The sequence below is a fragment of the Hoplias malabaricus genome, chromosome 7 (assembly GCF_029633855.1).
Source record: "Hoplias malabaricus isolate fHopMal1 chromosome 7, fHopMal1.hap1, whole genome shotgun sequence".
NCBI classification, from domain to species: domain Eukaryota; kingdom Metazoa; phylum Chordata; class Actinopteri; order Characiformes; family Erythrinidae; genus Hoplias; species Hoplias malabaricus.
In genome coordinates, this window is record NC_089806.1 from 27,077,417 (window position 1) to 27,149,505 (window position 72,089).

At 38.8% G+C, this 72,089-nt stretch overlaps 2 protein-coding genes, 1 long non-coding RNA gene and 1 pseudogene across 3 annotated transcripts; 3 read left to right on the forward strand and 1 right to left on the reverse strand.

The window, feature by feature from the left end:
- The first annotated feature begins 2,739 nt into the window (after positions 1-2,739).
- LOC136702714 (C-C motif chemokine 3-like) lies at positions 2,740-21,101 on the forward strand (annotated as a pseudogene).
- LOC136702646 (C-C motif chemokine 18-like) lies at positions 11,891-12,925 on the forward strand. The gene is made up of 3 exons (XM_066677796.1): positions 11,891-12,029; positions 12,147-12,264; positions 12,506-12,925. The coding sequence occupies exons 1-3, from the start codon at positions 11,960-11,962 to the stop codon at positions 12,624-12,626; spliced, it is 309 nt and encodes a 102-aa protein (XP_066533893.1). The 5' UTR covers positions 11,891-11,959; the 3' UTR covers positions 12,627-12,925.
- A 32,349-nt stretch (positions 21,102-53,450) lies between the features above and the next one.
- Positions 53,451-54,997, forward strand: LOC136701477 (C-C motif chemokine 4-like). The gene is made up of 3 exons (XM_066676036.1): positions 53,451-53,630; positions 54,083-54,194; positions 54,623-54,997. The coding sequence occupies exons 1-3, from the start codon at positions 53,561-53,563 to the stop codon at positions 54,762-54,764; spliced, it is 324 nt and encodes a 107-aa protein (XP_066532133.1). The 5' UTR covers positions 53,451-53,560; the 3' UTR covers positions 54,765-54,997.
- A 4,011-nt stretch (positions 54,998-59,008) lies between these two features.
- On the reverse strand, positions 59,009-64,960 carry LOC136701550 (uncharacterized). Its single transcript, XR_010803815.1, has 3 exons — positions 64,850-64,960; positions 64,632-64,746; positions 59,009-59,626 (listed from the first exon to the last, which is right to left on the reverse strand). It is a non-coding gene; the product is annotated as an uncharacterized lncRNA (long non-coding RNA).
- Positions 64,961-72,089: the final 7,129 nt, after the last annotated feature.

Here is a 72,089-nt window from a genome sequence, read left to right on the forward strand (position 1 = left end):
TCAATAAACTACTTAACTAGTGAGGAAATTAGAGAACTACATTGATACATTGAACTTTTTCAAACATCCAGCACCTTATCAGCACAGGAACTGAAATGTGTTTGGCTCCATTATTTTCTTTATATACTGTATTTTTGGTCCCATAAAAATAAATAAATAAATTCAGCACAATGCAGCATAACAAATAAATATAATAAAATTCAATACACACAAAATATCAGTGACAAAATATGAATGGCTAGAAAAAAGTGTTTGTTAATGGTTTTCTGAGGATATTTCCATTTGCTGTTCTCTAGTCTGTTTGCATAGTGTAAATGGGTTTAATATGTTTAGAAAGCCTCACTGTCTGTAAATGGGCAACTCAAAACGAAGTAGTCTGGAGTAGAAGCAGCAGGCACCATGGTCACTGGAGCAAAAGCGGCAGGTGCCGTGGTCACTGGAATAGGGTCAGCTAGCAGTCCTGCAGCAATGTCCTCAGAAACAGGAGGCCCTGTGGCATCATCCTCAAGAACAGGGGCTACGGCTGTTCAAATGCCAGCTGCTGGAGTTGTTGAGTGTTCAAAAGGTCCAATGGGTGCACACATGATGAAATCCCAGAAGTTACTTGGCCAAGTTTCCTCATGATATACATTCCGGTTAGTCTCACCTCTTTTGCCCCTGTGATGATACACATTTGAATCACCGTGTCAGTGCTTGATTTGCTCTACAATTATTGTGTGACCAATAACAGCCGAAGCTTTGTTTCCGCACACAACCATGTGACTGCTTCGGTAAAAGATTCAACAGCAGCAAAGCCCAGGCCTGCTTCAATCTATAAAAGCACTCTCACTACTTTCACATCCATGCACACAAAATTCTGTCATTTTAACTACATCATAATCAGAGGTGTCAAGAAACGAAGTACAAATACTTCGTTACCTTACTTAAGTAAAAATTTTGGTTATCTATACATTTTAAAAATAGCCTAGCTACTGTATGTGCACAAACCAGTGAAAACAGAAAACTGTCTGTCTCTCTCTCACTGTCACACTCTCTCACTGAATTAAACTGTGGATACATTAAAAGGTAAAAAATTCCATGGTACCCCACAGTTTGAAAATCTCTGTTATAAGCCAAAGAAAAGCCATGCAAGGCTTGGCTAAGCTCATGTTTGATATTGGATTTTTATTTTTTTTATTTTAAAGTGGAACAATATGTTTGAGAAAAAGCAGATGTAGCTTGTTCAGCTTGTTCATGGTTAAAGTTTTTACTCAATTTGAATTCCCGATAAAGCTAATGTCTTTTGACAAAGGTGCTCAACTCAAAAATAGCCTTGTTTCTACTATTTAAAAAAAAACCTAACAAAAAAAGTGAATTTGATTGTGGTTGCATGAGAAATATAAACATATACCATTCTGACACCCTTTTGGTGGAAATAACAGACCTATCCCAGTTAACAAGGAACGTCCCTGGACGTTCAAAATAGGCCCAAAAATAGTCTGTCCGTCAAGGACATATTTTAAACGTCAACGGACGTCCAAAATCCATCTTAATAAGTGGTGACCAATCAATAACGTCTGTGGACGTCCAAAATGCATTTTATACAAGTAATTTATTTCGGGACCAATTAATAACGTCAATGGACGTCAAAAATACGTCTAATAGCTGTCTTTTCAATGTCTGTGTTTGGACGTCTTTTCAACTTTCATTTTCAACCTTAAGAGAACGTTGAATAGACGGCAGTCATTACGTTATTTCAACGTTGAATTAAAGGCTAAATGTTTACTGGGATATAGCCTAGTATGGAGATGTCAGTGGCAGAGACTCAAGAGAACTCGATGGCTAGCAAACTTTGCAAATTTACCACTAGTACGTCACTAGGCTACTACAATATTTTGTCAATAATCGAGTGATAATAAGAAACTTTCAGCTTACCTCAATATGCTTTTTCAAATTAGACGGAGAATTTTTGAAAGACATTAGCTCGTGGTACTTGGGTGCGTAGAGCTTGCAACTCATTCGAAAGGAGTTGTTTTTGCATCCAACCATTTCGAAAATTTCTTCCAGGTACGACCAGGGATGTTCATGGGTTGGCTGGTTTTCTTGGCTACCAACCTCCTCGCTGGTGTTTAGTTGGGCCATCTCGCTAGAGTTCTCGTGCGTCTCTGCCACTGACATCTCCATACTAGGCTACATACGTCTGCTATGTCCTTGCTGCAGTGTGACGTGACTTGGATCGCTTACAAACAAATAGGGTGTCAAAATAGTATATTCACTCTTTTTTTTTTTTTTTTTAGTTTTTTTTAAATAGCAGTAACGAGGCTATTTTTAAAATGTACAGTGCATATAGTTGTGTGAAAATGTAAGGAGTAGAAGTAAAAAGTCGGCTGAAAAATAATTACTCCAGTAAAGTATAGATAACCAAAATTTTTACCTAAGTAAGGTAACGAAGTATTTCCTTCCAAGCTATACAAACTCCACCCCTGTTCCAACCATCTGCATGCCTTTTAGGCGGACAAGCGTTATATGTGCCTACTGTGTTGCCTGGAGTGTAGCCACTTGGAAACCTGTTCTACTTTCTGCATTTTACATTTGTGTTAAAATCAGACCAACCAAAAGAGCGCTGTTGCAAATCAAACAATAAGCATGAAGACTGAAGGCTGAACACACCTCAGACAGACCCAGTATCCAAAATGTCTCCCTATTCACTATTCCCTATATTATTCATTATATAGTGCACTGAATTCAGGAGAGTAATGAATGATTTCAGACACTACCTCATTATGAGTAATCTATCTGCTAGTGTACATGGGCTGTGCACTATTTTTTGCAGTGCATTGTGGGATAGTTTGAGTGCATTGTTTTCTGTTTTCAGACACAACTACAAAATGGCAGAATCCCAAAATAGTGCACTATAGAGTGAAGAGGGCACAGGTTCTGACACAGATTTGGTGTGAAGGTTCCATCACCATGTTATTTCCTGTGAAAAAACTTGCTCAATGTGAATAGTGTCCCTAGGTAGTCTCCCAGACAAGACCAGACCAGGCCAAACCTGTGTATCTTTAGAGTGCAGACTAGATCAGGCATCCAGAAGGCATTCAAACACACTTCCAATCCCTATATCATCTGCCACATGTGGAGGCTTTCCTACAAAAAGAAATTTTTGATGTGGAGTGGAGTGAAGTGGAGTGATTCATCTAGTCATTATGGTTCAGTTCAGTAATATGGTGCATATTACATGAGAAGCCAATCAGATCTGTGCATTATGATGAGTGCTGGGACTCGAAGGAGTGACACACACAGGGCAGGGCTCTAGACACTGCTGTCTAGGGGCCAACAAAAATAGTCAGTATAGGTACATGACAAAAGCTTTTTTGGGATACTTTTGAGACGACAGTGATGTGTGAGATAAAACCAAAAGTTTTAAATTTAAAGGAATGGTTACCGGTTGAAATATTCTCAAATAGCTGAATCTGGGTTCTGTTCTATTTATGGATAAAGTCCCATCCTTCAGCATAAAGCGGCAATCAGCTTTCTCCAACAGCACTTTTAGCACTTTGAGATTTCCTTGAAATGTAAAGTGCATTACAAATAAAATTTATTATTATTATTATTATTATTACAATAATCAGATTGCTGGTTATGGAAAAGAAGTAAAGTCAACTGCAACTACAAGACAAGTCATTAGGGACTTTATATAAATATGCATTTTTTTCCTCCAGAATCATGTTTTATATGTAAATATATAAAAATATGCAATGGAAAGTTGATTACATTGGCGCAGCAGGTAGTGTCGCAGTCACATATTTCCAAGGACCTGGAACTTGTAGGTTCCAATCCCACTCTGGGTGTCTGTGTATTGTCCCCGTGTTTGCATGGGTTTCCTCCCACAGTCCAAAAACACATGTCAGTAGGTGGATTGGCGACTCAAAAGTGTCCATAGGTGTGAGTGTGTGAGTGAATGTGTGTATGTTGCCCTGTGAAGGACTGGCACCCCCTCCAGGGTGTGTTCCTACCTTGCGCCCAGTGATTTGGGGTAGGCTCCAGACCCACTGCGACCCTGAACTGGATAAGCGGTTATAGATGATGAATGAATGAATGAATATATGTGAAAGTGTAATTTGATTTGACATTCAATTGTTAACTACATGATATGTGGCTGTAACTACAAGGCTATTTTAATATGCAGAATATGGCACTGATCATAAAGCAAATTATACTATTATATTCAAGACATTGGCTAGACAAATTTTCTTAAAGAATTTTAATTAATTACCCTGATATAGAGGGTCAGTCTTTCATCAAATGCTACATTTGTAGGGGTCGAAGCACTGCAAGTGCTGGAGCCCTATTTATTATTTTTTTTCTTCTTCTTCTTTTTCTCAGAAGAAACGCGATGGGCAGCCCAAACTGTAAGTCCAACAGACTTGTCATTTGGTCAACTGGTAGTAAACTCTCCTCCTCAAAGAATCAGCCCAATCAGCCTGATGATGGCACTATAGCAGTGGCGGGTGCTGGTCTTTCAAGGAGGGGAAGCTCAATTTCGGCCTACATCATAAAATGTGTCGGTTTATTTATACGTAAATTCTACCCCCCCCCCCCCTTACTTTTCAAGAAAATGATCTGTGACCCTGTCGTACCAACAAGGTGTCTTTTCCAGGGACTTGACTAGTGTCCTCTCAATGGCCAGCAGAGCTAGGCGGCTTACACGGCTTTGGCCCATGTGAAGTGTGTCCGCCTGTGAGTGCTTTGTGATGGTGGAGGGGCTCAGCAGCACCCGCTGGACAGAAACTGCAATAGAAGTCAGAAAAAGTGATAGAAGTCAGTAGAAATAGAAGCTCGATTTGTCACTAGTCATTTTTAACAAATAAAATGCCACCAAGGGGATTAAGAAAGTCCGGTTCAACTCAGAACAGAATGAAAATTTAACGTTCCCACGAATCTTTACACAAAAGTATCGCTGATTCGCTCATTTTGCTGTCAATCAAAAAGGGATTCAGCCTCAGACAGATCATCCAATCATCATGCATAAGCTGAGTGTCCGGGCCAGCCGAAGCCACTGCCCCATAGACCCCCAGAGACGCTGAGCATCCGATGGGCGGGACAAAGCCCAGCATTTATCCAATGACTCGTCTCGTTTCACTGCACTTCGCTGCTTCGCTATTGAACTCTATGGACGCTCAGCGTCCACACCGTTTAAAGCATTGAAGCTGCGGGAAAGCCTCGTCTTTACCAGTGATAAGAAGTTGATTCTGAACAAAAGTTGAGCGCGTTGTAGTGCATATTTAATCACTGACATGTACACACAACAGTATATATTTGATCACTTATTTTTTTACATTTTAGGGGAAGCTGAGCTTCCCTTGCAGTCTTAGAGCAATCGCCTCTGCACTATAGCGATGCAGAATGCGTCGCCATCTCTATCTCCTACCCCATGTGGCGTAGAGACGAAATTATTTTTTCCCTGATTCCTCAGGTCAGACCCTACAAAAGAGCCTCAAGTTTATTTTTTCATTTTGTTTTTTTGCGCTGGCATATCTTAGGGTGATGGGGCCCAGAGTGTTATTTTTTTTAATGGGGCCCAGTATCCCTAGCAGCACCCCTGAGCGCAAGCATTCCTCCCATTACAGGAGATTAGAAACCATGCAACACTCCCAACTCACACTCTTAAAATTTTAATGTGATCTTATGCCTCTCTGAGGGGAACCCCCCTATCCAGAGGGGCGACAGATACCAACCTCAGCACTGCCAAATTTTCAGATGAACCCGTGCCCAAGAAGCTTTCCCGAACCTATCCATTACCATCAGGATACTGGTAGGCCCAGTGAGGTGCCCTTTACATTTTTCCTCACATACTACACCCACATATAGTGTATGAAATGTGGACCTTTGACATATCTTTCATCACCTAGTGTATGAAATGTGGATTTTTTTTTATACCATCAATGGTATAAACTGAGACAATGTGAGTGATTCAGAGTGTGTCAAACACATCCCTTCCACATTCTGCATATGCCTGTGACGTACAAACAATTAGGGGCAGACTATGCATTAACATCTCTGCCAACAGCTTTCCAGGATCTTAACAATTGAAATTCATAATAATTATATTTTCTGAAGACTTTCACCCCAGACAGGGTGTCACGCCCTTGTTCTGTCTTGTCTGTTGTCCCTGCCATGTGCTCACTTAGCACATGGCTCTGTTTGATATTGTTCATGTCTCCGCCCTAGTCCCGTCTTTGTTCCTCCTCCTCATCTGTGTCTCATTTGTTACCCTGCCCTCTCATTAACCGTCCCAGGTGTTTCTTGTCTGTGGTGTGCATTTAAGTTCCCTTGTCTCTGTATGTGTTTGTTGGATATTCCATATTTGCTCCTCTGCCTCTCCTCTCCTTTGTTTCTCTGGTCTGTTTCCCTTTTCCTTGGTATGTCTGTCTGTTTCCTTCTTTTCCTTTGCTGCGTGTGCTTGGTTTGTCTCTCTGGTCTGTTAGTGTTTCCTTTCCTGTGCTTTGTGTACTTGTGGTTTCTGTCTCTAGTCTATTAGCTTATCCTGTTTGCCCTCTTTAGCTCTCTTTGTCTTAGTATCCTGTCATGTGATCCAAATCTGTCTGTCCTTGTTTTGTTATCTTTTGTATAAATAAAAGTATTTTGTGTTATAGAGAGTGCGTCCGCCCCATGATCCTGACACAGGGAGCATATGTTGGTCCACTGGATTACTAAGATCGGTGTCACAAATGACCATTTCCACAGAAAAAGGCAGTCAAGGATTTAATAATCCAAATACGTAGCCAGAAACAATCCAGGTCAATACCAAATAAACAGTTCAAAGATCTAGACAGACTATCCTGGCGCGGACCTGCTACCTGCTGCAGACCTGACAATCAGCACAGCACTGATCACTGGTGGGGGCTCACTGTGGATGTTGGTCACAGCTAAAGGTGGAGAAGCAGGAGAGGCCAAGGCTGCGTAGGAACTCGTGGGCTGCAGCTTTTGGGAACGGTGGGGGGAAACAGATTTGATGACAGCCAGATGCAGCTCCAAATATGAGGCAGAGGATCAGCAGAAACAAACCTACAGCAGAGGAGCGAGTTCACATTGCGAAATCTATAGAAATTGTTTTAATTAACTTGTATTATATTTCATGTCATAATAAAAAATATCCAATATATTGACTAGATTAGGCTATCCAAATTTACATCCTATTGCACCAGTGAGCCTTTGGGAGCCCAATAATGTACCATCGGTTGGTTTGCTTGTCCTTGGACCACTGCCCAAAATTACAATATGTGCTGAAACTTTCTGTGAGATATTGCAGGCATTCAGCCACATCAACATAAATGAGGTGAGGTACTGAATTTGAAAGATCAGGTTTGGACAAAACCATTGCATCCCAGAAATCACAGCCAAATTCAAGGGGATTTTATTAAATTCATGGTGATCTTACACACATGTGAAGCTACTCCTGGACATCTGTTTGTTTAATGCTTTTCTAAGTAGATTATACAAGCTATATGTTCCCAACTGTAGAGGTGCATAAATTAATCAGAATTCACTTTTAATCAGAATTGAAGATAAGTCAAAAGGTTGTATCAAGAGAGTATGTACCTCCTACAATGGAAATAAACCCTCTGGGGACTTATGTTGTCATTTTCTATTTAACATTATGGCAGAGCCCTTCACTTACAGAGCAATATAGGAAATTTGTGTTCACTGTGTGTGCATGCACATGTTGAGGTGGGGATTTCTCAAACAAGGTACTATATTTACCTCTACTCACTCCACTAGACGGTGTGTGTGTGTTGTGATTCTGTTGGGGTTTTTTTTCTAGCTTTAATTTTGTAGCACCTTTCATTCACATGATCAAGTCCCAAGTAGTTCACTTAGTCGTTAAAATCAAAGAGACAATATCATATATTTCAAAATCAAAACCAACACGAAAACAACATAATATCAAAACTAAATGTGAATAAAATGATCAACAATTTTAATAGGGATAACATTAAAGCCACTGCTCTTACAACCCCCAGATGAAGATTTAATTCCCCATTCAGACAGGAGCACTAAAGTATAACAAAAAGAGTCCTTGGTCAAGAGTGCTAATGCTGCATTAAATGTTAAACTAAAGTTTGTAAACACTTTTAGAACAGTAAATTTCTTTTCTTCATTCTTTTTTTCATTGCCGCTTCATCCTCGTTGAGGTTGTAGTGGGTCCTGAGTCAACCATGTATCACTGGCCGCAAGGCAGAAACACACCCTGGACAGGGTGCCAGTCCATCACAAGGCATCATACCAAATTTAAGCACCTCAAAGGAAACCACATGGACACAGGGAGAACAGAAAAATCTTAACCGAGTGTCTTTCTAAGTAGGGATTTATCCCACAACCCCAGTGTTTTAAGCAGGTCTCACTATCTGGATTATGCCAGGTGCATTCTAATTGGCTATCTGCCTCCTTCTACACATTATGCCAAAACAGCAGACTTGTGATCAGTGTTGCCAATTTGTTACAGAGTTCTCAACCATGAAATGTGACATACATTAATCAAAGTCACTTCTTTCTTTTTGATTCCACAGTCTCCACACGGTTAAACAAAAGCAGGTCTGTGCTAATCCCAGTGTGAAATGGGTGAAAAGACTGATGAGAATTGTGGAGAACCGCACTGCAGCTGGATCTGGAGATGGTGTTGCTCCTTAGAGACTCATATGTGCTAAATGCATTTGTATCTTGTATGTCTGATATGAACGTACAATGTTAGCAACAATATGATTTTGTGAAGTCCTTGCTACTGTTTCAGATTCTGTTTCTTTAAATTATAAGTTATATATTTTATACATATGTACATTTCTGAAGCATAATAAAGCATTTTGAAACCAAAAAATGTCAGGATTATTCTGAGGAATTACTCAAAGAAACAACAGATACACACTGTTTACCTGCAACATGCAGATGTACATTTGGGAGACTTTTAAAGCTTTAAAAAATATATAAATGTACCACAGACACATTTAGATTTGTGTGAGAATAATTATTCATTTAGTTAATTTCATGTCAAAATTAGTCATTTAATAAATGTATTTAAATAAATTCTTTACCAATAATTTTGTTAATGTTGTTCATTGTCTATTACTAATTGGCTATCTGCCTCACATTATGCCAAAATAGCAGACTTGTGATCAGTGTTGCCAATTTGTTACAGAGGAAAGTAGCTTGAAGAGTTCTTGAAGAGTTGCTAAATGATGCTAGAGGATGCACTGTGCTAATTTGAATATTTATTACCTCATCGCGTTTGGCTTGTGTATATATATCAGAGGCGATTGCTCTAAGGCTACAAGGGAAGCTCAGCTTCCCCTAAAATGTAAAAAAAAAGTGATCAAATATATACTGTTGGGTGTACATGTCATTGAATAAATATGCACTACAACGTGCTCAACTTTTGTTCAGAATCAGCTTCTTATCACTGGTAAAGACGCGGCTTTCCTCTCAATCATTCCCGTAGCTTCACAGTGCTTTAAACAGTGTGAACGCTGAGCGTCCACAGAGTTCAATAGCGAAGCAGCAAAGCGAGATGAGTCATTGGATAAATGCTGGGCTTTGTCCCGCCCATCGGATGCTCAGCGGTCTCTACGGGCGGGGTCTACGGGCAGTGGGCTGGCCTCTGCTGGCCTGGACGCTCAGCTTCTTCATGATGATTGGATGATCTGTCTGAGGCTGAATCCCTTTTTGATTGACAGCAAAATGAGTGAATCAGCGACCCGTTGGTGTAAAGATCTGTGGGCGCATTACATTTTCATTCTGTTCAGAGTTGAACGGGAGACTTTCTTAATCCTCTTAGCGGCAGTTTGTTTGTTAAAACCGACTAGCGAAAAATCAAGCTTCTATTTCTGGTGGGGTTTTTTTGTAGCTGCTTGTGTTTGGAGACTGACTTCTATCAGTCTTTCTGACTTCTATTGCAGTTTCTGACCACCGGGTGCTGCTGAGCCCCTCCACCGTCACAAAGCACTCACAGGCGGACACACTTCACATGGGCCAAGGCCGTTTAAGCAGCCTAGCTCTGCTGGCCATTGAGAGGACACTAGTCTAGTCCCTGGAAAAAATGCCTTGTTGGTACGACAGGGTCACAGATCATTTTCTTGAAAATGAATGGAGGGTAGAATTTACGTGGAAAATAAACCGACACGTAGGCCGAAATTGAGCATCCCCTCCTTGAAAGACCAGCATCCGCCACTGATATATATATATATATATATATATATATATATAGGAGGAGCAAACAGTCCAATTTCTTTTCTTGCTGTTTTAGGTGGTTCTTGGCCATGTTAAGTGGCGAAAAGTACCAGAGAGTATGACAATGTGAGACTAGGGGCACAATGGTGACATGGAGCAAAGAAACGCCTGCACTTTGTGCATAAACAGATACCCTTTAACAAAAGTGCATTTTAACAACATACTTTTAAAATAAATCATTTCAGGTGTTTTAGTTGCTGTGATTGTGTGATGCCTCTGATGGACTTTTACCATTTCTAAAAGCAAGCACCTTTATATTTTATCAACTAGAAGGAATATATACTTCACAAATGAACATGGCATCACTGGTAACCATATATTTTTTTGTGTAAATGCATACATTTTAATATAAAAGTTATAACATATTCAGTGTAATAAAGTTACTTTCAGCAAACCATTCACTCTCTAGTGTTCTGGTATAAAATTCTGAGGATGTTTCCTCACTCTTTGCTGCTGGCCAGTTGGTTTTGCATGCTTGAAACTGGTATAATGTATTTACAAAGCCTGCTGACAGTAAATGCATAAAAAAAACAAATGGTCTCAGTCCAGAATGCTAGGCTCTCTGTCTCTCTGCTCATGGCAATTCAAAGACATCTGGAGTTTTTACACAACGAAGAGAATTCTAAACATTGAAAAGCATGAACTGAGATGAAGATATTGTTCTGTTCCGGCTCCATTCGTAGGCAATGCTGACCTATTTTTGTATATTTTTTGTATAAAAAAATGTATTTCTGTGGAAATAAGTTAAACAATAAAAAAAACAGATAAGTTCTACTTGTAAAATTAAGTATCGTTTTTGTCTCTCAAACATACCATTCCACTGAGCGTGAACAAACCAGAAAGAACAGCACTGCCCCGCAATCTTAGACATCCTCATTTACTAAGTACAGAAATTTTACCAGTTTTTGTGTATTGTTGAAGTTAAACAAAAAGCTGTGCAAATGAACTCGTCAAAATATCTGTAACATAGAGATGCAACCAGTGTTGTTGTTTACAGATAAGATGACATTCATTAATTCATTCATTCATTTATTCACCTAAAGACACTGAGTTGCCAACCCCCCTTCCAACAGTGATCAGTTTAGTAAATTATGATTAGTTATGTCAACAACTTTCAATACATTTGTGCTTTCGACTCTGGTAAAGCGCAGTAACAGAAATCCTAGCTTGGATGCACACTTTGGTGAATGGTGTTGAAGTAGTAGATGTACGCATCTGAAGGCACTTTAGGCAATGTGTCTCCCACCCTTGAACAACTGAACCCTCGTGTCCCTTTTGTTCAACATTTAACAGGGAAGGAAAGACTGAAGAGAGCAAGCTAAATTAGGAATTCTGGGCAGTCATGTTTTAAGGTCCCCAAAAAAATGGAAAAGAGGCAATATGGCATCCTAACCAGTAGTGCTACCATGCCACATAATAGTAAATTTCTTAAGGCTAAAAATTTACATGACATGAGTATGTCTGAGTTTGAAAGTGTGTGCTAGAACAGGATGTTCTAGCACAGCTGACCACATCACGGTTCTTTCCCCAGTGACAGCAATGTCACTGTTTCCCTAATGGAGAGGTGTTCTCGATGGAAATGGTAAAGTCCCTCTAGGCAAGCTGACCATTATAAATTAGAGCTTCGATAGGAAGATGATCAAAAACTGCTGGAGAAGAGACTACGAAGATTACACTTACCTATTGAGAAGATTCAAGCATGAAGGCCCACTGCTTCACAGCCATTGCTGTTTTTCTGTTTGCCTACTGCTCACTAACACTTTGTCAGAGTAAGATTTATTTACTTTTTTATATATTCATTATTTATTTAGTTGATTTGTGCTTATTGAAAGCTTTTTAACCCACGATGCTTGTTACTCATGCAATGTTTCAAATTTCATTTTCAGATGGTCACATGCCAAGAAAGTGTTGTTTCAAGGAAAACTACATCACTTCACCAATTCCTCACCATGCTATTTTGCGTTATGAGACAACAACCGCTTCCTGCACAGACTCTGGAGTCATGTAAGTATTTTGCCATTCACATGCATTGTGCAGTAACATATTTAGTATTATATAACGCATATATATTAATATATATTACGCATTAGTAAAGCCTGTCAGTAAAAAACATAAACCAGTTCTATTGGTTTATAGAGTAAATGGTGTGTAAAAATGTCAATGTAAATTGCAGCTAGTGATCAAGTCAAAAAAGGAAATGTGACATACATCAATCAAAGTCACTTCTTTCTTTTTGATTCCACAGTCTCCACACGGTTAAACAAAAGCAGGTCTGTGCTAATCCCAGTGTGAAATGGGTGAAAAGACTGATGAGAATTGTGGAGAACCGCACTGCAGCTGGATCTGGAGATGGTGTTGCTCCTTAGAGACTCATATGTGCTAAATGCATTTGTATCTTGTATGTCTGATATGAACGTACAATGTTAGCAACAATATGATTTTGTGAAGTCCTTGCTACTGTTTCAGATTCTGTTTCTTTAAATTATAAGTTATATATTTTATACATATGTACATTTCTGAAGCATAATAAAGCATTTTGAAACCAAAAAATGTCAGGATTATTCTGAGGAATTACTCAAAGAAACAACAGATACACACTGTTTACCTGCAACATGCAGATGTACATTTGGGAGACTTTTAAAGCTTTAAAAAATATATAAATGTACCACAGACACATTTAGATTTGTGTGAGAATAATTATTCATTTAGTTAATTTCATGTCAAAATTAGTCATTTAATAAATGTTTTTAAATAAATTCTTTACCAATAATTTTGTTAATGTTGTTCATTGTCTATTACTACTTATCTGGTTCAGGGTTTTGGGGGTCTTTGGAACCTAAATGGGGCACCAGTCCTTGCTAACACTTGCATATTCACTCACACCTAGGGACACTTTTGAAAAGCCAATCCGCCTACACCTACACCTATTGCCAAAAGTATTCACTCACCCATCCAAATAATTGAATTCAGGTGTTACTATCACTTGCATGGCCACAGGTGTATACAACCAAACACCTAGGTATGCAGACTGTTTCTGCAATCGTTTGTGAATGAATTAGCTCAGTTTGCTCAAGAAAAGTGCATAGTGAACTTCATGGAATGGGATTCCATGACTGAGCAGCTGCATCCAAGACTTACATCACCAAGTGCAATGCAAAGCATCTGATGCAGTGGTTTAAAGCATGCTGCAACTGGACTATAGAGAGGTGAAGATATATTCTGTAATGCAATCACACTTGGCAATCTGATGGAGAAGTCTTGCCAGAAGAGCAGTACTTGTCTGGCTGAATTGTGCCAGGTGTAAAGTTTGGTGGAGGAGGAATGGGCTTGCCCCCTTAGTTCCAGTGTTAGGTACTTCTAATGTTTCAGCATACCAAGAGATTTTGGAAACTTTCATGCTTCCAATTTTGTAAGAACAGTTTAGGGATGACCCATTTCTGTTCCAACAATACTGCACACCAGTGCACAAGGCAAGGTCCATAAAGACATGGATGAGCAAGTTTGGTGTTGAAGAACTTGACTGGCCTGAGTTCTGAGTTCGACCCCATAGAACACCTTTGGGATTAATTAGAGCAAACAGTGAGCCAGGCCTTGTCGTCCAATATTAGAGTCTCACCTCACAAATGCAATTCTAAAAGAATGGTCAAAAATTCCCACAATCCAACACACTCCTACACATTGTGAAAAGACTTCCCTGGAGACTTGAAGCTGTTATAGCTGCAAAGGGTGGGACAACATCATATTAAACCCTATGGATTAAAAAAGGGACGTTACAGTTCATATGCATACAGTGGCAGAGAGGTGAATACATTTGGTTGTGTAGTATACTTTTAGGGTTCCTTTTAGACTCTGACTTAAATTTTAAAGCACACATTTAAAATGTCACTCGATCTGCCTTTTTCCCTTGAAAAATATTACTTGTGTTAGATCATATATCAGTCTGCATGATGCTAAAAAGCTTATGCATGCATGCATGATATTTTCACAACTCGACTATTGAAATTCACTGCTTACTGGGTTGCCAAAAAAGATGATTGATAAACTTCAGCTTGTCCAGAATGCTGCAGCCAGGGTTTTAACAGCAACACATAAGAGAGAACACATCGCACCAGTTCTAGAATCATTGATTTGGCTTCCAGTCTCTTTTAGGATAGATTTAAAAGTACTGTTACTGGTTTTTAAAGCACTACATGTATTTGCACCATCATACATTACAGATTGCCTGTCTCTGTATGTCCCAAATCACTTTGAGATCTGGCGCTGCAAGTTTGCTTAAAATACCAAAAGTAAATAAGAAGAGAATTTGAGAGGCAGTGTTTAGTTTTTAAGCACCAAAAAAAAAAAAAAAAAAATTACCAATTGAGATTAGACAGGCAACATCAGTAAGAAATTTTAAAAATCAGCTGAAGACAAACTATTATACACTCTGTGTCCTATGATTTTCTATTTCTTTGATGATATTCTGATTTTTATTTGTGATGTTATTTGTTTACATGTGAAGAAAACATATTTGCAAACCTGCCACAATTGATATCTTCATTTCCCAAATGAATAAATAGCGTCATTAAAAGTTAAGGTGATGTGACAAAGTGGTAAACATGCTTCTGGCCCAATGTTTTTGGAAATTGTTGCAGGCATTAAAAATTGATTATCTTAACAAATAATAAATAAATTATTTCAGTGAAAACATTGGAACTATTTTGTCTGAATTTTTCAGTTAATAAAGGCTCAAGAGAATTAACTATTCACAGATGCTTGTTTTTATTGTGTTTTTCAACAAAATAAAGGTCTGTTTCTGATAAGACCTTAAATTAGAAATGCACTTCAAGTGTCCTATGATGAATAGTTTCCCTACCAGTTTGAAAAACACAATTCACTTTTTATGATTGCAGGAAACTGATGTACATTCTCACAGAGGCTTGTAAACACACAAATGCACCACTTAACCTGAGCCAAACTCAAAGACAAAATGTCAAATCCCAATGCAAGGCACATCATTACTTTATTGTAAGGAGAGGCACTACTTCTCACTTCTTGTGATTAAATGTACAGCGAAATTTGCAAGTTTGCTTTTTGCTGATGGAACCAAAAGTGGTTGAACAGGTAGGAGAAAGAAACTCTGAAATTTCACAGCCTCCTCTCCTCTCTGTGGTTATAATTAGCCAAGTGCGATCTCAGAAAACCACATCTGCAGAAACATCTGAATATGACACACCTAACCACGAGAGCGGTGTTCACAAATTCACACATACCGATTAAGACACACAAGGTACTCCCACTACTATTATTATGGTTGCTTAAAGTGCTGAAAAGGTCAATAGCACACACATAAATGTGAAACATATTACTAAATATAAACACAAACAGGCATAAACACAAATAATGATAAAAAATAAAAAATAATTAATACAAATACAACACCACAAATTTAAAAAAATAATAAAAACAAAAAAAACTGTACAATTCATAGCCTGTTTGTTTACATCCCCTAATGGCCAAACAACTGGAAATGTACTGTTTTCATTAGTTGGTTTGTTTGTATTGTCCTGGTTTAAATTTGTTGATGCAGGAAATTCAGCACATACATGTTCATGCTAAGTGTCTTTTAATTTGAGTGAGTGCCAGAGCTTACTCAGAGTGAGGTTTGGATCATTAAAAGCTTAATCCTATTTTGAGATATTTATGTACTGTTGTAAATAATTTTTCTTACACTCTCTTCCTCACATGAACTCTAAGATAATTCAGGATGCAACCACCTTTGTGACTTTGTATAATGTAATTACCATGGGGTGCCTTTTGTTCCAACCACTTGGGCCAAGCTGCAGACAGACTGGATCTCCCCAACACAGCAGGGGTTCTACATTTCAGTTAACCTGATTGCTATGATAATTGATTAGGTGTGGTTAAGGGTGGGAGGATCACTGTGTCATTCTTAAAAGGGTATTGTACAGAGAGAGTTTCAGACTTGTTTAGAGACCCATGCGCACCCAATAAACTTCATTTCATGTCTACTTTTCGAGTCTCCTCTCCGATTTTCAAGAAACAACTTGCCAGCAGAAAAACAACAACTTCCAGCGACGAAAGCAGGAACAAAAGAACAAGTTTTAAAAGACAACAATTTTGGCGTAGTCGGCAGGATCCTGCTGTCCGACGCTGTGAACTCCTGTTGCTGTCAGGTTTGGACCAAGAATCCTGCTCTTCTGACGATCTGCTTGCAGCTGACCCTGGTGCTGTAAAGAAGCTGAACTGTCACCTCATACAACAAGGGTGAGCGAAAGAAATCTCAGAACACAACACACACTGCCAGGGTAGGAGAGTTGTCTTGTCTTAAACGTGGTCCCATATATTTGTGGAAAGAACGCAGGTATAGTTTAATTCCTGGTCAAATGCCGTAAAATCCAGTAGGACGGCGTTTCCTGCTGAGAATCAGGTGTTCCTGGTTTTGGGGAACAGACGGCATTTCTGTTCTCGGATTAGATTTGTTTCTAACCTTAAGAAGGCGCAGAGAGGTTTAGATATACCCTCTGGTCTTTACAAAAGCAATGATGTTTGCTTTGGACTTAGGTGTTACCTACTTCCACCGGTTCCTAGATCAGAGTTCATGGTGGCGTCCTGGCTCAGGGTTAGATTAGATCTACTCACAACTGTTTGTTTTGTTTTGTTTTTGATTGTTTTGTCTGTAGTTTTGTAGTTTGAAATATTAGCATTTACAATGCAGAAAGTAAGTGGAATTGGTTTTCCAGATGCGAGACTAGTTCCACAACTAACACAACAGAATCCACACCACTACAGTATACAGACAGGGGTGCATTTGAAGGAGATTTAAAACAGATGCTAGATTTTGTCTAAAAAGAAAAGCTAAACTGTGTAAAAAGTTTAACATTTCAGAAGATTCAGAATGGAGTCATGAACAGTGTTTCACAGTTCTAGCTAAATGTGTAAAGAAGAAAGCTATTGAAGGATGTGTACAAGTTTTCAGGCAGTGGCATTCTTTGCTAATGACAGAACAGCATTCTAAAATTGAACAGTTAAAAGAGGAATGCTCCCATCATAAACGTGCTGCCACCAATGCTCAGAAAACCTGTGTACACAGTCAGCGATCACTTGTTCTTCTTGAAGCAAAAGTTGAATTGCTAGAGAAGGAGAAAGACAGACTGATAAGCAACAACTCGAAAGCTACCAACCACCAGTTATATCCATCTTTGGATGTTTTTAAGAGAGAAACAGAACAGTCCAGTGGGCCTTCTTCCAGTGACAGTGAAGAAGAGGATTTTAATATATATATATATATGTTGGAAGCTGCTCCAGTAGTAATTAAACAGGTGAAAACCAAGGGAGGTGAGGAGCAGATAACAGTTAAACACAAACTCAAAAAATAAGACCTAAAGAAAGAGGCCAGAGCTAGAATAAAAAAATAAGAGACACATGGAATGCAAACAAACCAAAAACCAACAACCTGAATCGTTTTGCTCAAGACCAAGAATACCATGAAAATTAGTAACTCACAAGAACAGCAGCAACAACAATAAACGACTTGAAAAATTTTAAACACCAAACGAATGGAGAACACCTGGAAAAGCCTAATGAAGACCAGGGGACGTGGCTATAATGCACATGTGGGAAAAAACACGTAGGAAATAAACATGTGGAAGGACAAAAGGAAAACAAGGAAGAAAACATGGCCAAATATGACAAAAACAAAAATCCTGTAAAATAGTAATAATAATATTAATAGCCATAAATTTGCACAGAAATCTTCTTCTTCATTATCTTTTGGCTGCTTCCATCTGGGGTCTCCACAGCGGACCAACCGCGATCCATAAACCGATCTGGCACAGTTTTTACGCCAAATGCCCTTCCTGACGCAACCCCCCATATTTATCGGGGCTTTGGGACCAGCACTGCAATGCGATGCATTCCAGTGGCTAGGTACACACACTCACACCTTTGGACAATCCTCCGAGTCACCAGTCCACCTACCAACATGCGTTTTTGGACCGTGGGAGGAATCCGGAGCACCCGGAGAAAACCCACGTGGACACGGGGAAAACACAACAAACTCCTCACAGACAGTAACCCAGAGTGGTGGTGCAGCATGAAAATAATACACAATAAACATGAATCAATAACATTTTCATAATGGTAATAGAAATATTATTAACATGATTAAAAATAATAAAAATAGAAAAGAAAATGATCTGAAAAGTACTTGTTTATCAGAATTAGGTTTAGACGTTATTATATTTACTATAAATGAAAATTCCCTACTGCCTTAAATGTGGTCGAAATAAAATTTTGTTCCTTTGTATTTATTCAGTACACATGGATCTATGAAACTGAAATTAGTCTCCACCTTGATCCCAGTTCATCCCTCCAGTGCGCCTCAAAAATCCCCATCTTACAAGTTGACAAGAGTGGTTCCTTATGTTTATGATGTAAGAAACCCTAGTTGTATGAATTTTGCTTAACAACTTGATTTTCATTTGTAGTGGTCTTTAATACTGTTATCTAATGCTGCATATTTAGTTTAATTCGTTAATTAGTTTAATATTTTCATTTCTTACCTGCATGAAAACAAACAGGCCAAGATAATCAAACGTTGGTAAAACCACTGCCAGTGCTTCAGGGTGCCCTCGTTCTTGTCTTTGTTACCTGCTAGTTCTCTTCTTTCACTTTGGCTGTTGTCATTGGATCAGCCAAGTCTCTAAGACTGCTTCTATCTGCAGTTGTAAATTAAAACTGTATTATATATAATTTGTTTGATCAGAGGACGATGGGCCCCACTTGTGAGTATTGGTTCCTTCCAAGGTTTCTTCCTCCAGCTTCAAGGGAGTTTTACTTTGCCACTGTTGCCTTTGGCTTGCTCACCTGGGGATATTAATTAAAATTTTGTTTTAATTTGTTTAATTTCTGAGTACAGGCCTTCACAAAAATATTAGGCAAGATAATAATTTGTGTTCCTGCCTTGTGCCCAGTGATTCCAGGTAGGCACCGGACAGACCTCAACCCTGAACTTGATTTAACATAATAAAGTATGTATTAACCTGTAAAACTAGGTATTGGATGATAACCACAAATATTATTTGACAGTTACGAGGAGAGCATTGGACAGGGTTAAACCAACACATCTACACACAGAATATCACTTACTGTACATTCTCAAAATTGTGTCACTGTTGTGGTACCATCAAGGGTACATATTTGTACCTTTAATTAGGGAACATAATTGTACCTTATTTTATTATAATTGTAGATTTTAAAATTGTGTTTATTAGTTTCATTTCCAGGACTTTTATTATGTATTTTTTTATGTGACACAGTTCTATAATGAAAGATTACAAACATGAGAAGAGAATATAATGTACATTTAAGGAACAAAATTGGACTTTAAACACTGTTGGACCTTTAAAGGTACATTTACAGTTTGTACCTTTAGTGACAAATATTGTACCTCTACTTTACCTTTTTTTTGAGAGTCTAATGTTTTTTTATCCTAATAGGAGTGTTTAATTTGGATATTTAAAGAGCAAATAAACTCTTCGTGCTCAGATACATAACTTTTCAAATCTTATTTTCTCAGGTGACTAAAACGATTGCACAGTACTATAGATGAGGAGGGGGTTAGAACAGGAAATTCTAGCACTGTTGACCACATCGCGGTAGTTTCCCCAGTGAGTGCAATGTCACTGTTTCCCCGTGGAGAGATATGCTCTGTGGAAATGGTAAAGTCCCACTCGTGAAACTGACCATTATAAATAAGATCGTTAAGTGGAAGATGATCAGAAGTGGCTGAAGAAGAGACGAAGAAGATACATTCACAAATCAGGAAGATTCAAGCATGAAGACCTACTGCTTCACCGCCATTGCTGTTTTTCTCTTTGCCTACTTTTCACTCTCTCTCTGTCAGAGTAAGATTTATAATGTTTTCATGTATTCATATTTCTTTGGTTGTATTGCACTTATTCAAAACATTTTCATTTAACTTTGTGAAGTACAATGCTAACATTTTAAGATGTGGTTTCATTGTTAAATTGTTGCCTATGCAATGTTAAAGGAGAAATATTTTTTAACTTCATATTCAGATGGTGATAGTCCCGAAAAGTGCTGTTTCAAGGACAACTATATCTCTTCACCAATACCCAGACATGCTGTTTTGCGTTATGAGACAACAAGAGCCTCCTGCACAGACTCTGGAGTCATGTAAGCATTTTACACATTCACATTCCATATATTGTGCAGGAAAACCTTGTACCTACCAAAATGGCACCTTTTCACTATATTATAGTAGGTAATTGTGATATCACATTGACTTACATGGAAAGTCAATGACAATTTTACTTTTTCTGGAAATGATTCAAGCATTTGTGATTCAGTACTATTGGCCCACACATTATGACAGCAGGTTAATGGCAGCTAGCATTCAAATAAAAAATATGCAAATTCACTGTAAGGAAATCATTGCTAATCAAACATTTTCTATCTCTATGATGCCACAGATTCCACACAGTGAAGCAAAGGCAGATTTGTGCTGATCCCAGTCAGCAATGGGTGAGAAGATTAATGAGAATCGTGGAGAACAAAATGAAGAGCACAGCCAGTTTGACAGGATCTGGAGACAGCACTGCCCCTATAAGCTAAAACATAGACAAGGCCTTCTCAGTCTCTTCTGCTTTCCTGTCTTCAGTAGTTGCTTTGCAACTAGACATATCTCCTTTATGTGTACCTATCTTTGTTATAAATGTATAATGTTAGCCAATATTCGTGGACTTCTATGAAGCCTGTTATACTGTTTCATAACTATTTAATCTTTCATTGTTTTAAATTATTATTTAGCTTTTTTGATGGACAATAAAAAAAATATATGAATTCATAAATTTAGCGCAGCCACATTTCATTTTATGTGACAGTGATCTAATCTAAAAACTTGTGAAATCAGAACTCAAAGAGGAGATTTTTCATTACACACTCAAACCAGTGCAAAGCACACCTAATACCACCACCAATATGTCACTGCAGTGCTGTGAATGATGTAACACCCAAATAATAATGTAGGAGTGCCTTTGAATAAGAGGATGCAGGGGGCTAACAAAACATGTGCAACAGCTGGGCTACAGTGTGTAACTGAGAAACTACATAGCACACCAGTGTGCAAAGTCTAGGCTTCACTATGAGGTTAAACTGACACAAGGTACTGTTTAAGAATTACACTCAGAAAAAAAAGCTATGGTAGGAGGCACATTATTGTCTCTACAGGTGAATATTTGTAAGATTTCATTACAGAAATGTGTAAAACAAAAGAACATAATACAAGCCCTGGATATGAAATGGGGCATATGAAATCATTCATTCATTGTCTGAAACTACTTATGTTCAGGGTCGCAGTGGGTCCGGAGTCTACCCAGAATCATTGTGCGCAAGGCAGGAACACACCCTGGAGGGGACACCGGTGCTTCACAGGGCAACACGCACTCACACATTCACTCACACCTATGGACACTTGATTCACCAATCCACCTACCAACGTGTGTTTTTGAACTGTGGGAGGAAACCCACACAAATATGCTGCAGTTTGCAAGGAGCATGGAGGCGGAAGTGTGTGTAGAGATGTTAAAGATTTATTAAAACAAAGGTAATCAAAGAATAAAATGAGATGAGGGACCAAAAAATACTCAGAGTGAAGAGACAAAAGATAATACAAACAAAACCATATAATACCTAAAGCAAAGCATGTAAGCAGAACACATTCTAAGACATAAAACACTGAATAAAGACACACTACAGAAAGGAATAATAGACTTGCTAAGTAATAAGACCAGATTAAAACAGGCTAAACTACAATAATGATACACAAACAGGAAACAAATAAAAAAATAAGACCTAAAGAAAGAGGCCAGAGCTAGAATAAGAAAATAAGAGACACATGGAATGCAAACAAACCAAAAACCAACAACCTGAATCGTTTTGCTCAAGACCAAGAATACCATGAAAATGAGTAACTCACAAGAACAGCAGCAAAAACAATAAATGAGTTGAAAGATTTTAAACACTAAATTAATGGAGAACACCTGGAAAAGCCTAATGAAGACCAGGGGACGTGGCTATAATGCACATGTGGGAAAAAAACGTGTAGGAAATAAACACGTGGAAGGCCAAAAGGAAAACAAGGAAGAAAACATGGCCAAATATGACAAAAACAAAAATAAAATCCTGTAAAATAGTAATAATAATACAAACCGGATTCCAAAAAAGTTGGGACACTAAACAAATTGTGAATAAAAACTGAATGCAATGATGTGGAGATGTCAATATTGTATTCGTAATAGAACATAGATGACAGATCAAAAGTTTAATCTGAGTAAATGTAACATTTTAAAGGAAAAATATATTGATTCAAAATTTCACAGTGTCAACAAATCCCAAAAAAGTTGGGACAAGTAGCAATAAGTGGCTGGAAAAAGGAAATTGAGCATATAACGAACAGCTGGAAGACCAATTAACACTAATTAGGTCAATTGACAACATGATTGGGTATAAAAAGAGCTTCTCAGAATGTCAGTGTCTCTCTGAAGCAAAGATGGTAAGAGGATCACCAATTCCACCATTGTTGTGCAGAAAGATAGTGCAGCAATACCAGAATGGTTTTACCCAGCGTAAAATAGCAAAGACTTTGAATTGATCATCATCAATCATATATAACATCATCAAAAGATTCAGAGAATCTGGAACAATTGCTGTGCGTAAGGGTGAAGGCCGTAAACTCTACTGGATGCTCGTAATCTCCAGGCCCTTAAACATCACTGCACCTCAAACAGGAATGCCACTGTCAAGGAAATAACAGAATAGGCTCAGGAATACGTCCAGAAAGCATTGTCAGTGAACACAATCCACCGTGCCATCTGCCGTTGCCAGCTGAAACTCTACAGTGCAAAGAGGAAGCCATTTATAAGGACGCTCCACAAGCTCAGATGTTTGCACTGGGCCAGGGGTCTTTTAAAATGGAGTGTGGCAAAATGGAAGACTGTTCTGTGGTCAGATGAGTCACGATTTGAAATTCTTTATGGAACACTGGGACGCCATGTCATCCGGACCAGAGAGGACAAGGATAACCCAAGTTGTTATCAACGCTCCGTTCAGAAGCCTGCATCACTGATGGTATGGGGTTGCATGAGTGCTTGTGGCATGGACAGCTTGCATGTCTGGAAAGGCACCATTAATGCAGAGAACTATGTTCAGGTTCTAGAACAACATATGCTCCCATCTAGACGTCATCTCTTTCAGGGAAGACCCTGCATTTGTCAATAAGATAATGCCAGACCACATTCTGCAGCAATCACAACATCATGGCTACATAGGAGAAGGATCCGGGTACTGAAATGGCCAGACTGCAGTCCAGATCTTTCCCCTATAGAGAACATTTGGCGCATCACAAAGAGGAACGTGCGACAAAGAAGGCCCAAGACGATTGAACAGTTAGAGACCTGTATTAGACATGAATGGGAGAGCATTCCTATTTCTAAACTTGAGAAACTGGTCTCCTAGGTCCCCAGACGTCTGTTGAGTGTTGTAAGAAGAAGGGGGGATGCCACACAGTGGTAAAAAATGGCCTTGTCCCAACTTTTTTGGGATTTGTTGATGCCATAAAATTTTGAAACAACATATTTTTCCCTTAAAATGATACATTCTCTCAGTTTAAACTTTTGATCTGTGATTTGTGTTCTATTCTGAATAAAATATTAGATGTTGGCACCTCCACATCATTGCATTCAGTTTTTATTCACAATTTGTTTAGTGTCCCAACATTTTTAGATTCCGGTCTGTACTAAATGTTATAAAATTGCATGAAAATCTTCTTCTTCTTCATGTTTTGGCTGCTTCCATCCGGGGTCTCCACAGCGGACCAACCGCGATCCATAAACCGATCTGGCACAGTTTTTACGCCCTTCCTGACGCAACCCCCTATATTTATCAGGGCTTTGGGACCAGCACTGCAACGCGATGCATTCCAGTGGCTAGATACACACACTCACACCTGTGAACAATCCTCCAAGTCACCAGTCCACCTACCAACATGCGTTTTTGGACCGTGGGAGGAATCCGGACCACCCGGAAAAAACCCACACGTGGACACGGGGAGAACACAACAAACTCCTCACAGACAGTAACCCAGAGTGGTGGTGCAGCATGAAAATAATACTTCATGAAAATAATACACAATAAACCTGAATCAATAACATTTTCATAATGGTAATAGAAATAATATTAACACGATTAAAAATAATAAAAATAGAAAAGAAAATGATCTGAAAAGTACTTGTTTATCAGAATTACTTTTAGACGTTATTTACTATAAATGAAAATTCCCTACTGCCTTAAATGTGGTCTAAATAAAATTTTGTTCCTTTGTATTTATTCAGTACACTTGGATCTATGAAACTGAAATTAGTCTCCACCTTGATCCCAGTTCATCCCTCCAGTGTGCCTCAAAAGTCTCCATCTTACAAGTTGACAAGAGTGGTTCCTTATGTTTATAATGTAAACCCTAGTTGTATGAATTTTGCTTAACAACTTGATTTTCATTTGAAGTGGTCTTTAATACTGTTATCTAATGCTGCATAATTAGTTTAATTCGTTAATTAGTTTAATATTTTCATTTCTTACCTGCATGAAACAAACAGGCCAAGATAATCAAACGTTGGTAAAACCACTGCCAGTGCTTCAGGGTGCCCTCGTTCTTGTCTGTGTTACCTGCTAGTTCTCTTCTTTCACTTTGGCTGTTGTCATTGGATCAGCCATGTCTCTAAGGCTGCTTCTACCTGCAGTTGTAAATTAAAACTGTATTATATATAATTTGTTTGATCAGAGGACGATGGGCCCCACTTGTGAGTATTGGTTCCTTCCAAGGTTTCTTCCTCCAGCTTCAAGGGAGTTTTACTTTGCCACTGTTGCCTTTGGCTTGCTCACCTGGGGATATTAATTAAAATTTTGTTTTAATTCGCAATTTCTTTAAAGCTGCATTGTGACATCATCAGTTTGTAAAAAGCAGTATGCAAATATATTTGACTTGACATACAAATAGCAGGTGAAGGTTCAATTCTCCATTTATGGCATGAACACTAAACTATACCTGTAAAAGCTTCCAGACACATATTATCTACGTTGGGGACAAGCAATTTATTATGGTGTGTTTGGTTTTCTTTTTGTGGTGAACCTTGTGTGATTTTTGTGGTGTTTAAATTGAGCTTTATTTTGTCAATGTGTGCATATTTGTGGTGGGTTGTGGATTTATTTATTTGTTAATCATTTATTTGTATATGTTGCTTGCGACCTGCTGCTACCTCTAATTGCTGACAGGACCAATAAGGATGATCATTGCCGGGGGAAATTAATTGACGTAATTTTGGGAGGAGGAGTCCTTTGTTTTTAAGGAACTGAAGGAGACCGGAAGGGCAGTGCAAAAGAAAGAAAGAAAGAAAAGAAAGAAAGAAAGAAAGAAAGAAAAAGAAAGAAAGAAAGAAAAAGAAAGAAAGGAAGAAAGCAAGCAAGCAAAAGAGGAGCAAGTGAAGGCAGGCAGTCACGGCATGATGACTAGCGCGTGGATATAGGAAATTGAGTAAAGGAGCTTGACTTGGCGTAGCGGTGGAGAGAATTGGAAATTGAGCCATCGCGAGTGTTCCTGAGAGGGCCAACGAAGTAGTTACCGGACCGAGGAGAGTGGAACTGGCGACGCTGGGGATACGAGACGGGGAGCGCTTGGACGCCCACATCAAAGGCGAGACGCTGCAGACTCTGGGGCTGGTTATGATCAGCCTCAGAATGGTGTGAGTACTGCAGCCTTAATTGTTGTGGCCTGAGTGTCTCCAGCTGCTAAGATTAGTCCGCTAGCGGTTAGTGATAGGTTTTAGCCTCTCGCTTGGAAACTCCAATTTATTTTAATTCATTTTAGTATTTCTAGATTACTGCTGGCTGTTTTATTGTGTATATTAGAGTACTGGAGTGGACGTGACCGAGGGGCGCTTGTGAGACTGGGACCTTGCTACTTAAAGGACTACATGCCGGGGCCCACCAGAATTTCTCTGTTTGTTTCCCCCTTCGCTCTTCTTCCCCTGGACTGGTGTCGAATGAAGGACAGTTTTATTATTGTATTTTATTGACTGCAATTCATTCATTCATTCATTCATTCATTCATTATCTGAAACCGCTTATCCAATTCAGGGTCGCGGGGGTCCAGAGCCTACCTGGAATCATTGGACGCAAGGCGGGAATACACCCTGGAGGAGGCGCCAGTCCAACACAGGGCAACACAAACACACACACACATTCACTCACACACTCACACCTATGGGCACTTTTTGAGTCGCCAATCCACCTACCAACGTGTGTTTTTGGACTGTGGGAGGAAACCGGAGCACCCGGAGGAAACCCACGTGGACACGGGGAGAACACACCAACTCCTCACAAACAGTCACCGGGAGCGGGAATCGAACCCACAACCTCCAGGCCCCTGGAGCTGTGTGACTGCGACACTACCTGCTCACAGATTGGTCTGTGAGTTGCTGGGCAAATTCTGTTTTCCCCTGACCGAACAAGCATTTGGGTAAAGCTGAAAGGGGGCTAAGTTGGGGAGAGCGCATTAGACACTGGGTTTTGTAGTTTGTTTATATATATTTGGTAAATTTGATTTATATTATATTATTTCAACTTTAGGGTTTTAAGTAAGCCCTTCAAACTTGTTACTCCTCCCTCCCCCTGAATATTTTCTTGGTGTGGTCAGCAGGATCAGGGATTGAAATAGAGCCCAGCACTCAGAGATTGATCTTGTTTTTGTGTGTGTTTAATAGAATGATGATGCCAGTGTTTCCTGGTGCCCTTGGGTACCTAAATTTAGAGGTGGTGAAGATGTACATATGGGGGTTGAAAGGAACAAATTCAAGGGCTATTAGAAGTACAGGATTTAACAGAAGCTAAGAAAATACAGATTTTAATGAGTGCTTTAGCTGGGGAAGCAAAGCGAGAAATCAGCCTTTTAGAAGTAGGTGAAAGAGATACCGCAGTAAAAAATTTTCAACAACTAGATGCTCTTTTCGCTGCAGAGGTACCCCTCCCAATTTTAAGAACTCAGTTTTTGTAGCAAGCAGAGGTCTGGAGAAACTTTTAAAAAATTTGTATTACGTTTGCGAGAGCTCTTTTGTAGGTTGCAGGGGCGGAGCCCAGTGGGTACACTTACTGAAGTTCAGCTAAAGGATCAGTTGCTACTGGGGTTGGAAGATGGACCTTTTCAACGAGCATTACAGACTTATGCACGCCGACCGCCTGCGGCCAAGTTCACTGCCATCAAGAGGGCTTATTGTTGGAGATGGAATATGGGCCTAATTAGGTATGATATAGCCTGTACAGTAATGCAAGAGTCAGTCTCAGTCCCTGCATCAACAGGCCCAGTGGAAGGCGGAATTAAAGAGAGAATTAATGGAAGAAATGCATGGAGAAATGCACAAAATGACGCAACAGGTAATTCAAGAGCTACGGCCCATGCTACAAGAGACTAATTCTGCTGTCACTTCCTCCCAACAGAACGCTCGTCGAGCAGTGTCTCCTGGAGTAGCACGCAGGAGGGAATTCCAGGACCCCGATCAGTGGGATTCAGATGGTAAGCCCTTTTGCCGGCGTTGTAAGTGTGTAGGCCATTTTGCTAGGGCCTGTGGCAGGCCTTCCACTGCTGGACCATTATTAAACTAGCTTGCCCTGCTGCAGAGGGTTGCTTTCATCAACATGCCCCTTAGTTGAACTTTTGATTATGTAAAATGTGTTGGTCTGCTTGATACAGATTCCCAAATAACCTTAATGCGACTTAGCATGTTACAAGAGTTATTCCCACAATACCAACTAGGCCAAGGTCCTGTCCTTACCCTTAGGGCTGCAAATGGACTGGGGATCCCTTATGTAGGCTATGGCACAAGTACTTTTGAAATTTCAGGAATGTTGATGGAAGGTTGTTATCATACAAGATGAGTGTTCTGCCCATCCTTTAATTGTGGGTATGAATGTTTTATCACAATGCTGGAGTGTTGTTTGAGGATCAGAGGTTACTGACACATGCTCCTGCAGATAACCGGAATTCCAACAAGGTGCCGTGTGCCATCGGATTATTGCTCATACCCAGACTGATGGATATGTGGGGTATGTGAGGCCAGCCTGTCAGTGGAAGATTCAGCTCCCACCTCAAAGTGAAAAAATTTTGGGCTCAAATAGGGACAGGGCCCCAAGGGAGGAAGTATTATAGTTTAGTGGAACCGCTAGTGGGACAGACCAGTGTGGGTGTCGCCAGAACCCTTGATGTGGTAAGACATGGACGCATTCCAGTTCGCTTGAGTGATGTGCATCCCTATAGTGTGTTTGTAGGGAAGTTTCAGAAGTTAGGCAAGTTGTATGAGGTATCAGAGGCTGATGTGTAGAAAGGATCTGCGCTTGGTGGCCGAACAAGAGAGGATTGTTGATGTGCACCTGATTGAGGCTGCGCCTGCGGGACGAGGAACGTCAGTCATCGAGGTTGGTCAGTTGTGTGAGCATGCAGATTTAACAACACAACAGTGCGATGAATTCAGTGCCTTGTTGAGGAAATGGAGTAGTGTTCTTGCACAGGATGATGAGGATTTTGGGCACACCGATGCAGTTCAGCACAGAATACCCTCAGGGAATGCTCCACCTATTAGAGAACGGTTCCGTCCATTACCCCCTAAAATGTATCAAGAGATGAGGGTCTTGCTGGCCGATATGTTAAGTAAGGGGGTAATCTAATCACAGAAAGCTCTAGCCTTTGGGCTGCACCTGTTATGGTGAAGAGAGATGGAAGTTGGAGATTGTGTCGACTATCGAAAGTTGAATGCTATGACATCAAAGGATGCATTCCCTCTTCCTAGAGTTGAAGAGACTCTAACTACTTTGACGAAAGCAGAATGGTTCAGTACCCTTGATTTAGCAAGTGGTTACTGGCAAGTTGGTGTACATTCAGAGGAGCAGGCTGCAAGACTGCATTTACTACTCCTCTGGGCCTTTTCCAATTTTGTTGGATGCCTTTTGGACTTTGTAATGCCCCAGCAACTTTTCAGTGTTAGATGCAGCATTGTTTACATGGACATGTGACTGAATTTTTATTTGTGTGCCTTGATGACATTATTTTTTCTTCAGACTTTTGTGCCCATTTGAACCATTTGGAGCGTGTTTTTGAAAGGCTCTCTCATTTTGGGTTGAAACTCCCTTCTGACAAGTGCAAACTGTTCCAGAATCAGGTGAAATTTTTGGGCCACCTGGTTGATAGCAGTGGTGTCCATCCTGATCCAGAGAAGGTGGTAGCCGTCCAAAAATGGCCCATTCCTGCCACAGTGAAAGAGGTGAGGGATTTCCTGAGTCTAGCTGGCTATTACTGATGGTTTATGTCTGGTTTTGCCAAAATTGCTCAGCCTTTAAATGCCTTAATTGGGCATTCTCCAGCCCGAAGAACACCCAAGATAATTGAGTGGACACAGAATTGCCAAACTGCATTTGAAGAGCTTAAGGCATGTCTCACTCAAGCCCCAGTTTTGGCATATACTGATTTTTCTTTACCTTTCATCCTGTATACAGATGCTAGTAATCAAGGATTAGGAGCCGTGTTGTCCCAAGTTCAAGGACAAGAACGTGTAATCGCATATGCTAGCCGGAGTCTTCACCCAAATGAGCAAGCGATATGATGCTAATTATAGCTCTTGAGCTGGAACTATTGGCACTCAAGTGGGCTATTACTCAAAAGTTCAGGGATTATTTGATGGGAGCTAAGTTTACAGTTATGACTGATAATAACCCTGTAGCATACTTGCAGACGGCGAAGCTAGGGGCAACGGAAAAAAGATGGGTGGCACAGCTGGCAAGTTTTGACTTTCAGGTCAAATATCGGGCTGGCCGGGAGAACGGTAACGCTGATGCTCTGTCCAGGTTTCCGTTTTTCCCGTCTAGACAGAGTGAAGTGGAAGTGGTGTGTGAGTTGCCGGTTCAACCTCCGCTTGTTGAGGACTCCTTGTACTGTGATAGGGAACAGTGGGTGGAGGACCAACAGAAGGACTGTGACATAGTCCTTGTGAAGAGGTATGTGGAGACAGGCAATTTTCCTAGGATTGTGGAGAGGAAAGAGTTGACAGACCGTACTGCAGTTGCTCCAGCAAAGGCCTAAGTTACAATGTAAAGATGGTGTTTTATATAGAGCAATCACTGACCCACAAACGAATGAGTTGCACTTTCAGATTGTGTGTCCAGCTCTACACAAGGAACGGGTTTGGAGGTGCTATCATGGAGCTGCTGGTCATCCTGGGGTGGACAAGACAGTTCTTCATCTTCAATGCCATTTTTATTGGCCCCAAATGGAGGAAGAAATGCGTAAGGTCCTACAGAACCTACAGAAGAGTAGGGTTGAGACTAAAGCTCCTTTGAAGCCTATTTCTGTGTCTTTTCCTTTAGAAATTATTGCACTGGATATCCTTTCCTTGGGCAGGCCCAGTGACACGTACCCCAACATCTTGGTAGTGATATATATGTTCACCCGGTATGCTTGGGCAATACCCACTAGGGATCAGACCGCTCTCACTACTGTCCGTGCGTTATGGTCTCAGGTGATTCAGGTTTTTGGTTGTCCGTTAAGGTTCCATTCGGACCAGGGTCCCAATTTTGAAGCAGACCTCTTCAGACATCTTTGTGAGTTATATGGAGTTACTAGGAGCAGAACAACCATTCTGCTGGAAATGGTAGAGTAGAGAGGATGAACCAGACAGTGTTGCATCTGTTACGTGGGCTGGGGGAGGAAAAGCAAGGTCGCTGGCCCGAGTTTCTTCCAGAACTGATGCATGCCTATAATAATACGGAACATCGTGCCACGGGATATTGCCCTTCTTTTTTGATGTTTGGGAGGGTAATGAGAACCCCAGTAAATGTAGGGTTGGGAGTAGCTGAGGTCCAGCTTAAATGGGATTGGCACGGGTGGGTGCAAGATCACCACCAGAAATTGATATGGGCTTATGCACGGGCAAAACAGAATGGATGAGGTCGCAGGAGAGATGGCTCAGGTGTATAATCGGTCAGCTCTAACTAGTCCACTATTACCTGGTCAAAGGGTCCTGATTAGAGAAACAGACACAGGCAAGGGAAGGGAAAACTTTGTAGGTGGTGGAATCCCAGGCCCTATGTAATAGTGAAACTAGTGGGAGAGATGGTGTTAGTGTATGAGGTACGTTCCGAACAAGGAAATATTAAAAAAAGTGCTACATAGAAATGCCACTAAACCTTGGGAGGGTTTAGTGGAGACTCCTCCTCAAGTATCAAATCCAAAGTCTGGTGCAAAGGGAGGGCAAGAGGGCCCTTTGCCTTATAGTACTTGGGTGACTTTGGGAGGGGAGCTGGCAAGACCGAGGGAAGGGGAGCTATTGCGCTGTTCCACTCTGGCAAACATTGGAACTAGACCTTTATGCTATCGGTGAATACTAGATGGCAGGGACTTCTAATATTTCAGTGTGGGGGGGTTGGGGACAAGCTATTTATTATGGTGTGTTTGGTTTTCTTTTTGTGGTGTTTAAATTGAGCTTTATTTTGTCAATGTGTGCATATTTGTGGTGGGTTGTGGATTTATTTTTTTGTATATGTTGCTTGGGGCAATTAATTGACGTAATTTTGGGAGGAGGAGACTTTTTTTTTTTTAGGGAACTGATGGAGAGCAGAAGGGCAGCAAAAAAAAGGAAAGCAGAAGAGGAACAAGGGAAGGCAGGCGGTCACGGCGTGACGACTAGCGCGTGGATATAGGAAATTGAGTAAAGGAGCTTGACTTGGCGTAGCGGCGGAGAGATTTGGAAATCGAGCCGTCGCCAGTGTTCCTGAGAGGGCCAACGAAGTAGCTACCGGACTGAGGAGAGTGGAACTGGCAACGCTGGGGATACGAGACAGGGAACGCTTGGACGCCCACATCAAGGGCTGCAGACTCTGGGGCTGGTTGCGATCAGCCTCGGAACGGTGTGAGTACTGCAGCCTTAATTGTTGTGGCCAGCTGCTAAGATTAGTCTGCTAGAAGTTAGTGATAGGTTTTAGCCTCTCGCTTGGAAACTCCAATTTATTTTAATTCATTTTAGTAGTTCTAGATTACTGCCGGCTGTTTTATTGTGTATTTTAGAGTACTGGAGTGGACGTGACCAAGGGGAGCTTGAGACTGGGACCTTGCTACTTAAAAGACTACATGCCGGGGCCCCACCAGAATTTCTGTATGTTTCCCCCTTCGCTCTTCTTCCCCTGGACTGGTGTCGAATGGAAGGACAGTTTTATTATTGTATTTTATTGATTGCAATTCTCAATTGAGAAATTCATTTTTATGTATTTTTGGAATAAATAACTTTATGACTGGAATTTAGATTGGTCTGTGAGTTACTGGGCAAATTCTGTTTTCCCCTGACCGAACAAGCTTTTGGGTAAAGCCAAAAGGGGTCTAAGTTGGGGAGAGTGCATTAGACAGTTTGGGTTTTATAGTTTGTTTATACATATTTGGTAAATTTTATTTAAATTATATTATTTCAACTTCAGGTTTTTAGGTAAGCCCTTCAACCATGTTACTTCTCCCTCCCCCCGAACAAATACACATGGGGATTTACATTATATTTGTACAATACCACAATGTTAGCTACTACCCACACTGTTGGGTATCTTATGTTTTGTGTAAAATTCCAAACAAGTTGTATAGTCTAGATTTTTACAACATGAAAACTGGATTCTGTATATCCATGGGGGTTTATACAGTAGTCATTCTCTTAATGCTAAAAACATGCCTTCTCTAGATTTGTTTGATCAGGTTAAATGTGTTTTCAGCCAGCAGTGAGTACAGACCTGCACAAAAATATTAGGCAAGATAATTTGTATTCTCGATTGGTGACCTCTTCAGGGTGTGTTCCTGCCTTGTGCCCAGTGATTCCAGGTAGGCACCGGACAGACCTCAACCCTGAACTGGATAAGAAAATGAATGAATAAATTAATTAATTTGTATTAACAATTAGTTTAGTGCTTGAATAAATGTATTAATAGTTACAATAAATGCAAATAATATTAATATAGTAAAAGTGGATTTTTAAATCAGATTCACACTTGATTTAACATAATGAAGTATGTATTAACTTGTAAAACTAGGTATTGGATGATAACCTCAATATTTGACAGCTACGATGAGAGCATTAGACAGGGTTAAACCAACACATCCACACAGAATATCACTTACTGTACATTCTCTGAATTTTGTCACTGTTGTGGTACCATCAAGGGTACATATTTGTACCTTTAATTAGGGAAAATAAAATAAGGTACAATTATTATAATTGTAGATTTTAAAATTGTGTTTATTAGTTTCATTTCCAGGACTTTTATTATGTATTTTTTATGTGACACAGTTCTATAATGAAAGATTACAAACATGAGAAGAGAATATAATGCACCTTTAAGGAACAAAATTGGACTTTAAACACGGTTGCACCTTTAAAGTTACATTTTCAGTTTGTACCTTTAGTGACAAATATTGTACCTCTACTTTACCTTTTTTTTGAGAGTCTAATGTTTTTTTTTTTAACCTAATAGGAGTGTTTAATTTGGATATTTTAAGAGCAAATAAACTCTTCTTGCTCAGATACATAACTTTTCAAATCTTATTTTCTCAGGTGACTAAAACGATTGCACAGTACTATAGATGAGGAGGGGGTTAGAACAGGAAATTCTAGCACTGTTGACCACATCGCGGTTGTTTCCCCAGTGAGTGCAATGTCACTGTTTCCCCCGTGGAGAGATATGCTCTGTGGAAATGGTAAAGTCCCACTCGTGAAACTGACCATTATAAATAAGATCGTTAAGTGGAAGATGATCAGAAGTAGCTGAAGAAGAGACGAAGAAGATACATTCACAAATCAGGAAGATTCAACCATGAAGACCTACTGCTTCACTGCCATTGCTGTTTTTCTCTTTGCCTACTTTTCACTCTCTCTCTGTCAGAGTAAGATTTATAATGTTTTCATGTATTCATATTTCTTTGGTTGTATTGCACTGATTCAAAACATTTTCATTTAACTTTGTGAAGTACCATGCTAACATTTTAAGATGTGGTTTCATTGTTAAATTGTTGCTTATGCAATGTTAAAAGAGAAATATTTTTTAACTTCATATTCAGATGGTGACAATCCCGAAAAGTGCTGTTTCAAAGACAACTATATCTCTTCACCAATACCCAGACATGCTGTTTTGCGTTATGAGACAACAAGAGCCTCCTGCACAGACTCTGGAGTCATGTAAGCATTTTACACATTCATATTCCTTGTATTGTGCAGGAAAACCTTGTACCTACCAAAATGGCACCTTTTCACTATATTATAGTAGGGAATTGTGATATCACATTGACTTACATGGAAAGTCAATGACAATTTTACTTTTTCTGGAAATTACTCAATCATTTGTGATCCAGTACTATTGGCCCACACATTATGACAGCAGGTTAATGGCAGCTAGCATTCAAATAAAAAATATGCAAATTCACTGTAAGGAAATCATTGCTAATCAAACATTTTCTTTCTCTATGATGCCACAGATTCCACACAGTGAAGCAAAGGCAGATTTGTGCTGATCCCAATCAGCAATGGGTGAGAAGATTAATGAGAATCGTGGAGAACAAAATGAAGAACACAGCCGGTTTGACAGGATCTGGAGGCAGCACTGCCCCTATAAGCTAAAAACATAGACAAGGCCTTCTCAGTCTCTTCTGCTTTCCTGTCTTCAGTAGTTGCTTTGCAACTAGACATATCTCCTTTATGTGCACCTATCTTTGTTATAAATGTATAATGTTAGCCAATATTTGTGGACTTCTATGAAGCCTGTTAACTGTTTCATAACTATTTAATCTTTCATTGTTTTAAATTATTATTTAGCTTTTTTGATGGACAATAAAAAAAATATATGAATTCATAAATTTAGCGCAGCCACATTTCATTTTATGTGACAGTGATCTAATCTAAAAACTTGTGAAATCAGAACTCAAATAGGAGATTTTTCATTACACACGCAAACCAGCACAAAGCACACCTAATACCACCACCAATATGTCAGTGTCACTGCAGTGCTGTGAATGATGTAACACCCAAATAATAATGTAGGTGTGCCATTGAATAAGAGGATGCAGGGGGCTAACACAACATGCGGAGCAACAGCTGGGCTACAGTGTGTAACTGAGAAACTACATAGCACACCAGTGTGCAAAGTCTAGGCTTCACTATGAGGTTAAACTGCCAAGCTATGGTAGAGGTACATTATTTTCTCTAGAGGTGAATATTTGTAGATTTCATTACAGAAACGTGAAAAAAAAAAAAAAAGAACATAATACAAGCCCTGGATATGAAATAGGGCATATGAAATCAGTAATTTATTGTCTGAAACCACTTATGTTCAGGGTAGCACTGGGTCTGGAGCCTACCCGGAATCATTGTGTGCAAGGCAGGAACACAAACTGGAGGGGTCACCAGTCCTTCACAGGGCGACACACACTCATACATTCACTCACACCCGCGGACACTTGATTCACCAATCCAATTACTTGATCTGTAATTGTCAATACAAAATGTCAGACATTCTAACTTCATACTCAATATAAATTTATTTAAAAGCAGTTACTTAAAGATACCTACCTCTAAAGATGAAATTCTTCTTGTGCCTTACTGAAGATTTCCAAGCAGGACTAAATTTAATTGAAAAAAAGCTCATATCATCAAGACATCATATTTCTACCAACATTCATCTTTCTCACCAATAAATATAGACTGCATAATGGATCGGCTTTATAAGGACGCTAAAAGAGTTGGACAGAGCTATCATCTTGGGGTAAATGAGGCATTTATGAGAAGATACTGAAATAATCCTCCCTACATATCCTTTTTGAGCAGTGTGTATAGCAGCTATGTAATATTTCTCCCATGGTGTGTCTGTTGCACTGGCATTGCTAATCGCACTTTTTGAGAGAGGAATATTTATATATTGGGAAAGCATATGTAGGGTAAGTATAACTTAATTAGGCAAATAATGTTACATTAAAGAGTTATCCATAGGGGTATAAAATCAAGAGCATTGGATGCCACTGTTGCAATAAGTCAGTTTTTTAAATTTGGTCCGTCAACTTAGAGTAGTATTATTAAAAAGTCGAAGCATTTAGGAACCACAGCAACTCAGGCCAAGCAAGCTGCATGCAAGCCATACATCATAAAGCATGCCAAGCATCAGATGGATTAGTGTAAACCAGTGGAAAATATGGGAACTACATTTTTCATAATGCCCCAGCATATTTCCAAAAGCTTGAGCATCTCTTTCAGTCAGAGCTAGTGCTAGTTTCACTTTTTGCACAGAATAAAGGACATTCATAAATATTTCAAAGTAAGTCAGCAACACAACAGACAACTTTTAGCAGGCTTTAATTTACCAAAAATACACATTATAGCATTAAATGCAGCTGTCTAAATCTGTCTAATACAGTCTCCTATTATGCATTTTCATATGCAAATGCATTTTCTAAGGACTGCTGCTGACCTGTGTTGGGGTGCTTCTTTGTGGTTGTTTGAATTAAGTCAGTGTTCTTTGGCATGCCTTAAGCTGGGGTTGCACTACATGACGATTTTATATATTTTTACCTCGAAATCACGTTTCAGACCAGTCGCAGCATATTTTTCTGACAAAAAATTTGGAAGTAGTTCTGGTGTAAATTCTCCACCAACTCTAGGCTGAACGAGTCCCTTCAACAGCCAATGAAAACAGAAAGTAAACACAGGCACATTCAGCGGAACTCTATAGTAGAGGACGGATTAAACAGTAAATTTATGAACAATTACAATATATTATATAGTGATGGATGCACAAGTCCCCAAATAACGAGTATTACCAGTAGGAGAACGTGGTAGGCCACACAACACGCTGTTACAGCCTTTATTACAACTGAATTCTAATTCAGAACACAACTACGTGCTATTCTACTAAGCTTCAGCATCTGCTGCAGTGTGTAGAGACCACGCTAACTATGTTTTCCCATCCACGAACCAAAGACATTTATACATGTCTTTTTTCTTTGTGGATCCACACAAATAGCAGCACAAATAATAACCACAGCAAGTTGTACGTCCAAATTTATCTGTGTCTCAGTCTTCAGATTTCCACTTTTAAATTTAAGTCTTCAGAGTCTGGAAGTCATACAGTAATGAAAGTTCAACATATTTATGATAATTATTAAAATTCTTGAACAATATATATATATCATTGATTTAAGGAAAAAAAACTATTTTCTACAACATAATTAAATTAAATACAACAAAATATGAAAAGAACTATGAAAAAAAAATTTTATTCCTGCTTGTGGCTAATTATGGGTTGGGCTGCAGACTTTAGCCAGAACCAGATGTTTTTCACGCTCCATATATAGCATATATAGCACCATATATTTTGAAACGGAGGAATTATTCTGCTGTTACATTAAAGACGAACATACTTGACCGATTTCACTATTTAATTTAAAAATATGGTCAAGGACAGTGCAACATATGCTGAGATTTTTTATGCACATTGAGAAAATGGGAGAGGGTGTTCTAAGGCTAATATAAGTAAGTATGGGAAACCACAGCTGGACAGTAACTTTTATGTGACACGTATCTGTTATCTACCTGTTAGGTATGAAGAAACAAAATTTATAGTGAACTAAAATAAAAATATATCAGATTCTGATATCCCCTGTATATATGTTTGATGCATTGGAAGAAAAGAAAAAAACAAACAAAAACCTACATTCTTTCTTCGTTTTTCTATTGCAGAATTAGAAATGGAAAATCAATTAAGTGTGCAGTATACGGGCTGGCTTGGTATTACTGCTTGAAGAAATTTCTTGTAGCCTTTTAAAATCAGTATTTAATATTTGGGCGTCACTGAATAATTTACTTAGTTGGCTTGGATACTGCCTAAATGTTATTTGGATACTGTGACTGGATGCTAACAAATGCAAGATTGTGATTGGTTTAGAATATAACTAAGAAGGACCCCATAAGGAATAGGGGAGTATTAATAAAGAAGCTCATAAGCAATACAAAGCCACTCAGATGCTGTTTTTTACAATGACAAAAGACAAAGCACAGTACTTTGTCACCACTCAGGATTTGCTCTTGAGAAATTTTAGTCTTCACCCCTATTCTGTTTGTGGTGCTGACATGAGTGGATCAGACACAGCAGTGCTGCTGGAATTTTTAAACTCCTCAGTGTCATTACTGGACTGGACTAGCCAAAAGTACACAGCCAAAAGCGTCCTGTGGGCTGTGCCCTAAGACAACGAATGAAGGACCTGGACAAGACTAATACAATGTGTGCAGGACCAGATAAGTTTTGCATCTACAAATTGGACAAACAGGGTAGGTTTGTCTAATAGAGTAGCCATGGAGTTGGCATATGAAAGTATTTTACTGACAAAAGCATTTAAAATAAAATAACAGGGTTGAATGAAGAAACTTCAATCAAAGCTTATGAATGACCATTTCTTACATTTTTATGTGTGCAATTTTCATATTAATTAATTTATTTTCATACTTATAATTCAGTTTACATTATTCCAGTGCTTTTATTTATATATATTTAGTATTTCAAGTTAAACATTTCAGCCTTAGGAAATTAAACTTTTAAAATTCAATGGTATTGCAGCAGGTAGTGTCGCAGTCACACATCTCCAGATACCTGGAGGTTGTGGGTTCAAGTCCTGCTCTGGGTGACTGTCTGTGAGAAGTTTGGTGTGTTCTCCCAGTGTCCGCGTCGGTTTCCTCCGGGTGCTCCATTTTCCTCCCAAAGTCCAAAAACACATTGGTAGGTGGGTTAGCGACTCAAATGTGTCCATAGGTATGAGTGAATGTGTGTTGCCCTGTGAAGGACTGGTGCCCCCTCCAGGGTGTATTCCCAGTGATTCCAGGTAGTCTCTGGACCCACCGTGACCCTGAACTGGATAAGGGGATTCAGACAATTTAACTTTTAAAATTCAAACTTTAAAATTTGTACATCTGCATCCAGGATCTAAAGGAAAATTAGTGGCGCATGGATGGCACAAAAGAGAAGATTCTGTTACACATAGGCTTTTTTCCATTTAATTGCCTTCAATGAATAAAGAGGATGCTTCGCTCCGAGGGAAAATTAACCAAAGAGTAAGTGGATGTCTGGGTTTACTCAGCGGTGTAATCTTTATGAAGGTATTCACTTTGATATTCAGCTATTGAACATGGTTCAACTTTTTGTAGAATCTTACCCCTTATCTTTTAAAAATATAGGTGTGTTGTGATCACCCGATTTAAATTAAAGTGTCAGGATTTCATCATAAACCTGTTACATTTTTCACAGTTAATCAAAAAAAGTTAAATTAAGTGGATGTCTGGTTTCACTCAGCAGTGTAATCTTTATGAAGGTAGTTCTTGTTATTTAATCATTTTTGAGCTATTTTTTTTATAACACAAGACTGCAGTTCTAGCTAATATTGTTTAAATTCTACATGAAGTACTAATGTTTTACAGGGGTCAAGCTATACACGCTTTGGAAAGTGACGGTCAAACCATCCAAAAAGTATAAAATAATAATAATAACCTCAAACATAAAACTTATAACTTGCAAATTAAATATCCAGCTCTAATGTTTGTGCTCCATGAGTTTTGTGTGAGAGTTTCAGTCAAAAATTCAGTCAAATTTGTTGATGGATGGAGAAATTATCCCTAGAGTACAAGAGAGACCAGTGAAGAGTTTAGGTAGACAGTATAGTGCAGTGCTCAACAATACTGAACAAGTTGTGGGACTAAAACCTGAACTGGTGAAGGCTGTTAATAGCATTGATAGATCATGTTTGCCAGGGAAGTTGAAATTGTGGTCTCTGCAGTTTGGCTTACATGCCTTGTATTAGATGGCCATTGACAGTTTATGACGTTTTGATCACAGAAGTAGAGAGAATGGAATGGGTTATGAACAAGGCTATAAGGAAGTGGCTAGGGGTGCCGCAGTGTTTAAGTAGCGAGGCATGGTATAGGAGAGGGGTACTGGAGATCCATGGACAGCTTTTAGTAAGGCCACATCACCAGTGAGAAGGCAAATGATGACTAAATTTATTCGCGCACAGGTAGAGGACGCACCATGCGCAACAACAGCATCACAGGCAAAACAAGGCCAGTGGCTTCAATTCGAGAATCTAGAGAAGCAGAAGATTTCTTGGCAAGAGTTGTGGGTGATGGAAGCAAGTTATACTAAGTTTTTGCTGGGAGCAAGTTAGGATGACCTTCCAACAAGACCCTAGTTGTGGATTATGTACAGGGGTTGGCACGCAGAAGCATATTCTATCAGCTTATAAAGTTAGATTGTCACAGGGTCCAAATACATGGAGATACACAAATACATACATAAGGTGCTAGGGGTTTTAGCATGTTTGTTGGTCAGCAAACTGCTAGAGGTTAATGCACTGGCAAATGGCTGTAGTAATACTATAGTTAGGTTTGTGCATGAGGGGAAATGTTTTCGAGGACATGCTCAGGCTACAAATATAGATGAGGCGAAGCACAAGATTAGACATTGCTGGTGGGCATAGGAAAAAAGCTGCAGGTCCCAGAGTGCATTGTATTAACTATGCTGAAGGCATACATGATGCTCTATTCAGAAAGTAAACTGATAGTTTTTTTCATAGAGTTAACGGTTCCATTGGAGGGTGCAGTAGATGAAGCATTCATAAGGAAATAGCCGACTTGGCGGCTGAGGTGAGGGAATGTGGGTGGCAGGCACATGAAAGTCTGGTGGAGATAGGTGTTAGGGGATTTGTAGCCAAGTCTGCCACATCCCAGCTTTGCAATTTGGCAATCAGGGGCCGGACACTAAGGGCAGCTGTGAAGGAGTTGAGAAATAGTTAAAAAGTCTAGTCAGTGGTTGTGGATAAGGAGAGTACACATTACTTGGGGAAATGCACTGTAGAGATGCCATTGTGATTGTTGGTGATAAACACATGGAACTGGTGGCATTAAGCATGTATTAACAGTGCCAGTGGGGTTAGGTACAGCCTTAGTCAAAAGGGAGGCCAGTGTGGATTTACAGTTGTTGATATTAAAGGATAAGGTAGGACCTTGCAGGTGGGGGGTCAGGTACACCAGACTTCACTGATTAGCATTCTGGGGGTGTTGTGGTCTTAATTCAGCGAAACACCAACAAGTGGAAGTGCCTACCTAATGACCCCTGTGAAAAGCTAGTTTACAGTGGGTGGTTTGGGTACTCATGGGCAGGGCTCAGTGAGTAACCGTAGTTGTTAAGGATAGCTGTAAGATCATAAACGGCCACAGCAACTTTAGTGTTGAGGTTTAGGATTCAACAGGAAATTTGTGGCTGCAGGTAGGAGTGTGGTGGGCCCTATGTAAAGCTTTAATGGATTGGCAAAGGATATTTTACATCTTATCTTGTGTATGATTATAATTAAAGTAAGCTTTAATTAATTTTTTGTCATTCAACCTTGGTATTTTATTTCTAATTCTTTTGTCAGGAAAATACTTTCATATTGGCAGTGTTAAAAAAAAATAAAATTTAAAAAATCTTGCATTGACCTCTACTGAACTTAATCAAAGTAAAAAACAACATTTCAATGTACTTCCATGTACTTTGCTATTCAGCTATTGAATATGGTTCAACTTTTTGTAGAATCTTACGCCTTTAAAAATATAGGTGTGTTGTGATCACCCAATTTAAATTATAGTGTCAGGATTTCATCACAAACCTGCTCTCTTGCAATGTTCATTTTTTCACAGTTAATCAAACACACTTCCCAGCATTGTGGGCCAGTCCCCTTTTACAATATTCTAACCAGTCTTGAAGGTAAATGGTAGTGCACAACTTCCTCTGATGTGACTGAAACTAGCTGCAAATCTGCAGATGCAGCAGTGTAATATATGAGCAAGACATGTGGTATTCTGTCTTTGTGACCCTTGCTAGTCAACACATAAAACATAATACTGAACACAGAAGAAAATAAATGCTATAAATCCCAGTTTACTATCTCTTTTTTGACACTCAGCCCAATATAGCAAACAGAAACATGGATAATAGCAAAATAGCACCACAAACATGGACATATTTTCTAGAGGGCAATGGTTCAAAGGAGCCAAATTCCTTATAAGAAAGTCTGTGTACTCTGTGGCCATCTTGAAATAAGCTGTTCAGTTAGTGAGCAATACTTGATGTGGAACCCATTAAGGTCTTAATTCATGTATGTGTATGTAATTAAATGCCTACCCTACAAATTTATAAACAAACATATAATATAAGATTCCTTAGTTCATTGTTCAGTTGTTTTATTCAGTGCATTATTTATTAATGACTTTTATGGAGGACAAAAAAAATAGCACATGTGTAAATAAATAAATGTAGAAATAAATAAATAAATGACCAAATACATATTTATCATGAAAAGATGAATAATTAATTAAATATCTTAAATTGATTTCTGTACTTCTATATTTATTTCTAAATATATATCCATATTTATACATTTGTTAAAATATTCTTAATTTCTACATTTTTTTTTTATTTCTGTATATCCAGATTTCTTGAATCGTTGAATCTATGTATTTTTAATTTTGACATAATTTCAAAACACCCTCTGTTGACACTGTGACAAAATTTCATGAGGTATGGACCAATAGGTATGATGTGACATTTCATGGAATAATGTCTCTTTACATAAACCTATACTAATTTTTTTTTTCCTTCTGTTTAAATATTATTTTTGAGGTTTTGTTCAGAAAACAGCAGTAAACCAAAATAATCCATAACTGACTTACTACTAGTATTTTATTCCAATATATTTATTTAATACCAAAATTGTAAGGGTTGTTTAACCTGAAAATAACAGAAGTGGCCTCAGCAGTGTATTAGTTTGAAAAATGTGGCTCTGTGTTGGCCAGGTTCACAGATCTACTAGTCACATTCCAAATGGTGATTTATCCAGAGCTTTGATATAATTTAATTTGATTCATTGGGAATAAAGGGAAGCTAACCCTGTGAAGTTTCACATATATTTTCTTCTGGTTATACAAAGCCAAATGTGTGATCTCACCTCCAGCTTCTGAGGAAAACCACATATGCTAACATGAGGCGGATACAGCCACATCTTACAGCATTATCAAAGATAATCACATCAGATATATACTACACCTCTACTGTGCATATTCATGGCGCGATTATCTGATATAGCACAGACACCGCACTTCACAGACTTGTACATATCGTTACTAACCAATAAAAAAACATGTATCTCACAAAATAGTAATTTTACAGGAGAAGGAAGTATCTTTTTAACTTTCAATGGAAGTCAATGTAAAAAGTTTTAATTCCAAGTAATTTTGGAGCATTTCTTTTGGTCCATTCATTATTAAAATTTCACACAGTGTGAAGGACAAATGACGTGTTCAAATGATGTAATAAACTAAAAACTATCAAAGATGGATATATATGTTTTTAATTGGACAATGACGATGTATAATGACACATCAATAAACCAGTCATTTTTTTCCTCTGTAATATTAGCAATATTGTAGGTCTTTCCTTTTTTATTTATGACCTGATGGCTTAACTCCAAAAGTCCCGGTTGAAAAGATGGTCTCTTAAACTGATGGTTCACAATCCTTTATTATAATGCCTTGTTGTAAACACATCGTAAGAGCTACAAATATACAGAACAAAAATACCATTAGTAACTCAAACAGTATACTGCCTTTAACCTTTTCCTTATTAATTTTCCATGAATGAATTCTGTACTTTAAATTATTACAACCTTTTATCCATGACAATCTTTACCTAGAGTGCTGCTATCATGCTTTTATCATATATATTTAACTCTTTAACATTGTTTTCTATTATTTCTGTACCATTAAATAAACAAAATATGCCATGGTCAAACATTCACTTTACATAACAATTAAACTTACAAACATCTGTATCGCTACTCATGACTTATTTATATGCGAACGTAACTACATCACTTAACAACATATGCTCCGTGAAATATAACTAAATATGCAATCCCCCCCAAAACGTAAATACCGACCTTGTTGACTTAACCACCAGGTGCTAAAGAACCATTAGCAATGTAGAATTACTCCTTAACAATCCCGTTTTCCAACCTTAACCGAGTTCGCACTGCTGGACAGTCGATCTACGACCTTTTAAAATAAAAGCATCAGCTGCGTCACTGCTGCAGCAAAATAATAAACACTTATGATCCAATTTACAATAATGAAAATACCAAAATATCAGGTTAGTTACACTCCCACCAAATCGTTATAGCTTAACTGGTAAACAAATGGAGCAATAATGAAGAAATGACCTGTAGCCTTACTCAATAAACACAGTCTATAATAAAGAATGAACCTTAAACTGTAGAATGCAGTTAAACAGTCTCTAATAACAAAACCAGTTTCTGCACTGGGCGTTCCACTATAGAAGGTTTACTGGAACATTGTCCTTTCTCCAACTTCTTTTCTGCAAAGCGAATCTTTACCTTCCTTACAAGTTCATCTTTGTCAATCATTGTGTCCATTACACGAGCTAATCTCCATTCATTGCGAGGTAAATCATCAACTTCTCCATGACAACATCTCCAACTGTCAAGTTTCTTCTTGGAGTGTGCCATTTCTGCCTTGCTGCAATGTTGGACAGATATTCCTTTTTCCAACATGACCAAAATTGTTCTGCTAGGTATTGCACCTGCCGCCATCTTTTCTGTGCATAAATGTCCTCTTTAATGAATTTCCCTGGAGGGGGCAAGGCTGCCTTTGACTTCATAGTAAGCAGGTGATTTGGGGTCAATGGCTCGGGGCTGTTTGGGTCACTGAGGTTGTCTACTGTAAGCGGCCTGCTGTTCACAATTGCCATTGCCTCATAAAAGAATGTCCTTAATGATGCGTCATCTATTCTACCTGATGAAAGTGAAGCTGTAGAACGCAGAATGTTTCGAACTGTCCTGATTTGTCTTTCCCATACACCTCCTGTATGGCTTGAATGAGGAGTGTGCATTTTGAAGTCACACTGTTTCTCGGCCAGAAACGTGGTAATGCGGTTAGAGTCCACTTGTTTCAAAGCTTCCTGCAGTTCGTTTTTAGCTCCGACAAAGTTGCTTCCTTGATCACACCTTATTTCACTGACTGCTCCTCTTATGGCTATAAAACAGCGGATTGCATTGATAAAGGCATCCGTAGTCATGTCGTCTAACATTTCTATGTGAATAGCTCTGGAACAAAGACATGTAAAAATAAGTCCATAACATTTGTGCACTTTGCGAGCTTGTTTGGTTAGAAAAGGACCAAAACAGTCCATTCCACAAAATGTGAATGGTGAAGATGGCTCTAAGCACTGTTTTGGGGACATTTTCTGTTCCTCTGTGCCTCTTCTGAGCCTGCGACATTTTACACATTGGTGTATAAATTTTGCCACGGCTTTGTTGATGCATGGAATCCAAATTCCGTTTGACCTGATCTCGTTGATTGTCAGTCCTTACCCTTGGTGTTGCACTTTGCTGTGATAATGGGCGATGATTAGTTGAGTGACATGGTGACCCTTGGGAACTAATAATGGATGCTTCAGTGTGGAGGAGAATGAAGCATTTTGGAGCCTTCCTCCCACCTTAAAGAGTCCATCACTATCAAGAAAAGTGTCCATTTGAAATAGTTTACTTTTGAGAGTAAGTGCCTTTCCATGTTTGAGCAACTTTATCTCCTCTGCATATTCATTTGCTTGTATGTCCTTTAGAGCAACACACTGTGCATTTTGTCTTTCCTGTACTGTACTGTGGCCTGTTGTTTTATCTTTCTTGGCACAGCGAATCAATCAAGCTATGGCTTGAATGGCTTTGTACCATGAGGAAAACCTTGTCAACTTGTCTGATAAACTTTTCTGCTGCACTCCGAGTGTGTTTAGTGCATGTACCTTTTTAACCCCTGGATCTCCGAGTGGCACATTCATGTCAATCTCTGCAGCTGTAGGGATTTCTTTGTTCCACAGAAACTGTGGCCCCTGGAACCAGTTTGATGTCATGAGTTCACTTGCACTTGAACCTCTGGAGGCCATATCCGCTGGATTTTGCTCAGAAGAAACATATCTCCACTGTTGGGGGGAGCTGTTGAGCCTTATCTTTTGAACTATATTGGAGACAAATGTGTGAAACCGACGTGCTTCGTTATTGATGTAGTAATGGAGACAACAGCAGTTGTCAGTTCGAGTCTTGGTTCTGTTATTACTTTAATGGGAGCAACTCGGGCCTTAGCTGTAACTAAAATACAATGCACTTTCTCATCTTTGCTTACATGTCTTAAATTAGAACATTGACCATAACCATACAAGCTTGCATCCGAAAAATGATGCAATTCTGTTTTTACTATTTGGCCAAAGTCTTTAGGAACATAACAGCGTGGTATTGCGATTTTCTCCAAGTTCTTTAAGCCGTCTTTCCAGTTATCCCACGCTGGCTTTTGTTCACTAGGAAGGGGATCATCCCAACTTGTGCCTTGTTTGCATGTCTCTTGAAGCACTCTTTTGCCTGTGAGTACGAAGGGGGAGATGAATCCCAATGGGTCGTAAAGAGATGCAACCATAAATAGGATGCCCCTCCTTGTAGCAGGTTGGTCGTTGGGGAGAAAGCGAAACCTGAGTGTGTCTGAGTCTATGTGCCAATGAATGCCTAGTGCTCTTTCAATCTTCGAGTCATTTAATGCTAGGTCACATGCTTGCAGTGAGGAGGCACGTTCGGATGGTGGAATGCTTTCTAAAACTGTTCTGTCATTACTTACAAACATGTGCAGTCTGAGGCCACCTGATGCACAGAGTGTCTGGACCTCCTGAGCAAGCTGAATAGCTTCCTTGATGCTTGCAATGCTTGTTACACCATCGTCCACATAGAAATCCTTCATTATGAACTGAGACGCAAGAGGAAACTGTGTCTCATTTTCTTTCGCCAGATGTTTTAATCCATAATTGGCACACCCTGGTGAGGATGTGGCGCCGAACAGGTGAACTTTCATTCGAAACTCCTGAGGCTCAGTGTCCAGGTTGCCATCTTTCCACCATAAAAATCTTAAATAGTCTCTATCAGCTTCATACACATGAAATTGGTGGAACATTTTTTCAATGTCACATAACAAAGCAACTTGATGCCGTCTGAATCTAAGTAGAACGCCGTTTAGATTGTTCAACAAATCGGGCCCTGACAGCAAATGATCATTGAGACTGTTACCTTTGTATTTCGTCACAAAAACCACTCTGAGTTTGTCTGGTTTTTGGGGATGATATATTTCGTGGTGGGGAATATACCACTTTTCTCCTTCCTTTGCCTCACTGTACACTTCCTTTGCCTCACTGTACACTTCCTCAGCCTCACCCTTCTCTGTGACTTCACTCATGAACTTGACATATTGCTCCTTGTACCTTTGGTTTTTCAACAGTTTCTTTTTGAGGCTTTGAAGTCGTACAGTGGCCATTTGCTTATTATCTGGTAAGAGGGGTCTCTCCTTAAAAGGAAGTGGCATTTCATAATGTCCTTCATTGTTTTTGTAAATGCCTTCCTTCAGTGTATTCAGAAAGAGAATGTCATCTTGAGACACTGATCTGTTATCCTTGTTATCATCCTTAAAGTCATACTCGAGAACCTTGACTGCATCAGCTGGAGTCATTAAAGGAAGCTCCTTGACCGTGACTCTGTGACACACAGCAGACATGCTAAAAGAATCATTGTGGGATGAAGTAGGGCCTACAATACTCCAGCCTAGTGCTGTGCGGACTGCATAGGGTTCGTTCTCTCCTCCTAAGATTACCTGTTGTGGAGTTAATGCCTTGGAGCAATTGTAGCCAATTAAAAGCCCAACTTCACATTCTAGCTGTGGAGGAATCTCATTCACTATTGCCTTAAGATGATTCCATCGCCTTGCCGTTTCACAGGAAGGAATGTGGGAGCGATTAACAGGTATACAGTCTTTAGTGTAAGCAGGAGGGAGTTCAATCATTTCTGGGAAGTTGTAGCCTCCAGTTAAAGTTTTCCAACTTTAACCGTGGAGCACACCTTCTCTCTGCACCCCTGAGTTCGCACTGCTGGCGCGTTTTTTAGACAGTCGATCTACGACCTTTCAAAATAAAAGCATCAGCTGCGTCACTGCTGCAGCAAAATAATAAACACTTATGATAAAATTTACAATAATGAAAATACCAAAATATCAGGTCAGTTACAAGATACAATCTCGATATGAACATGTTAAAGGTGTACACAAGCTCTATGTAAACTAATGAAAGCAAGACACATTTTGTTCTGTGCATCAGTTTGTTTCAGGTAAGCTCAATGCAAGATAGGTCAAGTATCCTTGAACATTATTAACACTTTCCTGTGATGTACTAGGGCCTTGTGAAGATTTAATCCTGACACCCAAGGATCCCAAATAGGCTCTTGATATGCTATAATCCAAATATCAGAATGAAGTAATTATAGAATATGAATAAAAGAATGAATGTCCTGTAGTTCCAGGCACCCAGGTATTACTGGTTACAGTTGATTGATTTAGATGATGGCATTTCTGCACTGTTTTGTTATATTCTTGTTACATATTGACCTTGGGTTATTTGTTTTGGATTTTTTCCATTTTTATTCATTGTACCACTGAGTAGTGGCTCCTGAGCTGCTGTTTGAATCTAAGTAGGTGTACTCTAGTCATAAGGATTTCAAGCTGTCCTGTAGTATTCTGTTTCTTCCATTTTGTGTTTGATTAGGCTTTCTATTTGTTGGTTTTCTGTCTGAGGCTGTAAAATGATTTGCCTAATTTTATATTTATGTTTAATATCTCTGACCTCTGATTCCTTTATTCTTATTTCTTAGTGTACATTCGACCATGTGGTCAGTGCTCCCACAGCAGGAGGTTTCAAACTAGGTCACTATCACAGTCATACAGCGCCAGGGTTACAGGGGTTCTGAGTTTGAGCCCCCCCACCTCAGGTGACTGTCTGTGAGAAGTTTGGCGGGTTCTCCATGTGTCTGTGTGGGTTTCCTACTGGTGCTTTGGTTTCCTCACACAGTACAAAACACATATTGAACTGGCTACTTTAAAGTGTCCATAGGTGTGAGTGTATGGTGCCCATAGATGGACTAACACACCATCCAGGGTGTATTGCGCCTAATGATTCCAGGTAGGATCTGGACCCACTGCAACCCTGAACTACATACGTGGTTACAGACAATGAATGAATAAATGAAATGTATATAATTTTACTTGCAGGTATATATTACTGGCAGGTACCCACCTTCCATTCAGAGTCGTTAGAGAACAGTGATCCTGGATTTTTTTTTTTTTTTTAACAAATAAAATGTATATACATTTTAAAAAGCAAGTAATACATACACCAGATTTCAACACTTATATATTACCTGTTTAGACAATCATAATATTTCACCGTACCACCATTAATTTGTTAGTACAAGTTAAATTTCTAAGCAGGCACTGAGGCACTGAACAACACATTAAAGTTTAATATTTAATATATATATATATATATATATATATATATAAATTTCATACACCAGTGGATTTCAATTATGAGTTTACTGAATTCTTACAGTTTGAAGCAAGTTCTTTTATTCCATCAAAAAGTAAATGCAGGAGGTGTTTCTATGTTTCTGTATTTACAGCTTGCCATGTATTTTGATTCAGATTATAGCAAGTTGTATTTAAAATACTTTACATATGAATACAATCTAACAATTTAAACATTCCAAACTCATCACACGAGATCAGAGAAATTTCTGATAATGACTGTGCCACATCCGTTCAAATGAGTCTGTTCAAGTATCATCTGTAGAAGTTGGAGATTGAGGTCAGATTACTCTGTGTGCAAAGTGTTAACCACAAAAACATCTAGAGTCCCACCTCCTCTCTGAAATCACCCACAGCTAAAGCACCCACGTTCTAACTTCCTCCCTCAGACCCCAGGCTCATGCTCAAGAAAAGCTGTGAAAAACCCAGTGTGTAAAACCCAGTAACTGTCTGCAAAGCTCACAAAAAGTTACTTATTCTGTAACTGTTATTTCTACTGCAATGCATGAAATCAGACCACAATATACAAATGTGTTTATTTTTGGAGATTAATGATTTAACATGAATTGACTGAGCAATATTAACAAAAGAGGCTTTCAGATTAAGACCCTTATTTTCCCCACATATAATGCTGTACAGAAAATTAATATGTATAAATATGTCCGTTTTGATTGGGTAATGTGTTGAATTGTAACAACAGCTTCTACTCTTTATGGAAGACAATGCACAAGGTTCTGTAACATTTCTGTGATGATTTGTTGGAATTTAGCCAAGACAATAACCATGAGGATTTTTGATTAGGTACACTGTTAGAACAATTGTCATTGTGGTGGTATCCTCAAGGGTACATGTAACTGTAGATTTTAAAGTTCATACATTTCATACCCCATTTCATGTCCAGGACTTATGTTGTTATATTTTACAATTATATAATGAAAGATTACAAATATCAACCTTTCATTCTGGAGAAGGTAATATAATGCACCTTTAGGGAGCAAAACTGAACTTTAGAACCACTGTCATACCTTTAAATGTCCATTTACCTATAATGTACTTCTATGAGAGTGTGCAGATTTTGGCTGATTATTTTTGGATCACTTCTTCAAGTCATCACAAATGTACTGAATTATGCTCCATCACTCTAAAAGGCCATAGTTACAGTTCAGTACATGCTGACTTGAGGCCTGTGTACATTTGCTCAAGAAAAACCCTTTTCATTTTATTCTTTTCTGTTGTGATCATAATGAGTGATTATGTGAGTGTGCAAATGAACATTTGTGTCCACAATAAGTGTACTTCAAAGTAGCTGACTTGATTAATCATAAAGGGTATCTTCAAAATGTTGTATTTAATGTATATAATGTCCACTTTATGTTTAGATAATATTATAGCCAATAAACGCCCTGGCCCTGTCTTGTCTGTTGTTCTCACCATGTGCTCACGTAGCACATGGCTCTTTGTTGTTGTCCTTGTCACCGCTCTAGTCCCGCCTTAGTTCCTCTTCCTCGTCAGTGTCTCCTTTGTAATCCTGCCTCCTCATTATCTGTTCCAGGTGTCCCTTGTCTGTGTTGTATATTTAAGTTCCCTTGTGTCACTTCCTGTTGTTGAACATTTGTTTTGCACAAGTCGTTTTGTCTCGTCTGTTCCTCGCGTCACATTCGTTTGCTCCCAAGGCTGTTTGTCTCGTCTGTTCTTAGCTTCGTTATGCTCACTAGTCTGTTTATCTCATCTGTTCCTTGCTTCGGTTTGCTCTCCACCTTCGTTTTGTGTTATTCAAGTCTGTCTCTGTTTTGTTATATTTTGTTTAAATAAAAGTCCATTGTGTTTTAGCGTGTGCGTCCGCCTCAGTCAGTCCACCTCGGTCCTGACAATACCAAAGACATGGATAGACAGACAGACAAACAGAAGCAAAGGTCAGGCCCAGGATCTTGAAATCCTGGAGATGTATGGCAGCAAAAAATGCTGTGCCACATTACAGTGGTTTGTTAGTTTGACTTACAGCAGGGACCGGGAAAGGTAAAATTGACACAGATCAGTTTATTTTTAAAAACAGGCTTTTGTCTGTGTTTTGGTCTCCCATCCACAAACTTTTTTAGGTCACTGAAAACAGGTTTTCAAAAACACTCTAAGGTTAAATTTTTTTAAATGGCGTTGTTACTGCAGAAACGCTAATATCACACAGCATGCATGTGTCTGGCTGAAATGCTAATACCTCCATATATAGTGAAGTCGTTACATTCAGCTATCACTAGACTTCATATTCCCAAATATGAATGAATATAAATGATACTGTAGTAGAAATATATAATGCATTATTAAGATCTAGATTTAGTAATTTCATGACTTGTGTAGTGCACTACATAGGAAGCATGGGGTGATTTGAGATTAAACTTGTGTTCCTCTAATGCATCATGATGTTTTTGATGCCTTCAGTGGTACAATGGGCCCTTACTGCACCTGCATGATAATGCAGCCATTTTCATATTCATCTGAAGGGAGATATTTATAAAAATGGAGAGAGGAAAAACTCAGTTTTAAAGATAAACTTATCCATGTGGATGGGCCTTTGTTTCATAGACTTGCTACGTCATATTACTGTAGTTAAACCTTTGCGTTTTGCCCAGTACAGGACATTAACAGACTACATTACGTGAGGGAGGAGTAGTTTATTATGAATGGTTTTTATAAATACATTTATGAATTGAAAATGGGTGTATTATATTATATTTCATGCTGGCCGCTATTTAATATAAACAAGTGACTGTTAATGCAATTTTAAAAAGGAGTTGTAAGCACTCTACTTCATGTACTGCCAAAAAAACTCTTCTCTGTGATACAATCGCTGTAATGCAGGTCTCTTATGATTATATTGCTTTATTATTATTTTCTGATTTTCTACCTATTTTTGAAGACAGAATTTTGATAATAATCACACAATTTAGACTGCTTTTCATATGTATAAGACAACAACTATGAGTAAAAGCAAACCAGCCATAAATCTTTGGGTTCAAATTCTTTTCAAGAATTTTAACTAGAGACAGGATAGACAGCACAATAACAGGTATTGCTATCAGGACAGTATTACCTGAAAATTCTTGATAAAACTGCAGATGTATATTGTTTAATACCCTCCTGTAATAAATATGTCCTGAAATTGCACCCAACATTTACATTGTGTAGTGTGATGTTTCTGGCTATGCACTTCTTCAGGTGGAGTTGGGTTTTTTGGTCTTCTGGTTCTAAAAATTAAGGTTTTTAAAAAAAATTAAGGCAATTAAAATAAGGTTAAGTCTTCTGAAAGAAAAGGTGCAAATGCATCTCGTGGGTATCTGAATAACTTGAATAAGTCTGAGCCCTAAGTGAGTTTGATCAAGTTGAAGGTGTTTTCCATTAGTAAGCTGTGTGTAGATGAGGAGGGGGTTTGAACAGGAAGTTCTAGCATTGTGGACCACATCACGGTTCTTTCCCCAGTGAGAGCAATGTCACAATTTCCCCAGTAGAAAAGGTAGAGGTGTGTTCAGTGGAAATTGTAAAATCCCGCTCCGGAAGGTGACCATTATAAATCAGAGCCCCGAGAAGAAGGTGATCAGAAGCTGCTGCTAAAGAACTTGTTCAGTGTCTGAGAAGATTCAATCATGAAGACCTACTGCATCACCACCATTGCTGTTCTTCTCTTTGCCTACTGCTCACTCACTCTTTGTCAGAGTAAGTTTTATTCATGCATATGTGTATTTTAAAATCCTGTCTGCTCATTTTGCATATTCAGTTGGTTTTCTATGTGAGCAAATTTAATTATGGCATATTTCCTTCCATTTTTAGCACAAATTTCATTCATATAATGCATTTAAAATAGTAGGAAATGTATCCACAAAAGAGTTCCCCAAAAATGTTTATTCTGTAAATGTTTTAAAATGTAATATTAGTATTGTGCATTAATTTGTGCAGAAATGTTATCCAGAGATGATCTTGAGATGCTTTTACTTAGAACAATAACACAATATCTGACTGAATATATATCTGAGTGAATCATTACTAAACAATGTCACTATCATCAACTTCAGCGCTTTTAATGTTAAACTTAAAACTTTGAGTTTTTCTGTATTATATGTTTATTGTATATTTTTGTATATTAAATTTTAACATTTTTGGTTTTACAGGCAGTCATGAGCCAGAAAAGTGCTGCTTCAGCCACATGAATGCAAAGATCCCTGCAATTCTTGTGGAGCGTTTTGAGACAACAAGTCCTTCATGCAAGATGCCAGGCATCATGTAAGTACTTTTCTATCTATTCCTATGCAGAATACGTTCAAAGTCTTAGAATACGTTCAAAGTTACCTTAAGCTGCAGACTGTACACTTAAATCTCCAGAGAAAAATATAAAATGAAATGTGAGATATACTCCTAATGTCACAATGTCCAATACCAAATATTGGCCAGAGGCCTTTAAAACGCCCTATTATTAAATGGTTGTATAGTGGAACTGTGTTTTCTTTAACGGTGGAGCTCTTATGGCTAAATGTAAGTAAATCTTCACAACAATGTTCCTGTATCAGTCTTTGGAAAAGCGTAGACTTTTACTGAAGTGAAGGGAGACAACTACATATAAACCTTAATTTCAGAAGCAATGCTGGAACAAAAGCAATGTCCAGAAGCTTATGACAATTTAGTGTGTAATAAGATTACTTTTTCTTGCACAGATTCCACACCAACAAGCAGATGGAAAGATGTGCTGATCCAGCTCAACCATGGGTTCAGAGACTGATGCGCATCGTGAAAAACCGCATGCTTAATGCCACCACCACTCTAACACCTCCTGGAAACAGCAGTCCTTCAGATTAAAGCTAAAAGATTAATATTCCATAAACTGTGTGCTTGGTCAAACCTGTTTTGTTTATTTTTTAACCTCAAACATCATCATAACTGATAATGTGATATAAAACCTTTGTTCTGCAGCACTTTTTATTTTTCTGAATTATCCATAAGCTTTATTTATATCTTTAAAAAAAAGTTGAAAACATTGTGATTAATTCTAATTTGAATTATGCCTTTTTCTATTTTTTCTGTCATTTATATCTGGAATAAGAAAAAAAATAAAACATTTTCTTTTCAAGATTTATTTGGTAAATGTTTATTTGAGCAGATTTTTGCTGTCAGGACAAATCCTTGTATATCTAACATGGTAAGTTAACTGTGTACTTTTATTTAATCCCACATATCCACAGTATATATTTTAATTAATTAAATATTCCAGGTGGATGAATAAAATGACATCCATTATGAAACAGTATAAAAGACAAAATATATATTCAGATTATATTATAAAGAAAAGAAACATATAAACTTTTCCTGAGTTTGGAGTAATAACAATAATAAATGAAGTGAGCACTGTGTTTTTCCTGTCAGTAGGTGGCATCATTCTCCTTCCCTGCTGAATCGAAAAATGTCAAGATTTTGTTCAGTCCCGCCAGACAACAAAGTCGAACAAAATGCAGAAATAAGCTTAGACCTGCAAACCCATCAGTACTTAAACTAACACTAACCAGAATCTTTGAATAAAAAATAGAGAACATAAACCCTCACTTTTTTCAGATTTATTAAGTTTACCTTGTTTCCAAAGAAAGAAACAAAAATGGGTTTAGTTGAATTGCTAAGTACAATCTGAGACAATAAACCTTGACAAGAAATGACGACCTGCACCTCTAAGACTTGAGATTTGACTCATTCTTTCTACTTCAGAAATTCTAAACTTGAGTACAGACACTGAAGAGTTGACTCAGACTCTCATGTATCATTCACAGTTTGAAATGGAATTTAAAGAAAAATATGCCTTGTGATAACCGTGTACTAGAATACTGTGAAATTATTTTTAAATCTATAGTCTGACACTTTTTTGCATGTAAAAGCAATAATTTTTAATAATTTGTAATTTTAACGTGTATTACAATTACAATAATGCATAGTGTCTAATGAACACTTTAATTGATACTTTTTCTTTCCCTTTATGAGCTCTTACATTTACAGCATTTAGCAGGCGTTCTTATCCAGAGCAACTTACAAATGTGCTTACAGTCTGTTACGGTGCACACTTAGATTAGTGCTCATTTAAATGGGTCATGGGCAGCATGGGTCAAAAAGTGTCCATAGATGTGAGTGTGTGAGTGAATGTGTGTTGCCCTGTGAAGGACTGGCACCCCCTCCAGCGTGTATTCCTGCCTTGCGCCCAATGATTCTAGGTAAGCTCTGGACCCACCACGACGCTGAACTGGATAAGCAGTTACAGATAATGAATGAATGAATGAATGAATGAATGAATGAATGAATGAACTGGCCATCCAGAACCACACCAAGGCTCCTTATATCTTCAGAAGGAGCAATCAAGGAGTTCTCAAATGAGATATCAAGATAATATTTTTCCTCACATTCCCACTCTCAGGGGCATTATATTTTGGAGGCACCACTGGGACAAGTAGGCACTGTGGGACAGCTACCACAGATGATTGTTGAGTCCAGCCATCATTCATCCCCTTAACTTATCCAGGAAGGTGTTTGCTTGCAGGCAGTAAGGAGAGACAGTGAAATTCTCAGTTAAAAGTGCAGGAGACCACTCATCTGTGGTAACAGGAGAACTGTAGTTACTGCTCATTTCAGAATGCAACTGCCACGTTTTAATAAATGCATGCATTACTACAAGTAAAAATGGATTCTACAGAGTTAGAGAGACTGCAGACTGAAATATTTGGACATGGCTTAAACAAGGATTTTCCTGAACCTGAGATAGTGGATGCAGTTATCAGTGCAGTTGTGCCTTGTATGCAGCTGCGCTGTCATTTGGAGGGGAAGGCTAATTTAACTCTACCTACACTTCATACACTGTCAGAAAATTTGTCACTGTGGTGATAACTTTTGCTGTCTCTGTGGTGGTACCCTCAAGGGTACATATTTGTACCTTTAGTTAGGGAACATTATTGTACCTTATTTTATTAGAATTATAGATTTTAAGATTGTGTTGATTTCATACGCCCTGTTTCATCTCCAGGACTTTTATTGTTTTTTTTATATGACACAGTTCTATAATGAACGATTACAAACATGTATCTCTCCTTCTGTAGAAGAGAATGTAATGTACCTTTACTAAACAAAACTGGACTTTTAAACACTGCTGTGCCTTTAAAGGTACATTTACCCAGTTTGTACTTTTAGTGACCAATTATGTACTTTTACCATACCTTTTTACTGAGAGTGTAGAGAGAAGTGCAACCGAGTTATACTGAACCAAAAATATAAATGCAACACTTGTTTGTGCTCCCATTTTTCATTAGCTGACCCCAAAGATCTAAGATCAATGCACACAAAAGGCCTTTTTCTCTCAAATATATTCACAAATTTGTATAAATCCATGTTAGTGAGTACTTCTTTATGCAGACATAATCCATCCACCTCACAGTTATTACCTTATTGTGGCCAGCTTAAGGCACACCTGTGCAAAAATCATGCTGTCTAATCAGCATCTTGATATGCCACACCTGTAAGGATTATCTCGGCAGAAGAGAAGTGCTCACTAACATTTAGAGATTTAGAGAAATTTGAGAGAAATGTTAAACAAAATATTTGTGAGAAAAAGGCCTTTTGTGTACATAGAAAATTTCTTAGATATTTTAGGTCAGCTCATGAAAAATTGAAGCAAAATAAAAGTGCAGTATATATATATGCAGAGATCCAGAGTATTAAAGAAAATCCCATGCTTTCCTCGACCTTGCTTTGGACTTGAGAAAGAAGATTCTGTGTGCTTTACAGGAATCTGAGTCAGGGTTGAAATATGATCCAGGACTAGTACAGAACATGTTTCTCCACACTATTCTGACTGGCACAGTGCTGTCACAATGACAACATTAAGCATGATCTTTAGCCCTGCCTAGAACAGGTAAGCTTTTGCTTGAAAGAATGAACATAGTATGTGCCTTTGATGGTGCAGCAGTTAGTGTCACAGTCGTACACCTATAGGGACCTGGAGGTTATGGGTTCAAGACCCGCTTCATGTGACTGTCTGTGAGGAGTCTGTCGTGTTCTGTTCATGTCCGCATGGGTTTCCTCTGGGTGCTCTGGTTTCCTCCCACAGTCCAAAAATCCTAGGTGGATTGGTGACTAAAATGTGCCCCTAGGATGTGTGTGTCTCCCTCTGAAGGACTGGTGCCCCCTTCCTGCCTTGCGCCGAGTGGGCTCCAGAACCACCATGACCCTAAACTGGATAAGTGGTAACAAACAATGAATGAATGAATGTGCCTATGAATCTGAGAGACAACAATTTAAAGATGGTTATCCCCCAACAACCTGTGGCTGTTTAGTCCACACACTCAGAAGTCATGCCTGTCAAACAAAAATAAAAGTGGAATAAATCAAAGCAATGTAAGATACATCCTGATATACATTCTAAACTAAGACAAGCAAGGCATATTCCTTTAAATGGAAGAGGGGCCATTTCCACAGGAGCAGGGAGTGGCCAACTACATTGTAATGTCCTGTCCCAAGAGTGTGTATACTGCAGAGAAAAGGGAAAACTGGTCAAACTGAGGCAGTGTTCACAGTTTAAAATGGTATTATATTTTTCTAAGGCATGTCAAGCAAACCATTGGACTGTCCACAAGCAACAATGTGCATTACCCTCTTGTATGACAACTCACACAAAAGTTCACAGAAAATCAAATGGGGTTAGAATGGCTTCATTTAGAATGACTGGTGCCCCCTCCAGGGTGTATTCCTGCCTTGCATCCAATCACCTAGAACTGGATAGGCGGTTACAGATAATGAATGAATGAATGAATGAATGACTTCATTTATTGGAACAAAATATCTTATACATTTCTATATCCAGGGTTAAATGGTTAGAGCAATGTGGTATTCGGGATCACAGGTAACTATCATGGATGAGCAGTGGAAAACAGCACACTTACCAGGTGTCAGACTGAGAGCCCTTTCTGAGATTTTGTATGCAGAGGACACACTGAATGTAGTGGCAGCAAAAAAGTATGCCCTATGACTTTCAAGCTGGTTTCAGGGGTGCACCCACTTCAGAATTAATTGTACCTGCACTATTAATGAGAGGTGATACTCTAGCTCAACCAATCATAGACTCTAATGTGATTGGACGTATAATGGTCCGAGATTTAAAACCAGACAATGCAGCTAAAAAGGAACAACTAGCTCTAAGCATTAGAGCAGCTTTCCAGGTCTTAAGCTGAGCAAAGCACAAGCCTTAGAGGAACAGGTGAGCATTGCCTGAATGGTTGAATATGATGTTAAGACAATAAAACAAGCTGCCAATGTACCAAAGCACATCTTCCTTCAGGTTGAGTGTTGTGTACAGACACAACCATTACCTGAAGAGGTCACTTTGCTGTTTGAGTCTCCTGTCAACACACAGTGGCCGGATGGACTTGAATTCCCAGAGGCACAAGTTAAGTTACAGAAGGATGTAAAGCCAGTTATCATTGTTAATGTGCAGAATCCCACAAATCATGATATTATGAAGCCTGGGAAGATAGTTGTAGGAGCCGTGCTGCCAATTTGGGGAGGTTATCCAGCACTCATATTAGAGGGGTGTCACCCATTAGAACAGCTTGCAGCAAACGATGTGGGAGTAAGAAAGCCAAGACCACTGGTGATGTGTGGAAACCTCCAGTTGATTTGAGCCATCTTGATTAGTCCTGACCGAGAAATGGTACAGAACATGTTTAGAGAAGAGTCCAATTAATTTTCAAAATCAGATGAAGACATTGGCTGCTTAAGTAATTTGCAACTTAACATCTCATTGAAAGTAACTGAGCCTGTTGCAAAAGCTTACTTGAGTCATTAAACAAGGATATGAAACACTATTTATATGACCTCAGTGCACAGGGTTGGGTAACAAAATCAAACACCCCTTATGCCTCTGCTGTGGTAAGTATTGGAAAATTTTGGAACAATGTGCTAAGTTCTTGGTCATGTTAATGATGTCAGGATGGTGTTACAGAAGCTAAGGCAGTTATTATATTAAATTGAAGCCAAGCAAATGCTAAATTTTCAAATGGGAAATCTGTTATCTAGGGCATATTGTGTCTGCTGAGGGCAGCAAAATAGATCCAGTAGACACCATTGCAGGTGAATTTGTAAATCAAATTTTTACACAGGGGTGGTATTGGTGTGTTCTCCCCGTGTTTGCGTGGGTTTCCTCCGGGTGCTCCAGTTTCCTCCCACAGTCCAAAAACACACGTTGGTAGGTGGATTGGCGACTCAAAAGTGTCCGTAGGTGTGATTGTGTGTGTGTGTGTTACCGTGTGAAGAATGTCTGTGACCCAGAAGGGAAAGAAGAGCACCAAAGCTGTTCACCTACCATCAACTTGGTATCCCAGTCTGTTACCTTGCATTACTCTCAGGAAATGACAGTCACCACCATCAGCTTGCACCTGATAATGTAGCATGTGCAATGAGAGCATGGATGGACCCTACCAACCTTTAAACCCCCCCCCGCAGTACCAATATGCACTCTCCTATTGATACTGAGTACCACATCCTCATAGCTTTGCTGAAACACTCATAGACTGTTGCACCAGCAGAGTGCTCTCACACACACACACACACACAAACATATACATACTACTACAATATTCATGGACTGCAGAACATACACATATACACTATTGCAACACTCCATTGACTGTTGAATCAGTAGAGACAAATATACACTATTACAAGAATGGATGCTTGTAGGGGCAAATTGTTCTGGGTCATGCCCTTTGATTTGGGTGCACCAAATTAACGTTACTTGTGATGTCAGAACCACATCTGTGTTGATAGGGAGTGTGTAACATGGATATAAAAAATTGTATACTGTCTAATGGACTCTTTTTTGTTCCTTGTACGAACTCTGGCTTCTGATTGGTTGTACCTCTCTCTGAGTACAATGTGATTGGTTCGGAATGGGGGTGGGTAGCTAGAGAACATGCGCTGGGCTTGCAACACTCATAAAGTAATGCAGCAGCAAGTAATAAAGAGCATGTACATTTTTTTTCCTAAAAAATCCACATCCACACTCTCAGGGGCGTAACATAATTACAGTAATTATGCAAAAACTGGGAATCTTGCGGGGTCACTACTGGCATGAGCCAAAATGTCACCATTTCTAAACTTGAACATTAAAAATATAAATATTGAATATAATGAAATACAAACATTTCTGAAGCAGGGGATTCAAATCAGAATTAGAAATAGTGATAGTGATTACAAGGAGCATTAAGAGCATGTGAGCAATAGGGAGCTAAGTGAAGGAATGGGTTAGGGTTATATATATATTTCTAAAATATTACAATCAACAAATAAGTAATAACTGCATTAACACCATATTTAAGCTTGTCCCTTACAGGGGTGGAATCTAAATTGCACATAACTGTAAAAGCTAGTAACAAATTATGAAAAATTTGTAAGTGCACATTTGGTAAATGCAATAAATCTATTATGAGTTAACTGTATTAACATATGACATTAAGAGTCAATATTTTACATTTTTCATTCCATTTTTCCAGCTGTGGATTTCTAAGAGGAGCATTTTGATTATACGGCAGCAACATTCATCTGCTTTCTCAAGGCCGATCCCTCTCTGAATTGCTCTGCTAGAACACGCTAAAGCATGCAAGAAATGCGTTGCTGCGCACATCTCTGGAGACACAAAGGAAATGTGTGGGGGTTGATGATTCCTGTGCCTTCTCGTAATTGCTGCCCTCATTCAAGACAATGGCTCTGTCCTTGTGAAGCCATCCAATTACTCAGCCTTTTCTCTGGGCCTTATTAAAACAAATGCTGGCAGGAAGGCTTTAAATATTATGAGGTCTTAATAGCACTTAATTTAATTGGGTCCTGCTTGGAAAACGTCAAAACCAAAACAAATTAGTTTTTCAGTAAGGCTTTCATCACATCTGGGGAGTATCTGGAATTAATCAATGCTAGGCTACTCAAATATATGATCAAGACAGAGTGCAACTTTGCTTTCCATGAAAAGAGTCACTGTATCAAATACACATTTTGCTAGGAGTCAGGGGTGTTTTTAGTAGAGGGGCATTGCTGTACCCTTTCTCCTTGCAAATCAGCCATAAGGCACATCTTTGCATCTGGTAAAGAAAAAATCCTGTTAAACACAAAATAGACTAACAGATATGTTACAACATCTGCCAAAACTGCGTCCACATTTTTCCCTTTCATGGCATACAGTGAAAATGGTAGAAAATTGTGTATTCATTTACCTTCTGCCATTCAGAACTTAAAATTACAATGTCTAGAACTGAACGATTCAGAAAGTACCTTTAACATGTTTTGGAGAAGTGGGAAGGGAAAGTCAGACTGCTTCAGTGCAATAATATGTATTTTTGGTAGGTTACACCTGGCTATAATCAAAATATAAAGCTATGAGCTGTCTTGCTTTGTGGCTGACTTATACTTACGAATGTCCATTATTACAAGCAAAAACCAAAGTCAACTGACTGACTGAAACAGATGCTCAAGTTTTTAGAAAGACTCTGACAATCCAGAATGATCAAGCCCAACAATACAGGATAAAATTGCCTATTTTTTGTTGCTGTGATTTTAGTGGGGGACAGCTGCAATTTACTGGAACATGTGCCCCAGTAATTTGGGTGTAATGATGCCCCTGCTAGTTTTATTTCTTTTCTGTCCAGAGACCTTCTTGAATGCACTGCCCTTTACTGATTGCCTGCAGTAAAGTGGTACATCAGTAATGAACTGTAATTGATAAGCCACAAGGAAATAAAGAGCTATCATTTGAACATTAGTAAACATCCAAAGCCTGTTTATATACAGCTTGGACTTACATTAGCTAAAAGGCTGCTGATTCAATTACTGGCCCTTTGCATTAATATCATTTAAAGAGCTGCAGTGTGGAAAAATCTGATACTCTGTCAAAGGAGGTTCACACATAAATGAGAAGCCACCACAAAAATGGTGGGATAAATTTATGGAAACAAAAAGTATATAAAAGGAGAGAACACAGCATGAAAATACTGACCTTTACGGAGCCATTGAAAGGATGTAGTATTTCATTTTGTTTTTGTTCAATCAAAGGTAAAATCTGTTAAAATCAAGAGTAATTTTTAAAACACCTCTCTTCATAATTTTCATCTTACTACTACTGATACTACATTTGTAATGTGTTGTCCTGTTCTGTGTGGTCTTTGTGCTTGTAGTTCTTGATCAAATTTATAAATAGAAAAATATGATTATTAATGAACTCACGGGCCACCCTTCTGCTTCACTTCAGATTTGACCACCAACTTCAAAACCTTGCTCTTGATTTGAACAGAAAATTAATCTCATTTGCTCTGGAGATTAGTGCCTGCTAAATAGTATAATTGTAAATGTATGCATAGCACAGTAAAAGTCATGACTACTGGGTGAATCCATTAGAACATTATCTTATCCATTTGTAGCCAGCCAACTTGGGAACAACCATCTCTCACACTTTCTTGTTTTTTCTTTTTCTTCTGATCATACTTTATAGTCGGGTTTAGATGTATGGACATATTCAAATGACACACATTTGAACTGAAAATAAACATCTTCTACAGTATTTTTCTGCAGTATTCACTACGTGGAAAAAATCAACTTTTGTACATTTAATTTTTTTAAGTTCAGGTTCAGCATAGCATTGCTGTCCAAATAAATACATGTATCTACATTTTTGTCGGTTTTTAGTTTACTAAAAATATTTGAACACAGCCACTGTCCTATATATATATATAATGTCAATGCAGTAGTTTGTTATATGTAAGAGATACTTGCTTGTTTTTACTTGCTTGTATGACCCTTAAAACAGTCAACTTTCTTCTATTATTTCCCCTATGTTGTTCTACATTCGTTAAGTTGCCCACAGTTAGCAGCATCAGTCTGTTCTTCTCCAGTTTCTAGTGTTATCCCGTTTTTAGAGTCTGTTTTTCAGTTTAGTTCCCAGTGTCCCAGACGTCTCCTCTCAGCTGGATTGCTCTTAAAACCTGATTTTAGGGAGCTACCGTCTTCTGTCTCCACTGCACTCTCACCACAGTCAATATATATTCGCCAAAATATATGATGGGCATATCTGCCACCTATTGGGCTTAAGTGGGATTTCTTGTAAGAGCAATTAAATTCTGTTCTGACGTTAATTTTCTGTGTTAGAGCTAGATCCAAAAGGTTACATTTAAATTATAAAATGTAGTAAAAATAAATTAATTATTTCATCCATGTCCTCTAACTGCTTCATTCTGATAATGGTCATGATGGGTAAAGAGCTCACCCAGAATAATTCAGTGCATGGCAGGATTTGATCCATTTGCAAAACATTGATTTTATTTACGTTTTGTGTTTAGGTTGAATAACCTACTGACTATAGTATGAGAGCCACTTTAACTCACACACATAGGGACACTTTTTTTCGAGTAGTCAATCCACCTACCAACATGTTTTTGGACCATGGGAGGAAACCCACACAGACATGGGGAGAACACACCAAACTCTTCACAGTTACCCAGAGCGGGGCTTGACAACACCACCCCAGGACTGTGTGAGTGCGACACTACCTGTTGTATTTTTCAAATTTTGAAAAACTAATAATACTAATACATTAATAACAATTTTAATTATTACAAATTAACAAACTAAGGCTGAACTCTCAAAAACACTTAACATTACATAGAATGCTTGTCTTCTTTATGTTTGATTTTCTTTGTTGATCACAAATCTTCTGAGAGGAGCAGTCAGTAAAAGAATTACTCCCTGGTTCCTTCTCAGAGTGACATGACATTGTCTGCAAGAAACAAATGCAAAAACAGCACAAAGTACAATATAATTTTTAAAAAATCTATTTTAAAGAAAGACTCTATACTCAACCCTGTAGTGTATTTACCCACCACTATGTTCAGGACTGTTTAAGCAGACAACTGGAAGAACACAACGGCAGAATTTGGTAAAAAAAAAAACCAGAACAGAACCTGATTGAACATTTAGCAAAGGCATGAGCCATCCACATGCTTGGGCGCAGGTCAGTTGCAAACAGCCAGGATAAACCAAATAAGACCCCAACACAGATCAACACCAAAATAAAAGTCTCCTACATTCAAAATAAAATAATTAATCTCTGAGTGTTGAAACATACGACTGAGTTTTAGGGCCACTGCGTTGGGGGAAAAAATTCTGAGAATAAAGTCAGAATTCTGAGAATATTCTCAGAATAATTCTGGGGAAAAAATTCAGATTAATTCTGAGAAAAATCTCGGAATAATTCTGAAAAAAATCTCAGAATATCTGAGTAAAAAAAGGTCTATATAATTCAGAGAATTATATAATATATATTATATAATAATATAATTATATAATATTTATTATAATATGTAGGCAGACAGACTAACAGTGCGCCATGAGTGATTTGTGAAAGAAGCAGTCAGTGAAGTGAACAGAATTATTTATTAAACGCATCCACAACATGACGACTCCGTCAGTGTGGCCCCTGACTACGATGCATAAGGTTTTAGTTTATTGTACGAGTCTGAGCAGTAACGCGATGGAGCCTCGTGGGCATGCCGGAGGAAACCCACTCAGACTCGGGGAGAACACACAAACTGCTCACAGATAGTCACACGGAGAGGGAATCGAACCCACAACCTCCAGATCCCTGGAGCTGTGTGACTGGGACACTACTTGCTGCGCCACCGTGCCGCCCTCTATTTTTATTTATTTATTTATTTAATTTTGGGAACATTCATTCATTCATTCATTATCTGTAACGGCTTATCCAATTCAGGGTCGCGGTAGCTCCAGAGCCCACCTGGAATCACTGGGCGCAAGGCGGGAACACACCCTGGAGGGGGCGCCAGTCCTTCACAGGGCAACACAGACACACACACACACACATTCACTCACACCTACGGACACTTTTGAGTCGCCAATCCACCTACCAACGTGTGTTTTTGGACTGTGGGAGGATACACCAAGAAGCTGAACACACTCTGAGGAAAACACTGCTCGGCTCTGGCGATTCATCCAACTGGCGCCTGTACCAAAAAGCAATTAGACAGCCCTCTTTAAACAGAAGCACAGAAAAGTAGATATTGAAACGAACTGAGTTGTCTTGTATACTATATACCACTTCATACTAGTCAGCATTGCAACCACTTGGAATAGTGTAGCAATTGCACGGCAACAGCATAGCAACCATTTGAAAGTTTACAAAACAATAGACAACTATCTAGGATATGTGTTTAGGTTTGTTGTAAACTTGTCTTCTGGTGGTTTCAAAGTGAAGAGAGGAGACCAGTCTGGATATAATGCTGTTTATTGAGCGCTCTCGTTGAACCTGGTCACAGGCTGAATTTCAGACTGATCTCAGAATAATCTGGTCACAGGCTGAATCTCAGACTGATCTGGTCATAGGATGAATCTCAGACTGATCTAATGGTCTGTGACGAACACACATCTTTATACCCCATTTTACAACCTTACACATGGGTTGATCATTAACTAAACAGGATCTGAAAACAGGAGGAACTGTCGTAACACATCACTGTTGTAAACAGGCCATAAACAATCTAGGCCATAAACATCATCTGAGTTCCTGATGCACTGTCGTAAAGTTAACCATGTATATCTAACAGACTGAGCTTATCAGATCAGTCTCTTTAAGGTCTCTTAAATGTGTGATCTCTAAACCAGTCCAAATGCCAGGACAAATGGTACAATTCAAAAAAAGGAAAAACAATACAACAGGTACCATGTTTAGAAATATTACGCAACAATTCATTTAAGGATACAATATTACTATTTTAGATTTAAATGTAATAATGCATGAATGTATTACTATTTGACATTTTTTTAAATGAATGAATGAATTTATCATTTATCTATTTATTTTTGGTTATAACCTGTTTATTGCTCTATCTATTAATTTGAAGCATTTTATTTAGCAGTAACAAACACTCTGTAAACATGGCACAAATGTTGTATATAATCTACTAAATTACAGTGTTTCACTGTATTTGGATGGTCTAAATTCACATTTACAGATGTTTACTTGAGAGATCCAGTGTACCTATAGTGACTTTCCATTAGTGGGCATATTTATTTCCACATTAATTCTACTGCAATATCTATATGCATGCTATTGAAGAATGAATAGGTATGCTATTGAAATACCAATGTGTATGCTACTGACAGCCTATCGGTAACTTCTAGGGGTACCACTAAAATTTCCACTTGCATGCTTTTGCCATGTATACCTGTATGCTATCAACAGTCTATGGACAGTTTGTAGCACATCTACAGAAATACATTAACAGGTCGGGAATTTCTACGTTCATTCCACTGAATTGTCTACATGCATTCTACTGAAACAATAATAACTATTCTACTGAAATATCAACAGATATTGACAGTTTTTCGATAGTTTGTAGCACATCTACAGAAATAACACTGATAGTGTGACAATGATGACTAGATGACTAAGCAGTTTTATGCCTTTTGCTGAATGTCAGCTGAATGCCTACAAATATGTCTGTAGTCTATATTAAAGAGAGAAAATAAGTGCTTGAGTAAATGAATCTGACAATTTAGTGATGTATTTATTAATGGTAAATTAACTCTCTACAGATACTGTCTAACAGATAGTCAACAGATGCACTGTAGTAGCATACAGAAAGAATGTTGAATTTCTGCAGGGGGACCATCAAAATGAAATGTTACCCAAAGATTTAGCTACTAGTTATTTTTTCCATTCCAGTGCCAGCATTTTTTTCCCCAAGTTATCTGTTATGCTTTAAATTGTAAAACCTTTTTCTGTATATTCAGAACTTGGCACAATAAATAAATAAATACATACTCCTGTAACTGCATACAAACAAATGCTCAAAGCAAAGTTCCAAATAATTTTTTAAAACCAAACTAGGTACATTATCTATATAAAACTACATGACGAAACTTGCTCATCCAGTGATTTACTCTAGAATATTGCTGTGAGGTTTTGCATTTTTTGAACTGTGTTGTTTTTGTGGAGTCTACTTTCTTGACATCAGTGAGTCATGTAAAATACTTTTTGATGTGTGTCCACTCTGTTCTCTTTGTGTTACTTTGCCAGATGAAAGCAATCTAAAATCTCATGTTGGTCATTAAGAACAACAGTAACAAAGTGCAACAAGATTTATAAATTACCCTTCATTTAATTTAAGGAACACCCACATCACACAGATGACAAAAAAAGATCTTCACATGCCAATGCTATTAAAACTAATGAGTTTCTGTTCCATCAGTAAAAAGATCTTTACACATTATTTATTTTCATTCCCCATCCCACATGCCCAGTACACTACAGGACATGTAATGCTTTTCATAATAATACACAGGACCTTTAAAAGCACATTTCATTTTGCCCACAAATCACATATTAGAACTGGTTACTATGGTGACAAGAAAGGTATCAAATCTAATCTAAAAAGTTATGTAAGGAAAAAAAATCTCACTTTAAATGAGTAAATCATAAAATGTTTGGTAAGTGAAAATATAAGACATTTCTAATACAAACAATAATTACATAATGCGTAAAGTGCACAAACATTTTTTTTGCTAGTATAAACCACACCCATGAAGGCTAAAATGGGGAGGTGAACTCCGATATATTTACGGCAGGAGTTCAGGGTGGCTTCTGAATGCGTATAAAGCCAAACCCACCAAAAATTAAAGGCATGCTAGGTATTAAGTGTTGCATATGGTTAAGTTCATGGGTTTGGTTGAAATCCTGGATCCTGAGTAGGTTAAAAGTAGGGTTAGTAAGTCCATGAATGAGCAGCCTTTAGTAAACTGGTGCATGACTGAGCACCACGTGAGATAGTACAAAAATAGCATTAGGTTTAATAAATTTAATAAAAATGTCCTATATTAATTATGATGATAACCTGTGTAAAGTGTTAGAGTGGAGCAGGGTGGTGCAACTGGGTAATTTGTTTTGTCAAAGTGCCAAAAAGTGATCTAGAGGCATGACGGGCATGGCCAATGGTGGACAGTGCAGTGAGACAGATAGAAAGGCAGGGAATCCTGAAAGAAGCACAATCTGAATGGTACTAAGGAGTCAGAGTGTGGCGGACGGTTCAAAATCAACTCAAGGATGACAGATATGCCTAGGTGGCAAAAGGCAGGTGCCCAGTGTGTGAGGGTGTGAATTGAAAATGGGGAAGACATCCAGGCAAGAGGTGGCATCTTTTGCCTGGAGAACCAGCAGATTGCTGGCCCACGGCCTCTTTTGAGGAAAGAGCACAAGCTGGAAGTTAGGGGTTGGGAGTAGTGTGGCTGCAAAGGGGAGAGGTCAGGTCGACGGCCCACGGCAGCCAGAGGAGAGAATGCAAGCTGCACCATAGATGACAGTGTGCAGTGTAGTTGCTAGGGGAGAGATGGTACTCACCTGCAAAAGCTGGAAAATTACAGGTTGAGGAGAGGATGGAACTAAGGTCCACAACAGGAGGGAGGATGGACTGTACAGGAAGAGCTAGGGTGCACTGGGGCTGCAAATGGGATGGGATTGCAACGAAAGTCCACAGCAGAAGAGAGGATGGGCTGTAAATGAATAGGCAGGGTGCAGCGTGGCCTCACAGTTGAGGGAATTGGAATAAAGCTGCACAGCAGCACATGAAAAGAGAACGAGCAGGAAAGTCAAAGACTGGGAGTAGCACAGTAGCAAATGGGAGCGGTTGGGATGAAGACAGAGATGGAAGGCTTAGGACTGCATGCTGCTGACGGAGGTAGAGGTGGGGCTTCATGCCAGTCGTAGCAAAAAGAGGAGCAGGAGGAGTAGACTCTGCGCGGGAGCCGGTGCGCTGCAGAGCTTTTTAGCATTCAGAACAGTGTGGAAGCAAACATGACAATGACTGAACACCAAGCAGTCCAGTAGCAGTTTAGCAGGAGATGGAGGTAAGGAAGGCCCAAAGCCGCATGCCAGCAAAAGAGGCAGAGGTGGGGTTCACTCAGGAGACTAGTCATGATGGGAGGAGGAAAAGCAGGCTGAAGAGTTTGGAGCAGCCAGAGTGGTGGGCAGACACGACAATGGTTGATCACAGCTCTATACATGAGGCAGAGGACCAGTGCAGCAAGTTTGTCCCACATGCAAATAACATGAGTTTGCAGTGTATATATAGGGCTCAGGGGAGGATTTTGGGCATGGTCCTACTCACCCTATTATTTTATTACATAGTTTAATAATTTGGCCTCTGCATTGTGGTGTTATTAGAACCACTGATCTCTCACGCTTTCAGACAAGGAGAGGTATTTTATTAAACATTAAGCCAAACCAGAGAAATAATTTAGGCAGGCAGTCATGAAAAACCATTACACTCTGAGAATCTCATCCACTTCCAGAGAGCAAGGACAGTGGGATTAGATTATTTACCCTTTAAACCGGGTAAAAGAGACAAAGGAATATGTGGCCTGTGTCTGTAGTCTCTTACACACTAAAACAAAACATGAGTGAAATAAGATGATTATTGCAGCCAGAAGGACAGAGAAACGCATAAGTGACTGACATGCTAAGCTTTCCATTAGATCCTATCATGGAAATGCTAATATTGTTAACCAATTTCCTTATTATACTGCATGGTGCACTTCTTTACCCCCCTGTTATAGGTTGGTTTCTATGTCTCTGGTGTTGTAAAACTATATCCAGCTCAGGGAGATAAATTTCCCAATGGTTTACATTAGAGCATTGCTCTAAAATCAGACAATTGGTCCTCAATATGGTGCCCGTGCTAAAACATTATATCACTGCAACCCATGATTAGCCCCCTTATTGAGAGATGGAGCCTAATACAATGCTTTCATTTGGAGTGTTGGTTTTGATTCAGGTCTAATTGTCCATCTTCAGTTCCTGACCTATGTGGCTGAAATCCTCCAAATTGATATCCATGAATGTGGTGTAAAGACTTTCTACAAGAGGATGTTACTACAGGAAACATGGGACAAACTGTCTATTAATGACCTTCATTTCCAAGGAAACACTGGGCAAGTCTACAAACCTTTAGCAACATAGCTCAATACTGTCTAGATCCCAAGCCAAATACCTCCTACTATTAAGAACAAAGGACACTCAGTGCAGCTCCCAGTGTCCCAGAGTCATTTGCACTTGGCATAATTACAAAATGGCCATTAGGTTTAATAATGCACCAGTCTAATAGGCGTAATAATGTGCGTGTATAATGTTCAAAAGATGAGACAAAGTGGAGATGGAGTGCTCTTCATGAAGTATACAGTGGAATGCAGGGGCTTTAAAAGATTGTGTGAATTAACATCAGCAGCAGCTTTTCTTTCATAAACACTTCAGAACCATTCTGGGGTCTAATCTCAGCCTTGCTAGAGTAGACATACCTAAGGATTCCTGTGCGCAGATTAGGTAATTGGCGTGTAAGACATTTAAATAAGTTTTCATTGAAACAGGTGCTCAGTTAATACATTACATGGACAAATGTATGTTCAAGCTCATCTAACAGTTCGAATAAAATAAAATTTATTAGAGGTGATGTTCATTAATCAAATAACACTTTATATAAAGTATAAGTCACAATATGAAGATCTTATGAAAATGTTTCCTCACCATTTAGCTAGTTCTTCAGTCTGAAACTCGTCGAGTATGTTCACAAAGCCCCAGTGTCTGTAAATAGGTTCTCTGTCTGGTATGCTAGGCTTTCTCTCTCTGCTCAAGAAAGAGAAACAGCATATGGATGATTTAAAGAACTCCAATCATTACAAAGCATGAACTGAGATGAGTATATTGCTATTGAAAGCGCTACAAAACTATACAACTCAAGTTACAAATAACTTGATAATTCAGTGACTAATAACTCTACCTGACAACTGGCATTAAGAATGGGACCTTGGGCTGATTTGCAGTGTCCCATTTAATTTTATGCTTCTCAGTGAACATACAAACTTTACATGCACAACTGACCAAGTGTCCATTATGGGAGCACCTTTAAGAAGATCCACTGACCATACAGGAGTACTTTGCAGTTATACAATTATTACAGTAGTCCACCTGTTTCTCTTCATACTTTCTTATCCATTAAAGAGGTCAGGACCACCCAGAGCATGTATGATTTGAATGGTGAACCATTCTGAGCGCTG

Coding starts and splice junctions, on each gene's coding strand:
- LOC136701477 (XM_066676036.1), top strand. CDS start 53,561: ATGAAGACCTACTGCATCACCACCATTGCTGTTCTTCTCTTTGCCTAC. Junction 53,631..54,082: donor CTCACTCACTCTTTGTCAGA/GTAAGTTTTATT, acceptor TTGGTTTTACAG/GCAGTCATGAGCCAGAAAAG. Junction 54,195..54,622: donor TGCAAGATGCCAGGCATCAT/GTAAGTACTTTT, acceptor TTTCTTGCACAG/ATTCCACACCAACAAGCAGA.
- LOC136702646 (XM_066677796.1), top strand. CDS start 11,960: ATGAAGGCCCACTGCTTCACAGCCATTGCTGTTTTTCTGTTTGCCTAC. Junction 12,030..12,146: donor CTCACTAACACTTTGTCAGA/GTAAGATTTATT, acceptor TTTCATTTTCAG/ATGGTCACATGCCAAGAAAG. Junction 12,265..12,505: donor TGCACAGACTCTGGAGTCAT/GTAAGTATTTTG, acceptor TTGATTCCACAG/TCTCCACACGGTTAAACAAA.